This window comes from Scyliorhinus torazame, chromosome 16 (assembly GCF_047496885.1).
Source record: "Scyliorhinus torazame isolate Kashiwa2021f chromosome 16, sScyTor2.1, whole genome shotgun sequence".
NCBI classification, from domain to species: domain Eukaryota; kingdom Metazoa; phylum Chordata; class Chondrichthyes; order Carcharhiniformes; family Scyliorhinidae; genus Scyliorhinus; species Scyliorhinus torazame.
In genome coordinates, this window is record NC_092722.1 from 190197077 (window position 1) to 190265660 (window position 68584).

The 68584-nt window shown below is 48.4% G+C and overlaps 2 protein-coding genes across 3 annotated transcripts in view; one reads left to right on the forward strand and one right to left on the reverse strand.

The window, feature by feature from the left end:
• Nucleotides 1-16655: 16655 nt before the first annotated feature.
• LOC140393324 (uncharacterized) lies at nucleotides 16656-60690 on the forward strand. Of its 2 annotated transcripts, none has more exons than XM_072479654.1 (9): nucleotides 16656-16779; nucleotides 18525-18787; nucleotides 20948-21074; nucleotides 21166-21278; nucleotides 27166-27302; nucleotides 27428-27510; nucleotides 51723-51891; nucleotides 58505-58587; nucleotides 60071-60690. In XM_072479654.1, the coding sequence occupies exons 1-9, from the start codon at nucleotides 16659-16661 to the stop codon at nucleotides 60340-60342; spliced, it is 1368 nt and encodes a 455-aa protein (XP_072335755.1). In that variant the 5' UTR covers nucleotides 16656-16658; the 3' UTR covers nucleotides 60343-60690. The 2 variants fall into 2 exon arrangements, with proteins under 2 accessions (XP_072335755.1, XP_072335756.1); XM_072479655.1 differs by lacking the exon at nucleotides 16656-16779 and adding an exon at nucleotides 16789-17019.
• A 3125-nt stretch (nucleotides 60691-63815) lies between these two features.
• Nucleotides 63816-68584, reverse strand: part of ubtd1b (ubiquitin domain containing 1b) — a 126748-nt gene continuing 121979 nt past the window's right edge. Inside the window, exon 3 of the mRNA XM_072479656.1 lies at nucleotides 63816-68584. This exon is cut by the window's right edge and continues 4861 nt beyond it. The gene's annotated coding sequence lies outside the window, so the exon portion shown is untranslated.

Sequence of the window (68584 nt, forward strand, 5' to 3'; positions counted from 1 at the left end):
CACATACCCCCCTCCCCACATACCCCCCCCTCCCCACATACCCCCCCCTCCCCACATACCCCCCCCTCCCCACATACCCCCCCTCCCCACATACCCCCCTCCCCACATACCCCCCCTCCCCACATACCCCCCCTCCCCACATACCCCCCCTCCCCACATACCCCCCCTCCCCACATACCCCCCTCCCCACATACCCCCCTCCCCACATACCCCCCCTCCCCACATACCCCCCCTCCCCACATACCCCCCCTCCCCACATACCCCCCCTCCCCACATACCCCCCCTCCCCACATACCCCCCTCCCCACATACCCCCCCCCTCCCCCACCCCAACCCCCCCTCCCCACATACCCCCCCTCCCCACATACCCCCCTCCCCACATAACCCCCCTCCCCCACATACCCCCCCTCCCCACATACCCCCCCTCCCCACATACCCCCCCTCCCCACATACCCCCCCTCCCCACATACCCCCCCCTCCCCACATACCCCCCCCTCCCCACATACCCCCCCCTCCCCACATACCCCCCTCCCCACATACCCCCCTCCCCACATACCCCCCTCCCCACATACCCCCCCTCCCCACATACCCCCCCTCCCCACATACCCCCCTCCCACATACCCCCCTCCCCACATACCCCCCTCCCCACATACCCCCCTCCCCACATACCCCCCTCCCCACATACCCCCCTCCCCACATACCCCCCCTCCCCACATACCCCCCCTCCCCACATACCCCCCCTCCCCACATACCCCCCCTCCCCACATACCCCCCCTCCCCACATACCCCCCCTCCCCACATACCCTCCTCCCCACATACCCTCTTCCCCACATACCCCCCCCCTCCCCACATACCCCCCTCCCCACATACCCACCCCTCCCCACATACCCCCCTCCCCACATACTCCCCACATACCCCCCTCCCCACATACCCCCCTCCCCACATACACCCCCCCTCCCCACATACACCCCCTCTCCCACATACACCCCCCCTCCCCACATACACCCCCCCTCCCCACATACACCCCCCCTCCCCACATACACCCCCCCTCCCCACATACACCCCCCCTCCCCACATACACCCCCCCTCCCCACATACACCCTCCCTCCCCACATACACCCTCCCCACATACACCCCCCCTCCCCACATACCCCCCCTCCCCACATACCCCCCCCTCCCCACATACCCCCCTCCTCCACACATACCCCCCTCCTCCCCACATACCCCCTCCTCCCCACATACCCCCCTCCTCCCCACATACCCCCCTCCTCCCCACATACCCCCCTCCTCCCCACATACCCCCCTCCTCCCCACATACCCCCCTCCTCCCCACATACCCCCCTCCTCCCCACATACCCCCCTCCTCCCCACATACCCCCCCTCCTCCCCACATACCCCCCTCCTCCCCACATACCCCCCTCCTCCCCACATACCCCCCTCCTCCCCACATACCCCCCTCCTCCCCACATACCCCCCTCCTCCCCACATACCCCCCTCCTCCCCACATACCCCCCTCCTCCCCACATACCCCCCTCCTCCCCACATACCCCCCTCCTCCCCACATACCCCCCTCCTCCCCACATACCCCCCTCCTCCCCACATACCCCCCTCCTCCCCACATACCCCCCTCCTCCCCACATACCCCCCTCCTCCCCACATACCCCCCTCCTCCCCACATACCCCCCTCCTCCCCACATACCCCCCTCCTCCCCACATACCCCCCTCCTCCCCACATACCCCCCTCCTCCCCACATACCCCCCTCCTCCCCACATACCCCCCTCCTCCCCACATACCCCCCTCCTCCCCACATACCCCCCTCCTCCCCACATACCCCCCTCCTCCCCACATACCCCCCTCCTCCCCACATACCCCCCCTCCTCCCCACATACCCCCCTCCTCCCCACATACCCCCCTCCTCCCCACATACCCCCCTCCTCCCCACATACCCCCCTCCTCCCCACATACCCCCCTCCTCCCCACATACCCCCCTCCTCCCCACATACCCCCCTCCTCCCCACATACCCCCCTCCTCCCCACATACCCCCCTCCTCCCCACATACCCCCTCCTCCCCACATACCCCCCTCCTCCCCACATACCCCCCTCCCCACATACCCCCTCCTCCCCACATACCCCCTCCTCCCCACATACCCCCTCCTCCCCACATACCCCCTCCTCCCCACATACCCCCCTCCTCCCCACATACCCCCCTCCTCCCCACATACCCCCCTCCTCCCCACATACCCCCCTCCTCCCCACATACCCCCTCTCCTCCCCACATACCCCCCTCCTCCCCACATACCCCCCTCCTCCCCACATACCCCCCTCCTCCCCACATACCCCCCTCCTCCCCACATACCCCCCTCCTCCCCACATACCCCCCTCCTCCCCACATACCCCCCTCCTCCCCACATACCCCCCTCCTCCCCACATACCCCCCTCCTCCCCACATACCCCCCTCCTCCCCACATACCCCCCTCCTCCCCACATACCCCCCTCCTCCCCACATACCCCCCTCCTCCCCACATACCCCCCCTCCCCACATACCCCCTCCCCACATACCCCCCTCCCCACATACCCCCCCTCCCCACATACCCCCCTCCTCCCCACATACCCCCCTCCTCCCCACATACCCCCCTCCTCCCCACATACCCCCCTCCTCCCCACATACCCCCCTCCTCCCCACATACCCCCCTCCTCCCCACATACCCCCTCCCCACATACTCCCCACATTTCCCCCCCGCCCCACATTTCCCCCCCCCGCCCCACATTTCCCCCCCCGCCCCACATTTTCCCCCCCCGCCCCACATTTCCCCCCCCCGCCCCACATTTTCCCCCCCCGCCCCACATTTCCCCCCCCGCCCCACATTTCCCCCCCCGCCCCACATTTCCCCCCCCGCCCCACATTTCCCCCCCCGCCCCACATTTTCCCCCCCGCCCCACATTTTCCCCCCCGCCCCACATTTTCCCCCCCGCCCCACATTTTCCCCCCCGCCCCACATTTTCCCCCCCGCCCCACATTTTCCCCCCCGCCCCACATTTTCCCCCCCGCCCCACATTTTCCCCCCCGCCCCACATTTTCCCCCCCGCCCCACATTTTCCCCCCCGCCCCACATTTTCCCCCCCGCCCCACATTTTCCCCCCCGCCCCACATTTTCCCCCCCGCCCCACATTTTCCCCCCCGCCCCACATTTTCCCCCCCGCCCCACATTTTCCCCCCCGCCCACATTTTCCCCCCCGCCCCACATTTTCCCCCCCGCCCCACATTTTCCCCCCCGCCCCACATTTTCCCCCCCGCCCCACATTTTCCCCCCCGCCCCACATTTTCCCCCCCGCCCCACATTTTCCCCCCCCGCCCCACATTTTCCCCCCCGCCCCACATTTTCCCCCCCGCCCCACATTTTCCCCCCCGCCCCACATTTTCCCCCCCCGCCCCACATTTTCCCCCCGCCCCACATTTTCCCCCCGCCCCACATTTTCCCCCCCTCGCCCACATTTTCCCCCCCGCCCCACATTTTCCCCCCGCCCCACATTTTCCCCCCGCCCCACATTTCCCCCCCCCGCCCCACATATCCCCACATATCCCCCCGCCCCACATTTCTCCCCCCCCCCCACCCCACATTTCCCCCCCGCCCCACATTTCCCCCCCCCGCCCCACATTTCCCCCCCCGCCCCACATTTCCCCCCCCGCCCCACATATCCCCACATATCCCCCCGCCCCACATTTCTCCCCCCCCCACCCCACATTTCCCCCCCGCCCCACATTTCCCCCCCCCCGCCCCACATTTCCCCCCCCGCCCCACATTTCCCCCCCCCCGCCCCACATTTCCCCCCCCCCGCCCCACATTTCCCCCCCCCCCGCCCCACATTTCCCCCCCCGCCCCACATTTCCCCCCCCGCCCCACATTTCCCCCCCCCCCGCCCCACATTTCCCCCCCCCCGCCCCACATTTCCCCCCCCCGCCCCACATTTCCCCGCCCCGCCCCACATTTCCCCGCCCCGCCCCACATTTCCCCCCCCCCCGCCCCACATTTCCCCCCCCGCCCCACATTTCCCCCCCCCCCCGCCCCACATTTCCCCCCCCCCCCGCCCCACATTTCCCCCCCCGCCCCACATTTCCCCCCCCCCCGCCCCACATTTCCCCCCCCCCCAGCCCCACATTTCCCCCCCCCCGTCCCACATTTCCCCCCCCCCGTCCCACATTTCCCCCCCCCGTCCCACATTTCCCCCCCCCCGCCCCACATTTTCCCCCCCCGCCCCACATTTTCCCCCCCCGCCCCACATTTCCCCCCCCCGCCCCCGCATACCCCCCTCCCCTGCCCCACATACACCCTCCCCCTCACCACATACACCCTCTCCCTCACCACATACACCCTCTCCTTCACCAGACACACCCTCTCCCTCACCAGACACACCCTCTCCCTCACCACATACACCCTCTCCCTCACCACATACACCCTCTCCTTCACCAGACACACCCTCTCCCTCACCAGATACACCCTCTCCCTCACCAGATACACCCTCTCCCTCACCAGATACACCCTCTCCCTCACCAGATACACCCTCTCCCTCACCAGATACAACCTCTCCCTCACCAGATACAACCTCTCCCTCACCAGATACACCCTCTCCCTCACCAGATACAACCTCTCCCTCACCAGATACAACCTCTCCCTCACCAGATACACCCTCTCCCTCACCAGATACACCCTCTCCCTCACCACATACAACCTCTCCCTCACCAGAAACAACCTCTCCCTCACCAGACCCAACCTCTCCCTCTGCAACACCAGATACAACCTCCCCCTCTGCCACACCAGAAACAACCTCTCCCTCTGCCGCACCAGATATAACCTCTCCCTCGGCCAGCAGCACGGTTCAATTCCCATAACAGCCTCCCCGAACAGGTGCCGGAATGTGGCGACTAGGGGCTATTCACAGTAACCTCATTGAAGCCTACTTGTGACAATAAGCGATTTTCATTTCATTTCAATTCATTTTTTCCAGATACAACCTCTCCCTCTGCCACACCAGATACAACCTCTCCCTCTGCCACACTAGATACAACCTCTCCCTCTGCCACACCAGATACAACCTCTCCCTCTGCCACACCAGATACAACCTCTCCCTCTGCAACACCAGATACAACCTCTCCCTCTGCAATACCAGATACAACATCTCCCTCTGCAACACCAGATACAACCTCTCCCTCTGCCACACCAGATACAACCTCTCCCTCTGCCACACCAGATACAACGTCTCACTCTGCCGCACCAGATACAACCTCTCCCTCTGCAACACCAGATATAACCTCCCTCTGCAACACCAGATACAACCTCTCCCTCTGCCACACCAGATACAACCTCTCCCTCTGCCACACCAGATACAACGTCTCACTCTGCCGCACCAGATACAACCTCTCCCTCTGCAACATCAGATACGACCTTTCCCTCTGCAACATCAAATACAACCTCTCCCTCTGCAACACCAGATGCAACCTCTCCCTCTGCAACATCAGATACAACCTCTCCCTTTGCCACACCAGATACAACCTTTCCCTCTGCAACACCAGATACAACCTCTCCCTCTGCAACACCAGATACAACCTCTCCCTCTGCACACCAGATACAACCTCTCCCTCTGCCACACCAGATACAACGTCTCCCTCACCAGATACAACGTCTCCCTCTGCCACACCAGATACAACCTCTCCCTCACCAGATACAACGTCTCCCTCTGCAACATCAGATACAACCTCTCCCTCACCAGATACAACCTCTACCTCTCCCTCTGCCACACCAGATACAGCCTCTCCCTCTGCAACACCAGATACAACCTCTCCCTCTGCAACACCAGATACAACCTCTCCCTCTGCAACACCAGATACAACCTCTCCCTCTGCCACACCAGATACAACCTCTCCCTCTGCCACACCAGATACAACCTCTCCCTCTGCCACACCAGATACAACCTCTCCCTCTGCCACACCAGATACAACCTCTCCCTCTGCAACACCAGATACAACCTCTCCCTCTGCCACACCAGATACAACCTCTCCCTCTGCAACACCAGATACAACCTCTCCCTCTGCCACACCAGATACAACCTCTCCCTCACCAGATACAACCTCTCCCTCTGCCACACCAGATACAACCTCTCCCTCTGCAACATCAGATACAACCTCTCCCTCTGCAACACCAGATACAACCTCTCCCTCTGCCACACCAGATACAACCTCTCCCTCTGCAACACCAGATGCAACCTCTCCCTCTGCAATACCAGATACAACCTCTCCCTCTGCCACACCAGATACAACCTCTCCCTCTGCCACACCAGATACAACCTCTCCCTCTGCAACACCAGATGCAACCTCTCCCTCTGCAATACCAGATACAACTTCTCCCTCTGCAACACCAGATACAACCTCTCCCTCTGCCACACCAGATACAACCTCTCCCTCTGCAACACCAGATGCAACCTCTCCCTCTGCAATACCAGATACAACGTCTCCCTCTGCCACACCAGATACAACCTCTCCCTCTGCCACACCAGATACAACCTCTCCCTCTGCAACACCAGATGCAACCTCTCCCTCTGCAATACCAGATACAACTTCTCCCTCTGCAACACCAGATGCAACCTCTCCCTCTGCAATACCAGATACAACCTCTCCCTCTGCCACACCAGATACAACCTCTCCCTCTGCCACACCAGATACAACCTCTCCCTCTGCAACACCAGATGCAACCTCTCCCTCTGCAACACCAGATACAACTTCTCCCTCTGCAACACCAGATACGTCTCCCTCTGCAACATCAGATACAACCTTTCCCTCTGCAACATCAGATACAACCTTTCCCTCTGCAACATCAAATACAACCTCTCCCTCTGCAACACCAGATGCAACCTCTCCCTCTGCAACATCAGATACAACCTCTCCCTTTGCCACACCAGATACAACCTCTCCCTCTGCCACACCAGATACAACCTCTCCCTCTGCAACACCAGTTACAACCTCTCCCTCTGCAACACCAGATACAACCTCTCCCTCTGCACACCAGATACAACCTCTCCCTCTGCCACACCAGATACAACGTCTCCCTCACCAGATACAACGTCTCCCTCTGCCACACCAGATACAACGTCTCCCTCACCAGATAAAACCTCTCCCTCTGCAACACCAGATACAACCTCTTCCTCTGCAACACCAGATACAACCTCTCCCTCTCCCTCTGCAACACCAGATACAACCTCTCCCTCTGCCACACCAGATACAGCCTCTCCCTCTGCAACACCAGATACAACCTCTCCCTCTGCAATACCAGACACAACCTCTCCCTCTGCCACACCAGATACAACCTCTCCCTCTGCCACACCAGATACAACCTCTCCCTCTGCCACACCAGATACAACCTCTCCCTCTGCAACACCAGATTCAACGTCTCCCTCTGCAACACCAGATACAACCTCTCCCTCTGCAACACCAGATACAACCTCTCCCTCTGCAACACCAGATACAACCTCTCCCTCTGCAACACCAGATACAACCTCTCCCTCTGCCACACCAGATACAACCTCTCCCTCTGCAACACCAGATACAACGTCTCCCTCTGCAACACCAGATACAACCTCTCCCTCTGCAACACCAGATACAACCTCTCCCTCTGCAACACGAGATACAACCTCTCCCTCTGCCGCACCAGATACAACCTCTCCCTCTGCAACACCAGATACAACCTCTCCCTCTGCAACACCAGATACAACGTCTCCCTCTGCAACATCAGATACAACGTCTCCCTCTGCAACATCAGATACAACCTTTCCCTCTGCAACATCAAATACAACCTCTCCCTCTGCAACACCAGATGCAACCTCTCCCTCTGCAACATCAGACACAACCTCTCCCTTTGCCACACCAGATACAACCTCTCCCTCTGCAACACCAGATACAACCTCTCCCTCTGCACACCAGATACAACCTCTCCCTCTGCAACACCAGATACAACCTCTCCCTCTCCCTCTGCAACACCAGATACAACGTCTCCCTCTGCAACACCAGATATAACCTCCCTCTGCAACACCAGATACAACCTCTCCCTCTGCAACACCAGATACAACCTCTCCCTCTGCCACACCAGATACAACCTCTCCCTCTGCAACACCAGATACAACGTCTCCCTCTGCAACACCAGATACAACCTCTCCCTCTGCAACACCAGATACAACCTCTCCCTCTGCAACACCAGATACAACCTCTCCCTCTGCCACACCATATACAACCTCTCCCTCTGCAACACCAGATACAACCTCTCCCTCTGCAATACCAGATACAACATCTCCCTCTGCAACACCAGATACAACCTCTCCCTCTGCCACACCAGATACAACCTCTCCCTCTGCCACACCAGATACAACGTCTCCCTCTGCCGCACCAGATACAACCTCTCCCTCTGCAACATCAGATACAACCTTTCCCTCTGCAACATCAAATACAACCTCTCCCTCTGCAACACCAGATGCAACCTCTCCCTCTGCAACATCAGATACAACCTCTCCCTTTGCCACACCAGATACAACCTCTCCCTCTGCCACATCAGATACAACCTCTCCCTCTGCAACACCAGATACAACCTCTCCCTCTGCCACACCAGATACAACCTCTCCCTCTGCCACACCAGATACAACGTCTCCCTCACCAGATACAACCTCTCCCTCTGCCACACCAGATACAACGTCTCCCTCACCAGATACAACGTCTCCCTCTGCAACATCAGATACAACCTCTCCCTCACCAGATACAACCTCTACCTCTCCCTCTGCCACACCAGATACAGCCTCTCCCTCTGCAACACCAGATACAACCTCTCCCTCTGCAACACCAGATACAACCTCTCCCTCTGCCACACCAGATACAACCTCTCCCTCACCAGATACAACCTCTCCCTCTGCCACACCAGATACAACCTCTCCCTCTGCAACATCAGATACAACCTCTCCCTCTGCAATACCAGATACAACTTCTCCCTCTGCAACACCAGATACGTCTCCCTCTGCAACATCAGATACAACCTTTCCCTCTGCAACATCAGATACAACCTTTCCCTCTGCAACATCAAATACAACCTCTCCCTCTGCCACACCAGATACAACCTCTCCCTCTGCAACACCAGACACAACCTCTCCCTCTGCCACACCAGATACAACCTCTCCCTCTGCCACACCAGATACAACCTCTCCCTCTGCCACACCAGATACAACCTCTCCCTCTGCCACACCAGATACAACCTCTCCCTCTGCAACACCAGATACAACGTCTCCCTCTGCAAAACCAGATACAACCTCTCCCTCTGCAACACCAGATACAACCTCTCCCTCTGCCACACCAGATACAACCTCTCCCTCTGCCACACCAGATACAACCTCTCCCTCTGCAACACCAGATACAACGTCTCCCTCTGCAACACCAGATACAACCTCTCCCTCTGCAACACCAGATACAACCTCTCCCTCTGCAACACGAGATACAACCTCTCCCTCTGCCGCACCAGATACAACCTCTCCCTCTGCCGCACCAGATACAACCTCTCCCTCTGCAACACCAGATACAACGTCTCCCTCTGCAACATCAGATACAACCTTTCCCTCTGCAACATCAAATACAACCTCTCCCTCTGCAACACCAGATGCAACCTCTCCCTCTGCCGCACCAGATACAACCTCTCCCTCTGCACACCAGATACAACCTCTCCCTCTGCAACACCAGATATAACCTCCCTCTGCAACACCAGATACAACCTCTCCCTCTGCAACACCAGATACGTCTCCCTCTGCAACATCAGATACAACCTTTCCCTCTGCAACATCAGATACAACCTCTCCCTCACCAGATACAACCTCTACCTCTCCCTCTGCCACACCAGATACAGCCTCTCCCTCTGCAACACCAGATACAACCTCTCCCTCTGCAACACCAGATACAACCTCTCCCTCTGCCACACCAGATACAACCTCTCCCTCTGCAACACCAGATACACCCTCTCCCTCTGCCACACCAGATACAACCTCTCCCTCACCAGATACAACCTCTCCCTCTGCCACACCAGATACAACCTCTCCCTCTGCAACATCAGATACAACCTCTCCCTCTGCAACACCAGATGCAACCTCTCCCTCTGCAATACCAGATACAACTTCTCCCTCTGCAACACCAGATACGTCTCCCTCTGCAACATCAGATACAACCTTTCCCTCTGCAACATCAGATACAACCTTTCCCTCTGCAACATCAGATACAACCTTTCCCTCTGCAACATCAAATACAACCTCTCCCTCTGCAACACCAGATGCAACCTCTCCCTCTGCAACATCAGATACAACCTCTCCCTTTGCCACACCAGATACAACCTCTCCCTCTGCCACACCAGATACAACCTCTCCCTCTGCAACACCAGTTACAACCTCTCCCTCTGCAACACCAGATACAACCTCTCCCTCTGCACACCAGATACAACCTCTCCCTCTGCCACACCAGACACAACGTCTCCTTCACCAGATACAACGTCTCCCTCTGCCACACCAGATACAATGTCTCCCTCACCAGATAAAACCTCTCCCTCTGCAACACCAGATACAACCTCTTCCTCTGCAACACCAGATACAACCTCTCCCTCTCCCTCTGCAACACCAGATACAACCTCTCCCTCTGCCACACCAGATACAGCCTCTCCCTCTGCAACACCAGATACAACCTCTCCCTCTGCAACACCAGACACAACCTCTCCCTCTGCAACACCAGATACAACCTCTCCCTCTGCCACACCAGATACAACCTCTCCCTCTGCCACACCAGATACAACCTCTCCCTCTGCAACACCAGACACAACGTCTCCCTCTGCAACACCAGATACAACCTCTCCCTCTGCAACACCAGATACAACCTCTCCCTCTGCCGCACCAGATACAACCTCTCCCTCTGCAACACCAGATACAACCTCTCCCTCTGCAACACCAGATACAACCTCTCCCTCTGCCGCACCAGATACAACCTCTCCCTCTGCAACACCAGATACAACCTCTCCCTCTGCAACACAAGATACAACCTCTCCCTCTGCCGCACCAGATACAACCTCTCCCTCTGCAACACCAGATACAACGTCTCCCTCTGCAACATCAGATACAACCTTTCCCTCTGCAACATCAAATACAACCTCTCCCTCTGCAACACCAGATGCAACCTCTCCCTCTGCAACATCAGACACAACCTCTCCCTTTGCCACACCAGATACAACCTCTCCCTCTGCAACACCAGATGCAACCTCTCCCTCTGCACACCAGATACAACCTCTCCCTCTGCAACACCAGATATAACGTCTCCCTCTGCAACACCAGATATAACCTCCCTCTGCAACACCAGATACAACCTCTCCCTCTGCAACACCAGATACAACCTCTCCCTCTGCCACACCAGATACAACCTCTCCCTCTGCAACACCAGATAAAACGTCTCCCTCTGCAACACCAGATACAACCTCTCCCTCTGCAACACCAGATACAACCTCTCCCTCTGCAACACCAGATACAACCTCTCCCTCTGCAACACCAGATACAACCTCTCCCTTTGCCACACCAGATAAAACCCTCTTTGCAATTTGATTGCAACTTTCAGACCTCAGCCAGTGTGACCCACCTGCTGCTGCATTCATCCCCCCTGTTGTTGCTTTTCTGTCTGTCTCCCAAACACTTTATTCAGGGTGACAAATGATGCTGGACTATTAACTTTTTTGTAAACAAAATGTTGCTGCTTTTTTAATATTTTAGGGTCTGCTTTTTACATTACGTTCTATTAAAAAAAAAAAAAATTTAGAGTACCAATTAATTTTTTCCAATTAAGGGGCAATTTAGCGTGGCCAATCCACCTACCCTCCACATCTTTTGGGTTGTGGGGGCGAAACCCACGCAAACACGGGGAGAATGTGCAAACTCCACACGGACAGTGACCCAGGGCCAGGACGAACCCTGGACCTCGGCGCCCTGAGGCAGCAGGGCTAACCCACTGCGCCACCGTGCTGGCCAACATTACGTTCTTCTGACAGGTTCAGAATAGGGAAAGTGAGGGGCAGCACGGCGGCGCAGCGGTTAGCCCTGCAGCCTCACGACGCCGAGGTCCCGCGATCGGTCCCGGCCCTGGGTCACTGTCCGTGTGGAGTTTGCACATTCTCCCCGTGTCTGCGTGGGTTTCGCCCCCGCAGCCCAAAGATGTGCAGGCTGGGTGGATTGGCCGCGCTAAATTGCCCCTTAATTGGAAAAAATGAATTGGATACTTTAAATTTGAAAAAAAGAAGACGGAAAGTGTAGCTACCCTCACCCCCCACCCCACCCACCTCCGGAGAAGGCAGGGTGACCAACTCTGGGCAAAAAATAACAGGTGTCACTTCCCGGGAGGGAGGGAGAGGGGGTAATAAGAGGGAGATTCGGTACTGGGGGGAGCTTCAAAGGATTAATGTGCATGGTATTGCTGAGGCCCGAATGAGTTACTCCGTTAAAAGACTATGCACATTGCCCACAGATAAAATCCTACTATAGTCGCTTCCTGGACCCTCTCGACATTTCCAATATCTCCATATTGCTCTTCACCACGCACATACACTCTACCCAACTCCTCTCCTTGCATAGGCATATCAAAAGTCCCACTCCCTATGCTTGCCCCCCCCCCCCCCCCCCGCTCGCTCACCATCCCCAGCCAACCCCCAACCCTTCCCCACAGCCTACGTGGACTCTGGTTCCTCCTCACTCTCAGGCCTGTCTGGATCCCCGTCAGTCTTTGGGCCTGCCCACATCCATCCCTCCCCATTGGATCTGAATGTCCTGATCTGTTGGATCCAGTTGGATCACCTCCCGAGTTGAGCCTGAAGGCTGCCACTGCCGGCCCCGCGTCCCACTCCCGTGCTGCCAGAATATCCCCCCCCCCAGCAGAGTGGCAGCAGTGCTCAAGCTCCCTCGTGGCAGAGTGTAGACGCTGGACATTGCCAAGCCAACAGAGACATAAACAATGCTCAGGCAGTGGCAAGAAGAAACCGTGAACAATCTTCTCAGTCGCTGCCCAGGCAAATCTGGGATTCGTGTCAGCAAGCCCACGCAGGGATACGGGATGAGAAACCAAATTTCAGGACAATCATGGAAAATCCGGGTTGGCTGGTCATCCTGGTCTCAGGCTGGCACTAATCCGAGCAATTGTAATATTTTTACTCTTCCATGGGGTGTAGACAATACTAGCATTTGTTGCCCAGCCGAAAGGCATATAGAAAGTACAGGGCCAAGTAAAAAGGTAATTAGGAAAGCAAAGAGAGGATATGAAAAGATATTGGCAGGTCAAATCAAAGAAAATCCAACAATGGTTTACTGGTACATTAAGAGCAAGCGAATGATTAAGGAAAAGAGCAGGGCCTGTCCGAGATGTACATGGTAACTTGTGGGTTGATTCAGAAGATGTGGGCAGGGTTCTCAATAAGAATGTTTTGAGGAAGTAACGAGGCGGATTGATGAAGGTAGTGTAGTGGATATTGTCTACATGGATTTCAGTGCGGTATTTAACAATGACAGACACATAACAGACTGGTCATAAAAGTAAAAGCCCATTGGATATAGGGGAATGTGGTGAGTGGGGTCCAACACTGGGTCAGCAACAGGTAACAAAGGAAATTAGTTGATTGATGTTTTCAGTATTGTCCCACAGGGTTCAGTGTTGGGCCCCTTGCTGTTGATTGTATATATTAATGATTTGGACTTAAATATGGCTGGCTTCTTTGGGAAATTTGCAGATGACACAAAAATTGGCCATGTAGTTGACACTGAAGAGGATTGCTGTCAACTCCAGAATGATGGTTTGGCTGTGTGGGTGGAGAAATGTCAAATGTAATTCCAACCCAGAGAAGTGTGGGTAATGCATTTGGGGAGGGCATACAAAGCAGGGGAATACTCACTAAACGGGAAGATATTGAGAGGAGTTGTGGAATTGAGACCCTTGGATTGCATGTCTACAGGTCCCTGAAGGTGGCAGGACAGGTGGATAAGGTGGTAAAGAAAGCAATAGAATGCTTTCCTTTATTGGGCGAGATATTGAATGCAAAAGCAGGCATGTAATAACGGAACTGTATAAAATGATGGAACTGTATAAAACGCTGAAATTATGCGTACAGGTCTGGTCAACACATTGCAGGAAGAACATAAATGGTCTGGAGAGAGTGCAGGGGAAATTTACAAGAATGTAGCCAGGGCTTGAACGTTGCAGCTGTGAGGAAAGATTGAATAGGCTAGGGTTGTTTTCCTTAGAACAGAGGAGTCTGAGGGGTGACCTGATTCATATAACCATAGAATTTACAGAGCAGAAGGAAGACATTGGGCCCATCGAGTCTGCACTGGTCCTTGGAAAGAGCACCCTGCCCAAGCCCACACCTCCACTCTATCCCCGTAACCCAGTAACTCAACCTAACCTTTTTGGACACAAAGGGCAATTTAGCACGGTCAATCCACCTAACCTGCACATCTTTGGACTGTGGGAGGAAACCGGAGCACCCGGAGGAAACCCACGCAGACACGGGGAGAACGTGCAGACCCCGCACAGACAGTGATCCAAGCCGGGAATTGAACCTTGGACCCTGGAGCTGTGAAGTAACTGTGCTAACCATTGTCTATCGGGCTGAAGTGTACAAGATTAGAAGGGCCTAGAAAAAGTAGACAGAGCTGTCCTGTTTCCCCTAGCGGAGAGGTCAGTTAGCAGGGGGCACATATTTAAGGTGATTGGTAGAAGGATTAGAGGGGACATGAAGAAGGACTTCATCCAGAGTGTAGTAGGTGTTTGGAATTCACTGCCTGGTTTAGCGGTGGAGGTACCTGGATCTGCACCTGGAGTGCTGTAATCTGCAAGGCTACAGACTGGAAGGTGGGATTAGAATGGGAAACTAGATTTTTATTTTTTATTTTTCGGCTGGGTGGAAAGCTCTCTCTACCGTAGCTTCTTACGGTTCTATGATTCCATCCCTAGTTGCCCCTCAGATGGTGGTGAGCTGCTTCTTTGAACTGCTACAGTCCATCTGGTGCAGGTACACCCACTGTGCTGTCAGGAAGGGAGTTCAGGGATTTTGACTCAGCGACTCCCCCACTATTAACATCCTGGGGGTTACCATTGACTAGAAACTAAACTGGACCCAGCCATATAAATACTGTGGCTACCAGGGCAGGTCAGAGGCTGGGAATCCTGCAGTGAGTAACTCACCTCCTGACTCTCCAAAGCCTGTCCACCATCTACAAGGCACAAGTCAGGAGTGCAATGGAATACTCTCCACTTGCCTGGATAAGTGCAGCTCCAACAACACTCAAGAAGCTCAACACCATCCAGGACAAAGCAGCCCCGTTTGATTGGCACCCAATCCACCACCTTCAACATCCACCCCCTGGACCCACCACCGACGCACAGTGGCAGTCGTGTGCACCATCTACAAGATGCACTGCAGTAACTCACCAAGGTTCCGTAGACAGTGTAACCGCTACCATCTAGATTTGGGACCAGAGCAGCAGATACCTGGGAACCCCACCACTTGGAGGTTCCCCTCCAAGTCACTCACCACCCTGACTTGGAAATGTATCGGTTGTCCCTTCACTGTCGTTGGGTCAAAACCCTGGAACTCCCTCCCTAACGTCACAGTGGGTGTACCTACAGCTGGTGGACTGCAGCGGATGAAGGCGGTGGTTCACCACCACCTTATCGAGGGCAATTAGGGATGGGCAATAAATGCTGGCCTCGCAAGCGACGCCCACAGCCTGAGAATAAATTTTTTTCAACGTTATTGGAGACTGAGATTGATTCATTCTTGCAATCAAAGGAAATCGAAGGATATGGGATAGGGTGGGAAAACGGAGTGGAGATTAAAGGTCTGCTGTGATCTTATTGAATCACCGAACAAGCCCATGGAAACACGCGGCCTACATCTTATGTACAAGTAGTTTTATTGGCTTTTACAACAAGATAATGGGGTCTTTATGTGGGTCAGTACAGCAACTTCCATATGGGGCTGGATAGATATCCTATTGGCAAGGGATTGGAGTGTACCAGTCCGTGTGGAGTCTGCACGTCCTCCCCGTGTGTGCGTGGGTTTCCTCCGGGTGCTCCGGTTTCCTCCCACAGTCCAACGATGTGCAGGTCAGGTGGATTGGCCATGATAAATTGCCCTTATGTGTCCAAAAAGGTTAGGTGGGGTTCTGCACTGTAAATTCTCTGAGATTAGGCTGAGGCAGTCAACTATTCCACAGGACAGAGGAATATTGTCTGTGGAGGAACAGGTTTCAGAATGGAGAACTGGGAATGTTTGTGTGATATTCTGAAGCAATTCCCATGGGGGAGCCAGGCGGTGTTTCTACAGGACATTGCGTCAGGAAATTAAACGGATGGGAGAGTCTGTCCAGGGAGAGTGTCCACAAGCTGTGGGGGAGACTAAATCGATGGTGAGGGTGTACACGAGCTGTGGGAATTTGGGTTGGATCAGCCAGAGAGATATTTTTAGGCCCAAGTGTCTGTGAATTCTCGGAAGTATAGGCGAGGGTTAGATCTGATTTCTTGCCTACGCCATCATTGATTGAATCAATATTGCTGCCAACAGCTGGTCAGATGGAGGTTGAGGAGTGTCCGTCAGCGGCAATGGGCGAGCTGATCATCACCACGGAGATGGCAGAAGCTGACGGGCCGATTGAAGCCTGTGACCTGACGCAGGAACCAGCCGCGACACAAGGTGAGGAAGGTTGCAGAGTTGCCGGCTCGTTGGATGTGCAGCCGGGGACACCCCCCCAGCCGCAGGACCGCCAGGCTGCAGCGGACGGCCTGGTGACGGCGGGAAACCCGGCCACCGAGCTGGAGACTGCACCTGGTGACTGCCCCCCCGCGCCTGATGTCCCGAATGAGGCCTTGGCTTCTGGAAGTGAGCAGGTTAACGGGACAGAGCTGGCCGCTGCGAGCTCAGAACAGGCGAAAGGTAAAGGCGTTAGAGGATCGGCCCCGAACCCCAAGTTGAATGTGACTTTTTCAAAGATGGGCCGAATGGCGTCCTCCCATCCTGCATGATCCTTTGAAGAGAGTTTTGGCGCTGGGCTTGTTGAATCTGGGCCTGCATGTGAAAAAGAAGCACTTTTCCCTATTTTGTTATCGCATCGAAACCAACCATTACTGGCTCTTTGAAATAAATGTGCAGTCCAGTCCCAATCCCTCTGCTCTTTTCCCGTAGCTCTGTGAATTTTCCTTTTCTTTTTTAAAAATAAATTTAGAGTACCCAATTATTTCTTTTTCCAACTAAGGGGCAATTCGGCGCGGCCAATCCACCTAACCTGCACATCTTTGGGTTGTGGGGGTGAGACCCACGCAGACACGGGGAGAATGTGCAAACTCCACACGGACAGTGACCCGGGGCCGGGATTCGAACCCGGGTCCTCAGCTCCGCAGTCCCAGTGCTAACCACTGCGCCGCGTACTGCCCTGAATTTTCCTTTTCGAGTGTTTATCTGCCTCCAGCACCATTTCAGGCAGTGCATTCCAATCCATAACTCGCCGTGTAAAAAAACCTCCCCTGACCTGGTACTTTTGACACTTATCTTAAACACTCTGGTTCCCACCCTGTTGCCAGTGGAAACGGTTTCTCTGTGCCTTCTCCCATCAGAAACCCCCATAATTCTCAGCACCTCGCTTAAATCTCTCCTAAACTCTCTAAGTCCTAATGCGAGCAATCCTAACTTCTCGATTCACCCACATAAGTGAGGTCCCCTGTCTAATTCCAACAAATACCAGAGGGCAGAACTCTTATTCCTGCTCCTCCACGTTGTGGGTTCAAGGCCCTACTCCAGACACGGAAGCACAACACCCAGGCCGGCAGCACCAACAGAGGTTGGATGAAACCTCTTTTTGGATGAAACGTTAAAACGAGGCCCCCTCTGCCCCTCAATTGAATGTGAAAGATCCCATGGCACCATTTTGAGGTAGAGCAGTGGAGATTCCCCCTTGGTGACCTGGACAATATTTCAAACCTCGACTGACATCAGCAAAAACAAAAGGTCCGGTTGTTATCAGATCGCTGTTTATGGAGATTGATGCGCACAAATTGGCTATTGTACAAATTGTCTACACTTGGATAAGTACCCAATCGGCTGGCCTCGGGAGGACCAGAGATTGCGAAAAGTGCTATATGATTGCAAGACTTTTCTTTGTTTTTGCATTTCCTCTGCCTTCTTCAAGGCTGCGGGAATGTACTCCGGGAAATGTAGGTGGAATGATCAAATCTTTGCCTTCCCGATGGTTTCAAAACATAGTTTTGGAGCCTTGTTTCCCCTGCTGGGCTACAACTGGTACTGCGGAGATCCTTCACATTGGGAGAGGCAGCAACATTCAGTGTCTGCCCAAACCAGTGGGTCTTAGCTTTTGATTCGCATCTAACCTTGTGATTTCCACTTGGATGTACTGACGGGAAGTATCTTCCACCCACTCCTCACAGAGAACTCGGACCTCCTGGAAATGGCGCAGGTTCTGAGTGAGATTGCGATGCCTTCCCTGACGGAGAGCCACGAGGTAGAAACCGAGGAGCAGGCTGACCCCTTGGCTGAGAGGAGCGAGCGGCATGCCTTGGTCCTGTCCACGCTTCCCCAGGACAGCCTGGAGCTTCAGATGCCCCAGGAGGTGATACTGGAGCTAGCCAATGGCATCAAGATGTACGGAAAGGACCTCGCTACGATCACCGAACTCCTCCACCCAACCCAGGTACCGTGGGCACCCGAGGTGGCGGGAGAATTGAGACTTGTACAAGTAATATGCTGCCCGATCGGCAAGACCTTCCTGATATTGAGGCAATGGGACTGCAACTTGATTTGATATAGTGTGTTTAATAGTGAAAACATTCTAATTAATTATCACAGAGACATAATCAGACAAAACAATAGAATCTTGGGTGGGCACAGTGTCGAGGGAGTTTACTCTGTATCTAACCCCGTGCTGTACCTGTCCTGGGAGTGTTTGATGGGGACAGTGTAGAGGGAGCTTTACTCTGTATCTAACCCCATGCTGTACCTGTCCTGGGAGTGTTTGATGGGGACAGTGTAGAGGGAGCTTTACTCTGTATCTAACCCCATGCTGTACCTGTCCTGGGAGTGTTTGATGGGGACAGTGTAGAGGGAGCTTTACTCTGTATCTAACCCCGTGCTGTTCCTGTCCTGGAAGTGTTTGATGGGGACAGTGTAGAGGGAGCTTTACTCTGTATCTAACCCCGTGCTGTACCTGTCCTGGGAGTGTTTGATGGGGACAGTGTAGAGGGAGCTTTACTCTGTATCTAACCCCGTACTGTTCCTGTCCTGGGAGTGTTTGATGGGGACAGTGTAGAGGGAGCTTTACTCTGTATCTAACCCTGTGCTGTACCTGTCCTGGGAGTGTTTGATGGGGACAGTGTAGAGGGAGCTTTACTCTGTATCTAACCCTGTGCTGTAACTGTCCTGGGAGTGTTTGATGGGGACAGTGTAGGGGAGCTTTACTCTGTCTCTAACCCCGTGCTGTACCTGTCCTGGGAGTGTTTGATGGGGACAGTGTAGAGGGAGCTTTACTCTGTATCTAACCCCATGCTGTACCTGTCCTGGGAGTGTTTGATGGGGACAGTGTAGAGGGAGCTTTACTCTGTATCTAACCCCATGCTGTACCTGTCCTGGGAGTGTTTGATGGGGACAGTGTAGAGGGAGCTTTACTCTGTATCTAACCCCGTGCTGTACCTGTCCTGGGAGTGTTTGATGGGGACAGTGTAGAGGGAGCTTTACTCTGTATCTAACCCCGTACTGTTCCTGTCCTGGGAGTGTTTGATGGGGACAGTGTAGAGGGAGCTTTACTCTGTATCTAACCCCGTGCTGTACCTGTCCTGGGAGTGTTTGATGGGGACAGTACAGAAGGAGCTTTACTCTGTATCTAACCCTGTGCTGTACCTGTCCTGGGAGTGTTTGATGGGGACAGTGTAGAGGGAGCTTTACTCTGTATCTAACCCCGTGCTGTAACTGTCCTGGGAGTGTTTGATGGGGACAGTGTAGGGGGAGCTTTACTCTGTCTCTAACCCCGTGCTGTACCTGTCCTGGGAGTGTTTGATGGGGACAGTACAGAAGGAGCTTTACTCTGTATCTAACCCTGTGCTGTACCTGTCCTGGGAGTGTTTGATGGGGACAGTGTAGAGGGAGCTTTACTCTGTATCTACCCCCGTGCTGTAACTGTCCTGGGAGTGTTTGATGGGGAAAGTGTAGGGGGAGCTTTACTCTGTCTCTAACCCCGTGCTGTACCTGTCCTGGGAGTGTTTGATGGGGACAGTGTAGAGGGAGCTTTACTCTGTATCTAACCCCGTGCTGTATCTGTCCTGGGAGTGTTTGATGGGGACAGTGTAGGGGGAGCTTTACTCTGTATCTAACCCCGTGCTGTACCTATCCTGGGAGTGTTTGATGGGGACAGTGTCGAGGGAGCTTTACTCTATATCTAACCCCGTGCTGTGCCTGTCCTGGGAGTGTTTGATGGGGACAGTGTAGAGGGAGCTTTACTCTGTATCTAACCCCGTGCTGTACCTGTCCTGGGAGAGTTTGATGGGGACAGTGTAGAGGGAGCTTTACTCTGTATCTAACCCTGTGCTGTAACTGTCCTGGGAGTGTTTGATGGGGACAGTGTAGGGGGAGCTTTACTGTGTCTCTAACCCCGTGCTGTACCTGTCCTGGGAGTGTTTGATGGGGACAGTGTAGAGGGAGCGTTACTCTGTAACCCCGTGCTGTGCCTGTCCGGGGAGAGTTGCGTGTGCTGGCTCAAGCTCAGGAAGTAACATTCCAACGTTCTGAGCACCCAACAGAAATGTCAGTTTCCAATCACAAGTGTTAACTTCTGTTGGGCCTGTGACCTTTCACCTCCCAGGTGTTGCTCCAAACGGGTCCTCGGAAGTTCACCTTGGCTGCGTCTGACGCTGTGATCTCTGCTGGGTCTTTGGTCTTCACCGTAACCCAGGAAGCAGGCCAAGAAGAGCCATCGGCGAGTCAGGAAGGTAACTGTTCCGTGTCACCGTCACTGCCGTTACCTGGCCCAGTGTCCAGCCTCCTGAAAGGAATGGTTCTGAAATGTGTTTCTTTACGCAGCTCTAGAGGTGGAAACAGAAGAGAAATTGTACAAGTGCTACCTCTGCAGTTTGACCTTTAATCGCCGCGGCAACTATGTCCGACATAAGAAGATCCATATGGTTAATACGAAGGTAGGTAGTATGGATTTTATTGTACATCTCCTCCATCATCCAGAATACCTCCTTCCTGCTCCATAACATTACCGTGCCCCCCCCCCCCCCCCCCCCCCCCCCCCCCCCCCCCCCCCCCCAAGCCTCTGTTGCTATAATGGCCCAGCAAGTCACTCACTTACATTAAAGATGGGGGCTCATCACCACCGGCTGTGAATAGACAATGAACACTGGTCTTGCCAGCGATGAGTTTAGAAGAATGAGAGGGGATCTCATAGAAACATAGAAAATCCTGATGGGACTGGGCAGGCTGGATGTGGGAAGAATGTTCCCGATGTTGGGGACGTCCAGAACTAGGGATCACAGCCTAAGAATAACGGGTAAGCCATTCAGGACTGGATGAGGAAGAACTTCTTCTCTCAGAGTGTTGTGAACTTGTGGAATTCTCCCCCACAGAAAGCTGTAGAGGCCGGTTCATAGAATCATAGAATTTACAGTGCTGAAGGAGGCCATTCGGCCCATCGAGTCTGCACCGGCTCCTGGAAAGAGCACCCTACCCAAGCCCACACCTCCTCCCTATCCCCATAACCCAGTAACCCCACCCAACACTAAGGGCAATTTTGGACACTAAGGGCAATTTATCACGGCCAATCCACCTAACCTGCACATCTTTGGACTGTGGGAGGAAACCGGAGCACCCGGAGGAAACCCACGCACACACGGGGAGGACGTGCAGACTCCGTACAGGCAGTGATCCAGCGGGGAATTGAACCTGGGACCCTGGAGCTGTGAAGCAATTGTGCTAACCACTGTGCTATCGTGCTGCCCAGTTCATTGCATATATTCAAGAGGGAGCCGGACGTGGATCAAGGGGTATGGAGAGAAAGCGGGGGAGCGGGATACTGAATTTGCATGATCAGCCATACATCATATTGCACGGTGGTGCAGGCTTGAAGGCTCCAATCCTGCTCCTATGTTCTATTTTCCTATGTTTCCCTGCCGGTGAGTGAATCAAGGACAAATAACCGGGCCCCACAGACCTGCAAAGGCCCAGCTGCACTCCTAGATTGTGTGAAGTTAGCCGATTGCAGGCAGGACAGCGATGAAGGTGTACGGTTGGCTTCACAGTGGGTTAGCAAGGGAGAAATCAGCCAAGATCCTGGAAAAGATGCCATGGCCCGATTTGAAAGAAGGGAATTTGAGTTCTGTATAAGGTGCTGCATTACATCCTGAGGCCCAGAAAGGTGTGAGATCGTTCAGATAAAGAACACTTAGTAAAAAAAAAAGTTTTAAGTGAAGATTGTTTTTCTGAATGAGGACAGATATTTTAATGGGGATGATCATTCTGCAATTTCTGCTTCTCAGGGTGAGGACTGGGTCCTTCATTTTTTATTTCACAGCATGTGTGCATCACTGGCTGTTCCAGCGTTTATTGCCCATCACTAATTGCCCTTAAGGTGGTGGTGAGCCACCTTCTTGAACAGCTGCAGTCCATGTGGTGTAGGTACACCCACAGTGCTGTTAGGGAGGGAGTTCCAGGATTTTGACCCAGTGACAGTGAAGGAACGGCTGATATATTTCCAAGTCAGGGTGGTGAATGGTTTGAAGGGGAGATTCCCAGGTATCGGCTGCCTTTGTCTTTCTGGGGTAGTAGAGGTCGAGGTTTAAAACGAGCAAAATTTTAAAGTACCCAATTAATTTTTTCCAATTAAGGGGCAATTTAGCGTGGCCAATCCACCTACCCTGCACATCTTTGGGTTATGGGGGCGAAACCCACGCAAACGCAGGGAGAATGTGCAAACACTTGGACGGTGACCCAGAGCCGTGATCGAACCTGTGACCTCGGCGCTGTCAGGCAGTGGTGCTAACCACTGTGCCGCCGTGCTGCCTGAGGTCACAGATTTGGGAGGTGCTGTCAAAGGTGCCTTGGTGAATTCTTGCCGTGAAACCTGTAGCTGGTGCACACTGCAGCCACTGTACATCGCTGGTGGATGGAGTGGATGATGTCGGTGGTTGGAGTGCCAATCAAGCAGGTCGCTTTGTCCAAGGTGCTGGTTGTACACCTACATTTTTAATGAAGTTTTACAACTCTTGAAGCAAAGTTAAAACCAACACAAGGTAGAAAAAAAAACAGTGCAACTGGGGGTCCAGAGAGGGGAACCCAAAGAGACAGGGAAAAAGCAGTTTTAGTTCAGTTGGAGAACAGGCAGAACAGGAAAAGGGACAGATAGCAAGTCCCGAACTAAAGGACAACATTCCAAACCTAGGGATTGGGACAGGAAGATCCCAAGATGACAGCTGAGTCCAGGAACAAGATCAGGATTACGGAGCAGGTCCTGTTTAGTGAAGTTGAGAGTGACGAGCAGAGGAAGACTTCCAAGTTTAAAATGAGAAAGCTGCAGGAAGCAAACTTTGAGCAAAAAAGGCCTGTGAGAAGATTGAGGTCCAAGGAGACAGCCAGAGGCCTGTAACTCCTCATTATGGAACTGTGGAGCAGTGGGTGTTCTGTTGGCGCAGCTGAATACCCGAGAGCTTGAATGCACATGTTGGTCCAGGGGAGAGGAACATCAGAAGGAGAGTCTGAAACCCTGGGAGTGGATCCTTGTTGAAGATGTCCAAATGAAAGTGTAGTCTGGGAGGACATTCCAAGACGGGTTCTTCGAGAGTAGACATAGTAAACCAAGTTAAAAGACAGAGTTCCAGTAAGACCAGTTTGCTCACATCGGTGGAATCGATGAGAAATCACAGCATCTATTTGGGTGGCATCAGTCACTTGGTTTGAGAACGTGGTGTGTCTGACCACAGGTCGCCTGTTGGTTTACTGAACCGTGCACTTACTGTGAACATGAGAGTATAAGGTAGATTTTGGAACTTGTGTTATCCTTGCGAATCTATATGTATCAGTAAAGGTATTGTTGTGGGTGAAGGAGTAATGTAATAGAGTTTACGTTGTTTAATAAATGTTTTATTCTTTTGTTAAAAGTTAATCAGAGGACTCTTTGACTCTGTTCAGTAACCACCCTCCACGCTTCTAAACAAAAAATAAAAGTTAGGATCTATCAGGCCTGCTTCCAGGTAGTAACTCCCACTGGGATTGTAACATAAAGTGCTCGACAGCCAATGAAGTACTTTTGAAATGTGGTCATTGTGAAAATGTTTGTAAACACTGTCAGGCAATGGCGAAGACACCGGGGGAAACTCTTTTTCAGATAGTGACATGAAATCCTTTATGCCAACCTTCCGATAGACAAGCCCGCCTCTGACTGTGCAGCACGCACTGGAAATATGAGCCTGGAGTTTTGTGTTTGAGTCTCTGGACTTTATCACTTGACCGACTGACCCAGGAGTGAGAGTGGCCCCCAACCCAGCCACAGCTGAAATGGTCCTGGGAAAGGGAGATTTGAGCAGAGGTCCTGCTCCCAGTCAGAGTGACTGCAGGGTGTGGGTCGGTTTTGGAGCAAGTGTGAGTCCACACATTGAGGATTCAACACGGAAAGCTTCACCTTAATCCGGCCGCTGTGTATATTCTGATGGTTTTTAATCGGTCAAGGCAGCGATTGAAGATTGTGGAAATTGTCATGATATTCAAACACACACATCATGATAGACACACCAACAGACAAATCAGAACACACACCACCACAACCAATCACAGAAAGATATAAAAGCACAAACACGACACCTGGTGGTCAGTATTAGCTGGAGAGGAGGACCAGGACAGACCTGCTACACGACACACTCAGGGAGACAGCACGTGCAGAGTATCCAGAACGAACTGTATTATAAGAGTTAAAATAAAATAGAGTTGTACCACATACAACTGTGTTGGCTCATCTGTGCACCAGAGAACCCAACACCACATGGTACAGGAGTGGATCGATACCTGCCGGCATACCTCAGTGTACAGAGACAACCAGCAGTGCCCAGGCAAAATGATAGAGCTCCTGGTTCCGCAGCCGCTCCAGTGCCACGGCGATCTCCGCGAAAACTGGCGGCGATTCCGGCAAGTGTTCGAATTGTTCCTGGTGGCAGCTGAACTCCAAGACCTGGATGATAGCGAAAAAATTGAATTTCTCCTCACCATCGCCGGTGCAAGCGCAAGAGGAATATTCACAAGGTTCAGGTTCTTCAGGAGGCAGCAAAGGTACGATTACCAGGCAGTCCTGGACAAATTCTCCAAGTACTGTGAAGAAAACGCAATCCAATCGGCAAGTAAAGGTAAGAAAAGCGGCAGTACTCCCCTCGTGGCTGGGATCCCGGAGCCCGAATTCCTAGAGGCCGAAATCCCGGGCCTGAGAGAGGGCTGGGTCGAGGTCGGCGGCCATCTTGCTAAAGGTATCACGCTAGCACAGTTGCGCGAGCAGTGCGCAGAACCGGAAGTTTCGTTTGCGCATGCGCGAGATGCTGCGCATGCGCAGTCAAGAAAACGGCCATCGGTACAGGAACAGCGATCTGAGCATGCGCAGTCGCTTCCTACGTGCTACATACCGAGCGTCAGGATGGCAGTGGCGACCAGCACCGGCGGTCCAAGACGGACACACCAATTCGCGCCATCGCCAGACGTTGATGCGAGCAACAATTCTCTCTCCAAGGCGACATGCTTCGACGTTTCTCTGCGGAGTCGCCCTTCCGGCACAGCAGGTGGCCGGAACCAGCGTGCACGGTCTCGGCCAACTTCCACATCTGGCACAGTCATCGCCTTGCATGATATTAGTGATGGTGCTACTTCGATGGCAACGACCCATCGGCTACAAGATGCCGTCCACCACAAACATAAAAAGAAAAAAGACTCCACCTTGTTCCTGGCATGCAGGGCGGATGGATTGGTGCGTAGGCGCAACAATCAGCGAGCTTTGCGCCGCCTTCCACGCTCGCAACTGAACCGTACGCACACGCCGGATCCTCCACTGGCTCCCAAGGATGACTTCGTGGAGATGCCACGGATCATGCCCCTTCCATCGCCACCAGAACCAAACCACAGCCAAGGCAACACTAACAAAGATGTTGAATGTTATATTTGCACGAATGAAAAACCAAGCACTGCACGAAGTACAACAAATGGAAAAGTAGAGACTTCGGCAACAGCATCACCTCCAACAGTCCAAGGTGAACCAGTGTGAACCCAAATCTCCACAGCTGAACCGGCTTGAGGACCAGCCTATTCTTGAGGCGGTCACCCATTAGACTGGACTTATAACGCTGTTCATACGTTCAAAAGTCAAACACTCCTGTTTTATAACCTGTTGTTGTTTATCGTTCCAGATATCGTCTGACCGGACCACTGTTCAAGTTGTTTTTTTTCTCGCATTCATGTTTTGTTATGGTACAACCTTGTTAGTGTGACGCACCCGACATCGCCCCATGTAAATAGTTACGTCATATACACACGCTGTACACAACACACGCACACACTCTTAGGTGCACTCATGACACGATTATATTTATAACCACGTAGGCACATATCTTTGTAAAAAGGGGGGATGTCATGATATTCAAACACACACATCATGATAGACACACCAACAGACAAATCAGAACACACACCACCACAACCAATCACAGAAAGATATAAAAGCACAAACACGACACCTGGTGGTCAGTATTAGCTGGAGAGGAGGACCAGGACAGACCTGCTACACGACACACTCAGGGAGACAGCACGTGCAGAGTATCCAGAACGAACTGTATTATAAGAGTTAAAATAAAATAGAGTTGTACCACATACAACTGTGTTGGCTCATCTGTGCACCAGAGAACCCAACACCACAGAAATACTGCCTGCCTTTTTGTGTTTCCTTAGTGCAAGGGATTGAAGTTAACCGAAAGTCCTCTGCTTGTAGGTTGTTAGATATCCTGATGCGGCCGCTGCTAATACTCTGTCCTCTCCTCCCCCATTTCCCTGTTACAGGAAGATACCAGGTACAAGTGCCCGCACTGTGAACGCCACTTCATCCAGCACTGTGACCTGAGGAGGCACGTTCACATTCACACAGGCACACAGCCCCACAAGTGCGACGTGTGTGGCAAGGGTTTCCTCAGAGCCAGGTATGTCAACAATTTGAATTTACTGTTCGACTGGGAGAGGCCTCACCCAGCCACCAGCTATCTTTCTCTGCCAACTCTGGTATAATTCTCTGGTTTGAGGTTCGCGTTTTGTTCTATACTTTCAGTGATCTGGTGGTTCACAAGAGATTTCACACCAAAGATCGTCCATTCCAATGCAGCCACTGCCAGAAGTCCTTCTTCCAGTCGGGTGAGTGCATCACAGGGTCCTCCCGATTCGACACCAGTCTGTAACTCACTCCCGGGTATCTGTTATTCTGTGTGTAAACCAGCCTGAACTCCTCGATTAGATTCCAGTCTGTAACTCGCTCCCGTGTATCTGTTATTCTATATATAAACCACCCCGAACCCCTCGATTAGATTCCAGTCTGTAACTCACTCCCGGGTATCTGTTATTCTATATATAAACCGCCCAGACCCCTCGATTAGATTCCAGTCTGTAACTCACTCCTGGGTATCTGTTATTCTATATATAAACCCCCCCAAACCCCTCGATTAGATTCCAGTCTGTAACTCAGTCCCGTGTATCTGTTATTCTATATATAAACCACCCCGAACCCCTCGATTAGATTCCAGTCTGTAACTCACTCCCGTGTCTCTGTTATTCTATATATAAACCACCCCGAACCCCTCGATTAGATTCCAGTCTGTAACTCACTCCCGGGTATCTGTTATTCTTTATATAAACCACCCAAACCCCTCTATTAGATTCCAGTCCGTAACTCACTCCCGGGTATCTGTTATTCTATATATAAACCCCCCCAAACCCCTCGATTAGATTCCAGTCCGTAACTCACTCCCGGGTATCTGTTATTCTATATATAAACCACCCCGAACCCCTCGATTAGATTCCAGTCTGTAACTCACTCCCGGGTATCTGTTATTCTATATATAAACCACCCAGACCCCTCGATTAGATTCCAGTCTGTAACTCACTCCTGGGTATCTGTTATTCTATATATAAACCCCCCCGAACCCCTCTATTAGATTCCAGTCTGTAACTCACTCCCGGGTATCTGTTATTCTATATATAAACCCCCCCAAACCCCTCGATTAGATTCCAGTCTGTAACTCAGTCCCGTGTATCTGTTATTCTATATATAAACCACCCCGAACCCCTCGATTAGATTCCAGTCTGTAACTCACTCCCGGGTATCTGTTATTCTATATATAAACCACCCAGACCCCTCGATTAGATTCCAGTCTGTAACTCACTCCTGGGTATCTGTTATTCTATATATAAACCCCCCCAAACCCCTCGATTAGATTCCAGTCTGTAACTCAGTCCCGTGTATCTGTCATTCTATATATAAACCACCCCGAACCCCTCGATTAGATTCCAGTCTGTAACTCACTCCCGGGTATCTGTTATTCTATATATAAACCACCCAAACCCCTCGATTAGATTCCAGTCCGTAACTCACTCCCGGGTATCTGTTATTCTATATATAAACCCCCCCAAACCCCTCGATTAGATTCCAGTCCGTAACTCACTCCCGGGTATCTGTTATTCTATATATAAACCACCCCGAACCCCTCGATTAGATTCCAGTCTGTAACTCACTCCCGGGTATCTGTTATTCTATATATAAACCACCCAGACCCCTCGATTAGATTCCAGTCTGTAACTCACTCCTGGGTATCTGTTATTCTATATATAAACCCCCCCAAACCCCTCGATTAGATTCCAGTCTGTAACTCAGTCCCGTGTATCTGTTATTCTATATATAAACCACCCCGAACCCCTCGATTAGATTCCAGTCTGTAACTCACTCCCGTGTATCTGTTATTCTATATATAAACCACCCCGAACCCCTCGATTAGATTCCAGTCTGTAACTCACTCCCGGGTATCTGTTATTCTATATATAAACCACCCAAACCCCTCGATTAGATTCCAGTCCGTAACTCACTCCCGGGTATCTGTTATTCTATATATAAACGCCCCAAACCCCTCGATTAGATTCCAGTCCGTAACTCACTCCCGGGTATCTGTTATTCTATATATAAACCACCCCGAACCCCTCGATTAGATTCCAGTCTGTAACTCACTCCCGGGTATCTGTTATTCTATATATAAACCACCCAGACCCCTCGATTAGATTCCAGTCTGTAACTCACTCCTGGGTATCTGTTATTCTATATATAAACCCCCCCCAAACCCCTCGATTAGATTCCAGTCTGTAACTCAGTCCCGTGTATCTGTTATTCTATATATAAACCACCCCGAACCCCTCGATTAGATTCCAGTCTGTAACTCACTCCCGGGTATCTGTTATTCTATATATAAACCACCCAGACCCCTCGATTAGATTCCAGTCTGTAACTCACTCCTGGGTATCTGTTATTCTATATATAAACCCCCCCAAACCCCTCGATTAGATTCCAGTCTGTAACTCAGTCCCGTGTATCTGTTATTCTATATATAAACCACCCCGAACCCCTCGATTAGATTCCAGTCTGTAACTCACTCCCGGGTATCTGTTATTCTATATATAAACCACCCAGACCCCTCGATTAGATTCCAGTCTGTAACTCACTCCTGGGTATCTGTTATTCTATATATAAACCCCCCCAAACCCCTCGATTAGATTCCAGTCTGTAACTCAGTCCCGTGTATCTGTTATTCTATATATAAACCACCCCGAACCCCTCGATTAGATTCCAGTCTGTAACTCACTCCCGTGTATCTGTTATTCTATATATAAACCACCCCGAACCCCTCGATTAAATTTCAGTCTGTAACTCACTCCCGGGTATCTGTTATTCTATATATAAACCACCCAAACCCCTCGATTAGATTCCAGTCCGTAACTCACTCCCGGGTATCTGTTATTCTATATATAAACCCCCCCAAACCCCTCGATTAGATTCCAGTCCGTAACTCACTCCCGGGTATCTGTTATTCTATATATAAACTACCCCGAACCCCTCGATTAGATTCCAGTCTGTAACTCACTCCCGGGTATCTGTTATTCTATATATAAACCACCCAGACCCCTCGATTAGATTCCAGTCTGTAACTCACTCCTGGGTATCTGTTATTCTATATATAAACCCCCCCAAACCCCTCGATTAGATTCCAGTCTGTAACTCAGTCCCGTGTATCTGTTATTCTATATATAAACCACCCCGAACCCCTCGATTAGATTCCAGTCTGTAACTCACTCCCGGGTATCTGTTATTCTATATATAAACCACCCAGACCCCTCGATTAGATTCCAGTCTGTAACTCACTCCTGGGTATCTGTTATTCTATATATAAGCCCCCCCAAACCCCTCGATTAGATTCCAGTCTGTAACTCAGTCCCGTGTATCTGTTATTCTATATATAAACCACCCCGAACCCCTCGATTAGATTCCAGTCTGTAACTCACTCCCGGGTATCTGTTATTCTATATATAAACCACCCAGACCCCTCGATTAGATTCCAGTCTGTAACTCACTCCTGGGTATCTGTTATTCTATATATAAACCCCCCCAAACCCCTCGATTAGATTCCAGTCTGTAACTCAGTCCCGTGTATCTGTTATTCTATATATAAACCACCCCGAACCCCTCGATTAGATTCCAGTCTGTAACTCACTCCCGTGTATCTGTTATTCTATATATAAACCACCCCGAACCCCTCGATTAGATTCCAGTCTGTAACTCACTCCCGGGTATCTGTTATTCTATATATAAACCACCCAAACCCCTCGATTAGATTCCAGTACGTAACTCACTCCCGGGTATCTGTTATTCTATATATAAACCCCCCCAAACCCCTCGATTAGATTCCAGTCCGTAACTCACTCCCGGGTATCTGTTATTCTATATATAAACCACCCCGAACCCCTCGATTAGATTCCAGTCTGTAACTCACTCCCGGGTATCTGTTATTCTATATATAAACCACCCAGACCCCTCGATTAGATTCCAGTCTGTAACTCACTCCTGGGTATCTGTTATTCTATATATAAACCCCCCCAAACCCCTCGATTAGATTCCAGTCTGTAACTCAGTCCCGTGTATCTGTTATTCTATATATAAACCACCCCGAACCCCTCGATTAGATTCCAGTCTGTAACTCACTCCCGTGTATCTGTTATTCTATATATAAACCACCCCGAACCCCTCGATTAGATTCCAGTCTGTAACTCACTCCCGGGTATCTGTTATTCTATATATAAACCACCCAAACCCCTCGATTAGATTCCAGTACGTAACTCACTCCCGGGTATCTGTTATTCTATATATAAACCCCCCCAAAACCCTCGATTAGATTCCAGTCCGTAACTCACTCCCGGGTATCTGTTATTCTATATATAAACCACCCCGAACCCCTCGATTAGATTCCAGTCTGTAACTCACTCCCGGGTATCTGTTATTCTATATATAAACCACCCAGACCCCTCGATTAGATTCCAGTCTGTAACTCACTCCTGGGTATCTGTTATTCTATATATAAACCCCCCCAAACCCCTCGATTAGATTCCAGTCTGTAACTCGGTCCCGTGTATCTGTTATTCAATATATAAACCACCCCGAACCCCTCGATTAGATTCCAGTCTGTAACTCACTCCCGGGTATCTGTTATTCTATATATAAACCACCCAGACCCCTCGATTAGATTCCAGTCTGTAACTCACTCCTGGGTATCTGTTATTCTATATATAAACCCCACCAAACCCCTCGATTAGATTCCAGTCTGTAACTCAGTCCCGTGTATCTGTTATTCTATATATAAACCACCCCGAACCCCTCGATTAGATTCCAGTCTGTAACTCACTCCCGGGTATCTGTTATTCTATATATAAACCACCCAAACCCCTCGATTAGATTCCAGTCCGTAACTCACTCCCGGGTATCTGTTATTCTATATATAAACCCCCCCAAACCCCTCGATTAGATTCCAGTCCGTAACTCACTCCCGGGTATCTGTTATTCTATATATAAACCACCCCGAACCCCTCGATTAGATTCCAGTCTGTAACTCACTCCCGGGTATCTGTTATTCTATATATAAACCACCCAGACCCCTCGATTAGATTCCAGTCCGTAACTCACTCCTGGGTATCTGTTATTCTATATATAAACCCCCCAAACCCCTCGATTAGATTCCAGTCTGTAACTCAGTCCCGTGTATCTGTTATTCTATATATAAACCACCCCGAACCCCTCGATTAGATTCCAGTCTGTAACTCACTCCCGGGTATCTGTTATTCTATATATAAACCACCCAGACCCCTCGATTAGATTCCAGTCTGTAACTCACTCCTGGGTATCTGTTATTCTATATATAAACCCCCCCAAACCCCTCGATTAGATTCCAGTCTGTAACTCAGTCCCGTGTATCTGTTATTCTATATATAAACCACCCCGAACCCCTCGATTAGATTCCAGTCTGTAACTCACTCCCGGGTATCTGTTATTCTATATATAAACCACCCAGACCCCTCGATTAGATTCCAGTCTGTAACTCACTCCTGGGTATCTGTTATTCTATATATAAACCCCCCCAAACCCCTCGATTAGATTCCAGTCTGTAACTCAGTCCCGTGTATCTGTTATTCTATATATAAACCACCCCGAACCCCTCGATTAGATTCCAGTCTGTAACTCACTCCCGGGTATCTGTTATTCTATATATAAACCACCCAGACCCCTCGATTAGATTCCAGTCTGTAACTCACTCCTGGGTATCTGTTATTCTATATATAAACCCCCCCAAACCCCTCGATTAGATTCCAGTCTGTAACTCAGTCCCGTGTATCTGTTATTCTATATATAAACCACCCCGAACCCCTCGATTAGATTCCAGTCTGTAACTCACTCCCGTGTATCTGTTATTCTATATATAAACCACCCCGAACCCCTCGATTAAATTTCAGTCTGTAACTCACTCCCGGGTATCTGTTATTCTATATATAAACCACCCAAACCCCTCGATTAGATTCCAGTCCGTAACTCACTCCCGGGTATCTGTTATTCTATATATAAACCCCCCCAAACCCCTCGATTAGATTCCAGTCCGTAACTCACTCCCGGGTATCTGTTATTCTATATATAAACTACCCCGAACCCCTCGATTAGATTCCAGTCTGTAACTCACTCCCGGGTATCTGTTATTCTATATATAAACCACCCAGACCCCTCGATTAGATTCCAGTCTGTAACTCACTCCTGGGTATCTGTTATTCTATATATAAACCCCCCCAAACCCCTCGATTAGATTCCAGTCTGTAACTCAGTCCCGTGTATCTGTTATTCTATATATAAACCACCCCGAACCCCTCGATTAGATTCCAGTCTGTAACTCACTCCCGGGTATCTGTTATTCTATATATAAACCACCCAGACCCCTCGATTAGATTCCAGTCTGTAACTCACTCCTGGGTATCTGTTATTCTATATATAAGCCCCCCCAAACCCCTCGATTAGATTCCAGTCTGTAACTCAGTCCCGTGTATCTGTTATTCTATATATAAACCACCCCGAACCCCTCGATTAGATTCCAGTCTGTAACTCACTCCCGGGTATCTGTTATTCTATATATAAACCACCCAGACCCCTCGATTAGATTCCAGTCTGTAACTCACTCCTGGGTATCTGTTATTCTATATATAAACCCCCCCAAACCCCTCGATTAGATTCCAGTCTGTAACTCAGTCCCGTGTATCTGTTATTCTATATATAAACCACCCCGAACCCCTCGATTAGATTCCAGTCTGTAACTCACTCCCGTGTATCTGTTATTCTATATATAAACCACCCCGAACCCCTCGATTAGATTCCAGTCTGTAACTCACTCCCGGGTATCTGTTATTCTATATATAAACCACCCAAACCCCTCGATTAGATTCCAGTACGTAACTCACTCCCGGGTATCTGTTATTCTATATATAAACCCCCCCAAACCCCTCGATTAGATTCCAGTCCGTAACTCACTCCCGGGTATCTGTTATTCTATATATAAACCACCCCGAACCCCTCGATTAGATTCCAGTCTGTAACTCACTCCCGGGTATCTGTTATTCTATATATAAACCACCCAGACCCCTCGATTAGATTCCAGTCTGTAACTCACTCCTGGGTATCTGTTATTCTATATATAAACCCCCCCAAACCCCTCGATTAGATTCCAGTCTGTAACTCAGTCCCGTGTATCTGTTATTCTATATATAAACCACCCCGAACCCCTCGATTAGATTCCAGTCTGTAACTCACTCCCGTGTATCTGTTATTCTATATATAAACCACCCCGAACCCCTCGATTAGATTCCAGTCTGTAACTCACTCCCGGGTATCTGTTATTCTATATATAAACCACCCAAACCCCTCGATTAGATTCCAGTACGTAACTCACTCCCGGGTATCTGTTATTCTATATATAAACCCCCCCAAAACCCTCGATTAGATTCCAGTCCGTAACTCACTCCCGGGTATCTGTTATTCTATATATAAACCACCCCGAACCCCTCGATTAGATTCCAGTCTGTAACTCACTCCCGGGTATCTGTTATTCTATATATAAACCACCCAGACCCCTCGATTAGATTCCAGTCTGTAACTCACTCCTGGGTATCTGTTATTCTATATATAAACCCCCCCAAACCCCTCGATTAGATTCCAGTCTGTAACTCGGTCCCGTGTATCTGTTATTCAATATATAAACCACCCCGAACCCCTCGATTAGATTCCAGTCTGTAACTCACTCCCGGGTATCTGTTATTCTATATATAAACCACCCAGACCCCTCGATTAGATTCCAGTCTGTAACTCACTCCTGGGTATCTGTTATTCTATATATAAACCCCACCAAACCCCTCGATTAGATTCCAGTCTGTAACTCAGTCCCGTGTATCTGTTATTCTATATATAAACCACCCCGAACCCCTCGATTAGATTCCAGTCTGTAACTCACTCCCGGGTATCTGTTATTCTATATATAAACCACCCAAACCCCTCGATTAGATTCCAGTCCGTAACTCACTCCCGGGTATCTGTTATTCTATATATAAACCCCCCCAAACCCCTCGATTAGATTCCAGTCCGTAACTCACTCCCGGGTATCTGTTATTCTATATATAAACCACCCCGAACCCCTCGATTAGATTCCAGTCTGTAACTCACTCCCGGGTATCTGTTATTCTATATATAAACCACCCAGACCCCTCGATTAGATTCCAGTCCGTAACTCACTCCTGGGTATCTGTTATTCTATATATAAACCCCCCCAAACCCCTCGATTAGATTCCAGTCTGTAACTCAGTCCCGTGTATCTGTTATTCTATATATAAACCACCCCGAACCCCTCGATTAGATTCCAGTCTGTAACTCACTCCCGGGTATCTGTTATTCTATATATAAACCACCCAGACCCCTCGATTAGATTCCAGTCTGTAACTCACTCCTGGGTATCTGTTATTCTATATATAAACCCCCCCAAACCCCTCGATTAGATTCCAGTCTGTAACTCAGTCCCGTGTATCTGTTATTCTATATATAAACCACCCCGAACCCCTCGATTAGATTCCAGTCTGTAACTCACTCCCGGGTATCTGTTATTCTATATATAAACCACCCAGACCCCTCGATTAGATTCCAGTCTGTAACTCACTCCTGGGTATCTGTTATTCTATATATAAACCCCCCCAAACCCCTCGATTAGATTCCAGTCTGTAACTCAGTCCCGTGTATCTGTTATTCTATATATAAACCACCCCGAACCCCTCGATTAGATTCCAGTCTGTAACTCACTCCCGTGTATCTGTTATTCTATATATAAACCACCCCGAACCCCTCGATTAGATTCCAGTCTGTAACTCACTCCCGGGTATCTGTTATTCTATATATAAACCACCCAAACCCCTCGATTAGATTCCAGTACGTAACTCACTCCCGGGTATCTGTTATTCTATATATAAACCCCCCCAAACCCCTCGATTAGATTCCAGTCCGTAACTCACTCCCGGGTATCTGTTATTCTATATATAAACCACCCCGAACCCCTCTATTAGATTCCAGTCTGTAACTCACTCCCGGGTATCTGTTATTCTATATATAAACCACCCAGACCCCTCGATTAGATTCCAGTCTGTAACTCACTCCTGGGTATCTGTTATTCTATATATAAACCCCCCCAAACCCCTCGATTAGATTCCAGTCTGTAACTCAGTCCCGTGTATCTGTTATTCTATATATAAACCATCCAGACCCCTCGATTAGATTCCAGTCTGTAACTCACTCCTGGGTATCTGTTATTCTATATATAAACCCCCCCAAACCCCTCGATTAGATTCCAGTCTGTAACTCAGTCCCGTGTATCTGTTATTCTATATATAAACCACCCCGAACCGCTCGATTAGATTCCAGTCTGTAACTCACTCCCGTGTATCTGTTATTCTATATATAAACCACCCCGAACCCCTCGATTAGATTCCAGTCTGTAACTCACTCCCGGGTATCTGTTATTCTATATATAAACCACCCAAACCCCTCGATTAGATTCCAGTGCGTAACTCACTCCCGGGTATCTGTTATTCTATATATAAACCCCCCCAAACCCCTCAATTAGATTCCAGTCCGTAACTCACTCCCGGGTATCTGTTATTCTATATATAAACCACCCCGAACCCCTCGATTAGATTCCAGTCTGTAACTCACTCCCGGGTATCTGTTATTCTATATATAAACCACCCAGACCCCTCGATTAGATTCCAGTCTGTAACTCACTCCTGGGTATCTGTTATTCTATATATAAACCCCCCCAAACCCCTCGATTAGATTCCAGTCTGTAACTCAGTCCCGTGTATCTGTTATTCTATATATAAACCACCCCGAACCCCTCGATTAGATTCCAGTCTGTAACTCACTCCCGGGTATCTGTTATTCTATATATAAACCACCCAGACCCCTCGATTAGATTCCAGTCTGTAACTCACTCCTGGGTATCTGTTATTCTATATATAAGCCCCCCCAAACCCCTCGATTAGATTCCAGTCTGTAACTCAGTCCCGTGTATCTGTTATTCTATATATAAACCACCCCGAACCCCTCGATTAGATTCCAGTCTGTAACTCACTCCCGGGTATCTGTTATTCTATATATAAACCACCCAGACCCCTCGATTAGATTCCAGTCTGTAACTCACTCCTGGGTATCTGTTATTCTATATATAAACCCCCCCAAACCCCTCGATTAGATTCCAGTCTGTAACTCAGTCCCGTGTATCTGTTATTCTATATATAAACCACCCCGAACCCCTCGATTAGATTCCAGTCTGTAACTCACTCCCGTGTATCTGTTATTCTATATATAAACCACCCCGAACCCCTCGATTAGATTCCAGTCTGTAACTCACTCCCGGGTATCTGTTATTCTATATATAAACCACCCAAACCCCTCGATTAGATTCCAGTACGTAACTCACTCCCGGGTATCTGTTATTCTATATATAAACCCCCCCAAACCCCTCGATTAGATTCCAGTCCGTAACTCACTCCCGGGTATCTGTTATTCTATATATAAACCCCCCCAAACCCCTCGATTAGATTCCAGTCTGTAACTCACTCCTGGGTATCTGTTATTCTATATATAAACCCCCCCAAACCCCTCGATTAGATTCCAGTCTGTAACTCAGTCCCGTGTATCTGTTATTCTATATATAAACCACCCCGAACCCCTCGATTAGATTCCAGTCTGTAACTCACTCCCGTGTATCTGTTATTCTATATATAAACCACCCCGAACCCCTCGATTAGATTCCAGTCTGTAACTCACTCCCGGGTATCTGTTATTCTATATATAAACCACCCAAACCCCTCGATTAGATTCCAGTACGTAACTCACTCCCGGGTATCTGTTATTCTATATATAAACCCCCCCAAACCCCTCGATTAGATTCCAGTCCGTAACTCACTCCCGGGTATCTGTTATTCTATATATAAACCACCCCGAACCCCTCGATTAGATTCCAGTCTGTAACTCACTCCCGGGTATCTGTTATTCTATATATAAACCACCCAGACCCCTCGATTAGATTCCAGTCTGTAACTCACTCCTGGGTATCTGTTATTCTATATATAAACCCCCCCAAACCCCTCGATTAGATTCCAGTCTGTAACTCAGTCCCGTGTATCTGTTATTCTATATATAAACCACCCCGAACCCCTCGATTAGATTCCAGTCTGTAACTCACTCCCGGGTATCTGTTATTCTATATATAAACCACCCAGACCCCTCGATTAGATTCCAGTCCGTAACTCACTCCTGGGTATCTGTTATTCTATATATAAACCCCCCCAAACCCCTCGATTAGATTCCAGTCTGTAACTCAGTCCCGTGTATCTGTTATTCTATATATAAACCACCCCGAACCCCTCGATTAGATTCCAGTCTGTAACTCACTCCCGGGTATCTGTTATTCTATATATAAACCACCCAGACCCCTCGATTAGATTCCAGTCTGTAACTCACTCCTGGGTATCTGTTATTCTATATATAAACCCCCCCAAACCCCTCGATTAGATTCCAGTCTGTAACTCAGTCCCGTGTATCTGTTATTCTATATATAAACCACCCCGAACCCCTCGATTAGATTCCAGTCTGTAACTCACTCCCGTGTATCTGTTATTCTATATATAAACCACCCCGAACCCCTCGATTAGATTCCAGTCTGTAACTCACTCCCGGGTATCTGTTATTCTATATATAAACCACCCAAACCCCTCGATTAGATTCCAGTACGTAACTCACTCCCGGGTATCTGTTATTCTATATATAAACCCCCCCAAACCCCTCGATTAGATTCCAGTCCGTAACTCACTCCCGGGTATCTGTTATTCTATATATAAACCACCCCGAACCCCTCTATTAGATTCCAGTCTGTAACTCACTCCCGGGTATCTGTTATTCTATATATAAACCACCCAGACCCCTCGATTAGATTCCAGTCTGTAACTCACTCCTGGGTATCTGTTATTCTATATATAAACCCCCCCAAACCCCTCGATTAGATTCCAGTCTGTAACTCAGTCCCGTGTATCTGTTATTCTATATATAAACCACCCAGACCCCTCGATTAGATTCCAGTCTGTAACTCACTCCTGGGTATCTGTTATTCTATATATAAACCCCCCCAAACCCCTCGATTAGATTCCAGTCTGTAACTCAGTCCCGTGTATCTGTTATTCTATATATAAACCACCCCGAACCGCTCGATTAGATTCCAGTCTGTAACTCACTCCCGTGTATCTGTTATTCTATATATAAACCACCCCGAACCCCTCGATTAGATTCCAGTCTGTAACTCACTCCCGGGTATCTGTTATTCTATATATAAACCACCCAAACCCCTCGATTAGATTCCAGTGCGTAACTCACTCCCGGGTATCTGTTATTCTATATATAAACCCCCCCAAACCCCTCAATTAGATTCCAGTCCGTAACTCACTCCCGGGTATCTGTTATTCTATATATAAACCACCCCGAACCCCTCGATTAGATTCCAGTCTGTAACTCACTCCCGGGTATCTGTTATTCTATATATAAACCACCCAGACCCCTCGATTAGATTCCAGTCTGTAACTCACTCCTGGGTATCTGTTATTCTATATATAAACCCCCCCAAACCCCTCGATTAGATTCCAGTCTGTAACTCAGTCCCGTGTATCTGTTATTCTATATATAAACCACCCCGAACCCCTCGATTAGATTCCAGTCTGTAACTCACTCCCGGGTATCTGTTATTCTATATATAAACCACCCAGACCCCTCGATTAGATTCCAGTCTGTAACTCACTCCTGGGTATCTGTTATTCTATATATAAACCCCCCCAAACCCCTCGATTAGATTCCAGTCTGTAACTCAGTCCCGTGTATCTGTTATTCTATATATAAACCACCCCGAACCCCTCGATTAGATTCCAGTCTGTAACTCACTCCCGGGTATCTGTTATTCTATATATAAACCACCCAAACCCCTCGATTAGATTCCAGTCCGTAACTCACTCCCGGGTATCTGTTATTCTATATATAAACCCCCCCAAACCCCTCGATTAGATTCCAGTCCGTAACTCACTCCCGGGTATCTGTTATTCTATATATAAACCACTCCGAACCCCTCGATTAGATTCCAGTCTGTAACTCACTCCCGGGTATCTGTTATTCTATATATAAACCACCCAGACCCCTCGATTAGATTCCAGTCTGTAACTCACTCCTGGGTATCTGTTATTCTATATATAAACCCCCCCAAACCCCTCGATTAGATTCCAGTCTGTAACTCAGTCCCGTGTATCTGTTATTCTATATATAAACCACCCCGAACCCCTCGATTAGATTCCAGTCTGTAACTCACTCCCGGGTATCTGTTATTCTATATATAAACCACCCAGACCCCTCGATTAGATTCCAGTCTGTAACTCACTCCTGGGTATCTGTTATTCTATATATAAACCCCCCCAAACCCCTCGTTTAGATTCCAGTCTGTAACTCAGTCCCGTGTATCTGTCATTCTATATATAAACCACCCCGAACCCCTCGATTAGATTCCAGTCTGTAACTCACTCCCGGGTATCTGTTATTCTATATATAAACCACCCAGACCCCTCGATTAGATTCCAGTCTGTAACTCACTCCTGGGTATCTGTTATTCTATATATAAACCCCCCCAAACCCCTCGATTAGATTCCAGTCTGTAACTCAGTCCCGTGTATCTGTTATTCTATATATAAACCACCCCGAACCCCTCTATTAGATTCCAGTCTGTAACTCACTCCCGTGTATCTGTTATTCTATATATAAACCACCCCGAACCCCTCGATTAGATTCCAGTCTGTAACTCACTCCCGGGTATCTGTTATTCTATATATAAACCACCCAGACTCCTCGATTAGATTCCAGTCTGTAACTCACTCCTGGGTATCTGTTATTCTATATATAAACCCCCCCAAACCCCTCGATTAGATTCCAGTCTGTAACTCAGTCCCGTGTATCTGTTATTCTATATATAAACCACCCAGACCCCTCGATTAGATTCCAGTCTGTAACTCACTCCTGGGTATCTGTTATTCTATATATAAACCCCCCCAAACCCCTCGATTAGATTCCAGTCCGTAACTCACTCCCGGGTATCTGTTATTCTATATATAAACCCCCCCAAACCCCTCGATTAGATTCCAGTCCGTAACTCACTCCCGGGTATCTGTTATTCTATATATAAACCACTCCGAACCCCTCGATTAGATTCCAGTCTGTAACTCACTCCCGGGTATCTGTTATTCTATATATAAACCACCCAGACCCCTCGATTAGATTCCAGTCTGTAACTCACTCCTGGGTATCTGTTATTCTATATATAAACCCCCCCAAACCCCTCGATTAGATTCCAGTCTGTAACTCAGTCCCGTGTATCTGTTATTCTATATATAAACCACCCCGAACCCCTCGATTAGATTCCAGTCTGTAACTCACTCCCGGGTATCTGTTATTCTATATATAAACCACCCAGACCCCTCGATTAGATTCCAGTCTGTAACTCACTCCTGGGTATCTGTTATTCTATATATAAACCCCCCCAAACCCCTCGTTTAGATTCCAGTCTGTAACTCAGTCCCGTGTATCTGTCATTCTATATATAAACCACCCCGAACCCCTCGATTAGATTCCAGTCTGTAACTCACTCCCGGGTATCTGTTATTCTATATATAAACCACCCAGACCCCTCGATTAGATTCCAGTCTGTAACTCACTCCTGGGTATCTGTTATTCTATATATAAACCCCCCCAAACCCCTCGATTAGATTCCAGTCTGTAACTCAGTCCCGTGTATCTGTTATTCTATATATAAACCACCCCGAACCCCTCTATTAGATTCCAGTCTGTAACTCACTCCCGTGTATCTGTTATTCTATATATAAACCACCCCGAACCCCTCGATTAGATTCCAGTCTGTAACTCACTCCCGGGTATCTGTTATTCTATATATAAACCACCCAGACCCCTCGATTAGATTCCAGTCTGTAACTCACTCCTGGGTATCTGTTATTCTATATATAAACCCCCCCAAACCCCTCGATTAGATTCCAGTCTGTAACTCAGTCCCGTGTATCTGTTATTCTATATATAAACCACCCCGAACCCCTCGATTAGATTCCAGTCTGTAACTCACTCCCGGGTATCTGTTATTCTATATATAAACCACCCAGACCCCTCGATTAGATTCCAGTCTGTAACTCACTCCTGGGTATCTGTTATTCTATATATAAACCCCCCCAAACCCCTCGATTAGATTCCAGTCCGTAACTCAGTCCCGTGTATCTGTTATTCTATATATAAACCACCCCGAACCCCTCGATTAGATTCCAGTCTGTAACTCACTCCCGGGTATCTGTTATTCTATATATAAACCACCCAAACCCCTCGATTAGATTCCAGTCTGTAACTCACTCCTGGGTATCTGTTATTCTATATATAAACCCCCCCAAACCCCTCGATTAGATTCCAGTCTGTAACTCAGTCCCGTGTATCTGTTATTCTATATATAAACCACCCCAAACCCCTCGATTAGATTCCAGTCTGTAACTCACTCCCGTGTATCTGTTATTCTATATATATACCACCCCGAACCCCTCGATTAGATTCCAGTCTGTAACTCACTCCCGGGTATCTGTTATTCTATATATAAACTACCGAAACCCCTTGATTAGATTCCAGTCTGTAACTCACTCCCGGGTATCTGTTATTCTATATATAAACCACCCGAACCCCTCGATTAGATTCCAGTCTGTAAATCACTCCCGGGTATCTGTTATTCTATATATAAACCACCCCGAACCTCTCGATTAGATTCCAGACTGGAACTCACGCCCGGGTATCTGTTATTCTATATATAAACTACCCAAACCCCTCGATTAGATTCCAGTCTGTAACTCACTCCCGGGTATCTGTTATTCTATATGTAAACCACTCCGAACCCCTCGATTAGATTCCAGTCTGTAACTCACTCCCGGGTATCTGTTATCCTATATATAAACCACCCGAACCCCTCGATTAGATTCCAGTCTGTAACTCACTCCCGGATATCTGTTATTCTATATATAAACCACCCAAACCCCTCGATTAGATTCCAGTCTGTAACTCACTCCCGGGTATCTGTTATCCTATATATAAACCACCGTGAACCCCTCGATTAGATTCCAGTCTGTAACTCACTCCCGGGTATCTGTTATTCTATATATAAACCATCCCGAACCCCTCGATTAGATTCCAGTCTGTAACTCATTCCCGGGTATCTGTTATCCTGTATGTAAACCACCCTGAACCCCTCGATTAGATTCCAGTCTGTAACTCACTCCCGGGTATCTGTTATTCTGTATGTAAACCCCCCGAACCCCTCGATTAGATTCCAGTCTGTAACTCACTCCCGGGTATCTGTTAGTCTATATATAAACCACTCCGAACCCCTCGATTAGATTCCAGTCTGTAACTCACTCCCGGGTATCTGTTATTCTATATATAAACCACCCCAAACCCCTCGATTAGATTGCAGTCTGTAACTCACTCCCGGGTATCTGTTATCCTATATATAAACCACCGTGAACCCCTCGATTAGATTCCAGTCTGTAACTCACTCCCGGGTATCTGTTATTCTATGTATAAACCACCCTGAACCCCTCGATTAGATTCCGGTCTGTAACTCACTCCCGGGTATCTGTTATTCTATATATAAACCACCCAAACCCCTCGATTAGATTCCAGTCTGTAACTCACTCCCGGGTATCTGTTATTCTATATATAAACCACCCTGAACCCCTCGATTAGATTCCAGTCTGTAACTCACTCCCGGGTATCTGTTATTCTATATATAAACCACCCCGAACCCCTCGATTAGATTCCAGTCTGTAACTCTCTCCCGGGTATTTGTTGTTCTATATATAAACCATCCCGAACCCCTCGATTAGATTCCAGTCTGTAACTCATCCCGTGTATCTGTTATTCTATATATAAAAACCACCCGAACCCCTCGATAAGATTCCAGTCTGTAACTCACTCCCGGGTATCTGTTATTCTATCTATAACCCACCCTGAACCCCTCGATTAGATTCCAGTCTGTAACTCACTCCCGGGTATCTGTTATTCTATATATAAACCACCCCGAACCCCTCGATTAGATTCCAGTCTGTAACTCACTCCCGGGTATCTGTTATTCTATCTATAACCCACCCTGAACCCCTCGATTAGATTCCAGTCTGTAACTCTCTCCCGGGTATCTGTTGTTCTATATATAAACCACCCTGAACCCCTCGATTAGATTCCAGTCTGTAACTCACTCCCGGGTATCTTTTTTTTAATATATAAACCACTGAAACCCCTCGATTTGATTCCAGTCTGCAATTTATTCCCGGGTATCTCCCTAATTAATCTCCGTTTCTTTGCCTCTTTTCCTTCGGATGTAGAAGGAGAAGTGTTCCAGCCCAGCTTCACATCGTCCCACCTCAGATTTCTGGCTTGTCACCCAGTGGGATCCTCTCATCCAGTGGGTGTGTGTGGGGATTGGGGTCCGTCCCTCATTATATCAGTTGTTGCAGCACATAAACCTCTGCCTGCTGCATGGGATTAACCCCTTCTCAAACACCTGTTCACTGGTATTATGGACGGGTTACTGCCATGGAAGGTGTGTTCCAAGTGAGTGCCTGGTTTTCCAAACTCCCCTATATTTGGGGAAGGTTCCATTGGATTGGACGCTTGTAAACGTAACTCTTTTATTCATGAAGGGAGGGAAGTGGAAAGCAGAAAACTACCGGCCAGTTAGCTTAGCGTCTGTCGTAGGGAAAATGTTGAAGATATTAATAAAGAAGTTATAGCAGGGCACTTGGTAAGATTCAAAGCAATCAGGCAGAGTCAACATGGTTTTGTGAAAGGGAAATCCATGTTTAACCAATTTATTGGAGTTCTTTGAAGAAGTAGCAAGTACTAGGAATAAAGAGGAACCGGTGGATGTAGTGAAGGTGTTTGATAAGCTGCCACATCAAAGGTTATTGCAGAAAATCAGAGCTCATGGTGAAGATTGACTTGCTAACAGGAAACAGAGTAGGCATAAATGGACCATTTTCTGGTTGGCAAGGTGTAACGAATGCTGTGCCACTGGGATCAGTGCTGGATCTCAACTTTTTACACTTTGTATAAATGGCTTGGGTGAAGAGACTGAAGGTATGATTGCTAAATTTGTTAATGACACAAAGATAGGTAGGAATGTAAGTTGTGAACAGGACATAAGGAGGCTACAAAGGGACATAGATAGGTGAATTGAATGGGCAACAATCTGGCAGAGTATAATGTGGGAAATTGTGAAATTGTGCAGAAAGAATAAAAGGCTTATTATCTATATGGTGAGAGATTAAAGAGCCCTGAAATGCAAAAGAATCTGGGTGTCCTCGTGCATGAATCGCAATAGGTTAAAAATAAGGGGTCGCCCATTTTAGTCAGATAAGGAGAAATATTGTCCCTGATGGTCATGCGTCTTTAGAACTCTCTTCCAGGGGCAGCACGGTAACACAGTGGTTAGCACAGTTGCTTCACAGCCCCAGGGTCCCAGGTTCGAGTCCCCGCTGGGTCACTGTCTGTGCAGAGTCTGCACGTTCTCCCCGTGTCTGCGAGGGTTTCCTCCGGGTGCTCCGGTTTCCTCCCACAGTCCAAAGATGTGCAGGTTGGGTGGATTGGCCATGATAAATTGCCCTTAGTGTCCAAAAAGGTTGGGTGGGGTTATTGGGTCACGGGGATAGGGTGGAGGTGTGGGCTTGAGTAGGGTGCTCTTTCCAAGGGCCGGTGCAGACCCGATGGGCCAAATAGCCTCCTCCTGCTCTGTAAAGTCTATGATTGATTCTTCCTCAACAGGCAGTGGAAGCAGAAAATATTTTTAAGGAAGAGCTGGATAGATTTTTTGCTAATCGAGGCAGTGAAAGGTTATCGGGGACAGACGGAAATGTGGAATTGAAGTTACAACCAGTTCAGCCATGATCTTATTGAATGGCGGAGCAAGCTCGGGGGCCATATGTACATGATTTTTGTGTCCACGTCATTACCTGTCCATCTGTTTATCAGACTGTGAATTCTTTCAATACTTGGCAGCACGGTAGCATTATGGTTAGCACAATTGCTTCACAGCTCCAGGGTCCCAGGTTCGATTCCCGGCTTGGGTCACTGTCTGTGCGGAGTCTGCACATTCTCCCCGTGTGTGCGTGGGTTTCCCCGGGTGCTCCGGTTTCCTCCCACAGTCCAAAGATGTGCAGGTTGGGTGGATTGGCCGTGATAAATTGCATACAGTGTCCAAAATTGCCCTTAGTGTTGGGTGGGGTTGCTGGGTTATGGGGATAGGGTGGAGGTGTGGACCTTGGGGTACGGTGCTCTTTCCAAGAGCCGGTGCAGGCTCGATGGGCCGAATGGCCTCCTTCTGCACTGTAAATTCTATGATGATGATGATTCACAGTGTTCTCCACGGGCAAAGCAATAAGATACGGAAATATCAGGAGCTCAGCATGATTTATCAGTTTAGTAACAAAAGCTGCCCTGTCGCCTCCCACAATACAGATGGTACATTAGTGTAATCCAGAGCAGAACATAGTTATTTAAACGTAAAGAATGCCTGTCATTTTAAAGAGCCGTGTGCCTTTTTTCAGCGTCGACTTTGAACAATGTGTCACATGTAGGTGTTGTAAACATCAGCGTGATATGAAATAAAATGTTTCGACAAGAGCTCCTGACCACTGCCTGGAAGTTTCAGGCATGAGATCTCCACGTGGGTCAGGATTTGTGTGATTGCGATTCCCCCTGGGATTGAATAGCCCACTAATGATTGGAGGCATTGAATGATTCATCGAGTATATGCCATGTGACAGCTTTGAAATCCCAGCACTGTGGAGTAGAATAATTGGAGCAAGCTGTTCCAGGACAGCTACAGCACTGGCATCTACCCAGCAATGTGGAAACATTGCCTAGGAATGTCCTGTACACAGAAAGCAGGACAAATCCAACCCAGCCAATTACTGCCCCATCAGTTTAGTACTATTGATTATCTGTAAAGTGATAGAGGGATTCATCAATGGTGTTATTAAACGGCACTTAGTCAGCAATAACCTGCTCACGGACGCTCAGTTTGGGTTCCGCCAGGGTCACTTAGCTCCTGACCTCATTACAGCCTTGCTTCAAACATGGACAAAACGGGCAGCACGGTAGCACAAGTGGATAGCACTGTGGCTTCACAGCGCCAGGGTCCCAGGTTCGATTCCCCACTGGGTCACTGTCTGTGCGGAGTCTGCACGTTCTCCCCGTGTCTGCGTGGGTTTCCCCGGGTGCTCCGGTTTCCTCCCACAGTCCAAAGACGTGCAGGTTAGGTGGATTGGCCATGATAAATTGCCCTTCGTGACCAAAAAGGTTAGGATGGGGTTATTGGGTTACGAGGATAGGGTGGAAGTGAGGGCTTAAGTGGGTCGGTGCAGACTCGATGGGCCGAATGGCCTCCTTCTGCACTGTAAGTTCTATGTTCTTTGCTCTAAAGGTTCTCACCTCCTGACTCCCCAAAGCCTGTCCACCATCTACACGGCACAAGCCAGCAGTGTGATGGAATACTCTCCACTTGCCTGGGTGAGTGCAGCTCCAACAACACTCAAGAAGCTCGACACCATCCAGGACAAAGACAGCGTACTTGATTGGCGCCCCTTCCACAAACATTCACTCCCTCCATCACCGATGCACCGTGTGTGCCATCTACAAGATGCACTGCAAGAACTAAGGCTCCTTAGACAGCACCTTCCAACCTCACGACCGCTGCCACCTAGAAGGGCAGCAGATGCGTGGGAACACCACCACCACCTGGAATGTCTCCTCCAGGCCTCACCCCATCCTGACTTGAAAATATATCGCCGTTATTTTACTGTCGCTGGATCAAAACCCTGGAACGTCCTCCCTGACAGCAGTATGGGTGTACCTACACCACATGGACTGCAGCGGTTCAAGAAGACAGCTCATTGCCACCTTCAAGGACAATTCGAGATGGACAATAAACGCTGCATTGTCAGCGACGTTGACGTCTCGTGAATGAATGACAACAAACCTGTAAGACTGATCCCCATTCCCTTCAATCCAGCCTGGTACCAGGGTGCGTCTCGCTGCCGGGGAAACTGATTACATTTATATTGCCTCCAGGCAATTGGCTTTCAAAGGTGGGGGTTGGGGGGGATTGGAGTGAGGTGTCTCTGCAATACCCCGGCCAGCATCACTCCTCCACTGATAAAAGTGACTTTTGAAAAAAAAATTTAGAGTGCCCATTTATTTTTATATATATTTTTCCCAATTAAGGGGCAATTTAGCGTGGCCAATCTACCTACCCTGCACATCTTTTTGGGTTGTGGGGGTGAGACCAACGCAGACACGGGGAGAATGTGCAAACTCCACCCGGACAGGGAACCGGGGCCGGGATCGAACCTGGGTCCTTGGCGCCATAAGAACATAAGAACTAGGAGCAGGAGTCGGTCATCTGGCCCCTCGAGCCTGCTCCGCCATTCAATGAGATCATGACTGATCTTTTGTGGACTCAGCTCCACTTTCCAGCCCGTACACCATAACCCTTAATCCCTTTATTCTTCAAAAAACTATCTATCTTTATCTTAAAAACATTTAATGAAGGAGCCTCGACTGCATCACTGTGCAAGGAATTCCATAGATTCACAACCCTTTGGGTGAAGAAGTTCCTCCTAAACTCAGTCCTAAATCTACTTCCCCTTATTTTGAGGCTATGCCCCCTCGTTCTGCTTTCACCCGCCAGTGGAAACAACCTGCCCGCATCTATCCTATCTATTCCCATCATAATTTTATGTATTTCTATAAGATACTTTCTATAAGTTACTGTGAAAAGCCCCTAGTCGCCACATTCCAGCTTTTCACATTACCTTCATTTGAAGCCTACTTGTGACAATAAGTGATTTCATTTCATGATCCCCCGCATCCTTCTAAATTCCAACAAGTACAGTCCCAGTATACTCAAACTCTCCTCGTAATCCAACCCCTTCAACTAACCTAGTGAATCTCCTCTGCACACCCTACATCGCCAGTACGTCCTTTCTCAGTGCTATCCACTGCGCCGCCGTACCACCTGGTAAAGGTGCCCTGCCCATTCCCCTCGTCTCTTTCTGCAATGCAAGTTGCCACAGAAAAAGTGCCACTACATAGGGACAATAACTGAAGATTAAAATTATTTTTGGTTTCTTGTCAGCTAGGAGCTTTCATTTTTATTAGCACCCTTCATGGGAACAGAAAGACCAAAATGTTTCACAGCCAATGAAGTACTTTCGAAGTGTCACTGTGTGAGGAGGACAGCAACCAATCTGCACACAGCAAGCTCCCAAACACAGCATTGTAATAATGACCATGCCACGTGTTTTAATGAGATTGGCTGGCGTTCCAGGCTTTTGATCCAACGACAGTAAAATAACGGCGATATATTTCCAAGTCAGGATGGGGTGAGGCCTGGAAGAGACATTCCAGGTGGTGGTGGTGTTCCCACGCATCTGCTGCCCTTCTAGGTCGTGAGGTTGGAAGGTGCTGTCTAAGGAACCTTAGTTCTTGCAGTGCATCTTGTAGATGGCACACACGGCTGCCACTGTGCATCGGTGATGGAGGGAGTGAATGTTTGTGGAAGGGGCGCCAATCAAGTACACTGCTTTGACCTGGATGGTGTCGAGCGTCTTGAGTGTTGTTGGAGCTGCACTCATCCAGGCAAGTGGAAAGTTTTAACCTGGGCACGATAAGATGCTTTATACGTCCAAGTTTGCTTATTCTTTCCTGAAAGATGGTTCACTGCCAATTTTGGCGGGGAAGGGAGTTACCAAATTTGAGACTAGACTGGGAACGAAAAAACTCAATGAGATGTCCTGCCCTGTGATTCCTCAATCCTGTTGCCAGGGCAGTGCGTCACAGACTGGCAGGGCTGGCTCTGAAAAATTAGAATCTTACAGCACCATTTAGCCCACCGTACCCACCAGCTCTTTGAAAGAACCGTCCAATCCAGTCTCACTCGCCAGCTTGTTCCTTCTCTGAAACCCGGTGAGTTAATCCTCTCCAAGTACTCGTCCAATTGGCTTCTGAAAGGCCAGGTAGAATCCAATTCTCCCAACCTTTCAGGCTGCACATTCCAGATCTTTACAGCTACCCGTGTGGAATAAACAGGGTTGTAATCCTCCTTGTGTGGGTGACCTGGCTGTGTCCTGTGGGGGTGGTGAACACGTGTGACTGGTTGAGGGGCCAGCTGGACAGTAAATAAGCCTGTGGCAAGCGATGGAATGTTGAGAATTTGCGTTATGAGATGTACTCTTATTTCCTACGCTGGCAGTAACCTGTACCGTTCCGCGTATTCCTTCCTTTGCACCAGGATACTTGCTGATCTGACAAGGATTATGAATCCAATTAATTCTTCATGCAACACTGACAATGTTTCAGGGTTCCGCTAATGAGCTCACATTCTTGCTTCCTCACTCCTCCACCTTTTCTGTCTTCCCCAGTGGTGTTGACTTATTCTCTGCCAGCACTGACCACACGCTGCCAGGATGGTACCAACTGCATTCTGCTGTGGTGCCATTGGTGCCAATGTTATTATTTTTGGGTACAATGCAAGGTGATACTTGGCTCATTGAGGGCTGTCCGGCCAGGCTTTTCTGGAGTACAGAGACACAAGCTCAGGCCACAGGCTGCTGGCTGTGGTGGGTTGGCTTGTGGCTGTACAGTTGGCGTTAGTTCCCTTGGGTAAGGGCGAAGAAACTGAATTGATCATGGCTCTACCTCTGTCTCACCAATTCCTGACCATTGAAGGAAAGTGTGTGTGAGAGCATCATAGAATTTACAGTGCAGAAGGAGGCCATTCAGCCCATCGAGTCTGCACCGGCTCTTGGAAAGAGCACCCTACCGAAGCCCACACCTCCACTTTATCCCCGTAACCCAGTAACCCCACCCAACCTTTCTTTTGGACACTAAGGGCAATTTAGCATGGCCAATCCACCTAACCGGCACATCTTTGGACGGGGAGAGCGTGCAGACTCCACACAGCGACAGCATATGCGTGTGCGTGTGTGTGTGTGTGTACGCCATGAGCGTGTGCAGCTGTGCGTGAGGATATCACAGGCAGGCCCATTCTGTTCTCAACCATATAGACTCTCAACGCACTCCGTCTAGCCGCCTAGCTCACAAATACAGAATAGCCACTTGGGTAAGGTATATCAGACAATTGCCATTACCTTCAGCATGGCGCCCCAACAGGTTGCGGGTTGGGCGATGCAGGGTTGGTGGTAGGAAGAAAGAAGACAGTGACCGTGAGTTAAACGCGTGAGCAGACGGTGTAGAATTTCTTTACAAGGCGTGTTATATTCTGCAGGAGATCTGCGCCGTCACGTGAGAAATGTCCACATCACCAATGCCCGAATGTTGAGCTGTGGTCACTGCAGGAAGAAATACAGCAAGGAGGCAACCCTCCTGCATCACATCCAGACCATACATCAGGACGTGCTGCTACAGACCCTGGAGGAACAGGGGCAACAGAGCAGGTATATCATAGAGATACAAGAGAAGTAACGCCCACCTATTCCAGCGAACGTCATCTCCGGTTCGCCCAGGGCTGAGTCTGTGGTCACTTTGCAAAACGTAGAACAGTGGATTTGACCCACAGCGGGTTAGTGCGTTGGGAATGGAATGCTTTTCGCCATGCGCATCAAGCGTTCTGCCATCAGATGTAACAGAGGAAGACATAGAGTGAAGTTCCTCTATAACAGCCCCATCAATGTGTCTCAAGTTAACCAGCACTGCGTTTTCCAACACTGGCCATTCCGCAAACTCTTGAGAAACTTTTTAATTTAGTGTTAGTCGGTGTTGACCAGGACTCCCTCCTCCAGGAGGCAGTTCAAACTCATTACAGACACAATCCTTACAACCAGCAGCAAGACAGATTTGTCTCCTACTACACCTGACCTGGGTTGAAACCCAGCTCCCAGATGCAAACTAGGTTTGTGTCTTGCCCCCTGGCATTTGCAGCTCATTATTTTTCTGTTGCCCCATGGGCACCTGTTGATGCAGCCAATTTATGTACAGCAAGCTCCCAGAAACAAAACCTCTGATCATGACCAGATAATCTGTTTTCAGTGATAAAATTACGGCCATGGGATCTTTTACGGACGTCTTAGGGAGCCGCGCAGAGCCTCAGTTTAACATCCCATCTGAAAGATGGGCATCTCCAACAGTGGAACACTCCCTTGGTTCTGCATTGGGAGCGTCAGCGTTGGATTTTGTGTTCACGTCTCTGGAATGGGGTTTGAACCCATTATTACTATCCCAGATCAGACCTCAATGGTGGCGAGGATACCGGACGGAAACCCCAATATTTTATTTTAATTTTGTAAGACAGTGAAGAAAGAATACTTTGCTTCAGGAGTGATTACACAAAAGAAATAGGGCTCTGATAATTTAAAACAAAACGTTATTACTAACACAGTATTAAAGTCTTTAACATCACACCTGGAAATAGCTTACAATTACTCCTTAAGCAATGCTACTGAACACTGAACAGAATACCCTTACTTGCTAACTTTATTCCCACTTAAACCACAAGAAAATAGACCATCTCAGTTTTCAATCCACCCTGAAGACCAATGGCGCAGAAGAATACTTGCTTTACAGAGTTATGCTTTGAGAAAGAGACCTTTCGACACTGCTTTACAGGACAGATCTGACTCCTGTCCATACCCCTGCGAAAACTCTGGCTGGATGTTGTCAAAAGCTGTTTCAATTGGCTTGTTACAGCTCCCCCTTGCCCTCAGACAAGTCTGTACTGCTTTAAATACTGTTAATCTCTTTTAACTATCCTACCGGAAGAACAAACTACCTTACTTGGTCTCAGCTTGAGCCGTAATACGAACTGAAACTGAAAAATTCTTTCCCAAAAAGCCCTGATGCCTTAGCTCCACCCAGCAATGACATCATCTCACCAAGCTGCAAACTAATTAACTCCCCAGAGAATCCCCTTAATCAAAACAGAAATGCATCAGCCCAAGCTTTTACGACCTCAGGCTCCTTAAAGCTTTGTCGTCTTTCAAACCAAGTTTCTTTTAAGAACGTGACTGCAGCGGTCAAACGCAGTCTAACCCAGGATTTAAACCAAACACCTGTAATACAATATATCTGAAATGTCTACATTCATCTTCACATCACCCCCTTAAAAATAATGAACCAGCAATATAAAAAGATGGCTAGATTTTTCCAAAGCCGTTTAACTCTAACACTTCTAGGGCACCACGTTGGCGCAGTGGTTAGCACTGCTGCCCCACGGCGCCGAGGTCCTAGATTCGATCCCGGTTCTGGGTCACTGTCCGTATTTACGTGGGGTTCGCCCCCACAACCCAAAGATGTGCAGGGTAGGTGGATTGGCCACGCAATTTAACCCCTTAATTGGAAAAAATTAATTTGGCACTTCTTCCATCGAGCAGGAGATACAAAAGTCTGAGAACACGCACGAACAGACTCAAAAACAGCTTCTTCCCCACTGTCACCAGATTCCTAAACGGCCCTCTTATGGACTGACCTTATGAAAATGAAATGAAAATCGCTTGTCACAAGTAGGCTTCAATGAAGTTACTGTGAAAAGCCCCTAGTCGCCACATTCCGGCGCCTGTTCAGGGAGGCTGGTACGGGAATTGAACCGTGCTGCTGGCCTGCTTGAAAAGCCAGCGATTTAGCCCAGTGTGCTAAACCAGCCCCTTCACCCGATGCCAGTGCTTATGTAGTTACATTGTGTACCTTGTGTTACCCTATTATGTATTTTCTTTTATTCCCTTTTCTTTTCATGTACTTAATGATCTGTCGAGCTGCTCGCAGAAAAATACTTTTCACTGTACCTCGGTACACGTGACAATAAACAAATCCAAATCCAAGAAATTTTCACAAAAAAAAAAACACTTCTCATAGTTGAACACAATTTATACTCTATAAGATACATATATTACATTTTAAACATACAAACATAAACATGAGTAGAGTCCTTTGCAGTCTTTCTTTTCCACCTTTGAATGTTTCAATCTTTTCACACTTCACAGTTGTGATCAAGCATCGGCAATCCCGTTTTCTCGTCCTGCTACGTGTATAAGTTTTAAATTAAACAGTTGTAACAATAAACTCCATCTGAACAGTCTTGCATTTCGATCCTTAAACTTTTCCAAAAACTTTAATGGATTATGGTCTGTATATACAATTGTCTCCGATGAATTGTTAGCAACGTACATGTCAAAATGTTGTATTGCCAATACCAAACTCCGTATAATTCCCGATGGTTGAATATTTCTTTTGATGCATTTCTACTTTCTGAGAAAAATAACTTTTCGATCCTTTTGTCATCTTCCTGCAACAGTGCGGCACCAACACCCACATCAATTGCCAGCTAAAAGTTCTTGGCATAATTAGGTGTCATCAACACTGGCGCAGTGGGTAACACCATTTTCAGACTATCAAATGCCTCCTGACATTCTGATGTCCCTTGAAATCTTTTTCAGAAGTTAAGTCAGTGGAGCAACCACGCTGTCGAAATTTGGCAATAATTTCCGGTAGAAATCACTCATACCCAGAAATCTCAGAGCTGTTCTATGTTCTATTCTCTCCTCGCTGAAGGTATTGGAAACTCCCCAATAGTTTTTGTCTCCACATTCCGTGGGTCCATCTGACCATGTCCAATTGTATGGCCGGAGAATGTGACTTGAGCTTTCGCAAATTCACTTTTAGCCAAATTTACCACCAATCTAGCCTCCTGTATTCGATCGAATAATTCCTTTAAATGTTTCAAATGCTCCTTCCATGTTTCACTGAACACCACCAAATCGTCAATGTACACGGCACAATTGTTTAGTCCAGAAATGACCTTGTTGGTTAATCTTTGGAATGTTGTTGATGCATTCTTCATTCCAAATCGCATAACCTTAAACTGATACAGATGTAGGGTCACAAAAGCTGAAACGTCCTTTACACTGTCTGATAAAGGTACTTGCCAATATCCTTCAAGTCAAGTTTGGCAATGAAATTTGCTTGTCCCACCTTTACAACACAAGTCTTGCAAACGAGGAATAGGATACGAATCTGACTTCGTAACTGCGTTGACTTTCCTATAGTCCACACACAATCATTGTGTTCCATCTGGTTGTGGTACCATCACAATAGGTGAGCTCTAATCGCTGCAACTCAGTTTGATTATTATCATTCTTAAGCACGCTGTCAACCTCCTCTTGTACCTGTCCTACCTTGAGTGGATTGAGCCTGTATGAATGTTGTTTAATTTTCTTGTCACCACAGCCAGGAAACACCCTCGGATATGCTTCTTGCAACACCTCAGTTGTTTGACTTTCCACTGGCTTTTCAACTCCCACCTGTGATCCAGCTATATCATTACCCAGGATAAATTGTACCTCTGGAAAGGGTAATTATTCTATTACTCTGACCACCACTTCACCACTTTTCATCGGACTCTCTAATATTACTTTTTTTTAAAAATGTTTTTATTAAGAATTTTCCACCATACAAACAAACCCCCCCCGTAACAAAGAAAAGAAAGAAAACTCGCGTGGCAAGACATGAACATAGCAAGTCAATAAGATACAGAACTTTGTACATTGGTTCTTCCCGTACATGTCAGTTTCCGGATCAGTCATGTGTTTTCTTGCTCAAATGCCCCCCAGAGAAACCCCCCCCCCTTCCCCCTCCCTCCCCCCCCCTTCCCCCTCCCTCCCCCCCGTTCCCCCTCCCTCCCCCCCGTTCCCCCTCCCTCCCCCCCTTCCCCCTCCCTCCCCCCCCGTTCCCCCTCCCTCCCCCCCCGTTCCCCCTCCCTCCCCCCCCGTTCCCCCTCCCTCCCCCCCCGTTCCCCCTCCCTCCCCCCCCGTTCCCCCTCCCTCCCCCCCCGTTCCCCCTCCCTCCCCCCCGTTCCCCCTCCCTCCCCCCCTCCCCCCCCTTCCCCCTCCCTCCCCCCCTTCCCCCTCCCTCCCCCCCTTCCCCCTCCCTCCCCCCTCCCTTCCCCCTCCCTCCCCCCTCCCTTCCCCCCTCCCCCCTCTTCCTCCCCCCTTCCCCCTCCCTCCCCCCTTTCCTCCAACCTCCCCCCTCCCCCCTTCCCCCTCCCTCACCCCCTTCCCCCTCCCTCACCCCCTTCCCCCTCCCTCACCCCCTTCCCCCTCCCTCACCCCCCTTCCCCCTCCCTCACCCCCCTTTCCCCTCCCTCACCCCCCTTTCCCCTCCCTCACCCCCCTTTCCCCTCCCTCACCCCCCTTTCCCCTCCCTCACCCCCCTTCCCCCTCCCTCACCCCAGTCCAACCCCGGCATCTCCACATCATGTCTCACCATTAAAGATTGACTTGTTCTTGTAGCCCTTAAGATCTTAATCTCCTTACCTAGTCGACCTGCTACACACAAATAAATCTTACCCTCACAAATAAAATTCCTTAAAAGATCTGCTTATCCACTAACAAAGAACAAAAAAAAGTACAGCACAGGAACAGGCCCGTGCCGACCATGCTGCCTGCCTAAACTAAAATCTTCTACACTTCCGGGGTCCGTATCCCTCTATTCCCACACTATTCATGTATTTGTCAAGATGCCCCTTAAACGTCACTATCGTCCCTGCTTCCACCACCTCCTCCGGTAGCGAGTTCCAGGCACCCACTACTCTCTGTGTAAAAAAAAAAAAAAAAAAAAAAAAACTTACCTCGTACATCTCCTCTAATCCTTGCCCCCCGCACCTTAAACCTATGCCCCCATGTAACCTCTTAACGGGCTGTACACTCTGTTACACCTCTTCCTCTGAGGCAATGGTTTTTCTTCCCACTTTAATAAATCCCACTGACTTATCTTGTTTCACAGAGTCTGTCTTCCCAGTACTTTTCTTAATCCACCAACACTGCAACTTCACGTGCCCAACTCTATTACGATGAAAACGCTTACGTTTTCAAATTTCTCTTCCACTATCATAGGCGTCCTTTTTAATCTGAGGCAAACTCTCTTTAACATCACCAACTAAACCTCCTTTTCCTTGGCCACCTGTGAACTTCTCATTTCCCCAGTTTCTATCCTTCACAGATTGAAATTGATGTCGCAAAGCAGACTTTGTGTTGCGAATCAATTCAAATTCATCTGTCTTTTCTGCTGCCTGTCTAGCAGTTTTAACTCTTTCACATGAGTTCTCACTACTGCGGAAAGTGAATCTTTAAATTCCTCCAAAATAATCATTTCCCTAACAGCGCCATGTGTTTGGTCTATTTTTAATGCTCTTATCAACCTGTCAAAATTATTTTGTTTAATTCTTTCGAGTTCTATATATATCTGACCTGGATCTTTCCTTAGATTTCTAAACTTTTGTCTGCAGGCTTCTGGCACTAGTTCATATGCACTTAATATGTTTTTCTCACCTCCTCTGATAGTGATGCAAACACTTCCCCAACTCTACCTACCATCTTTGTTTGAATTAGCACTACCCACGTGGTCTTTGGCCAATTCAATTGTGTAGCCACTTTCTCAAATGAGATTAAAAAAAGGCTTCCACATCTTTCTCATCAAATCTTGGCAATGCTTGACATATTTAAACATATCCCTCCTAAGCCTTTGACTAGGAAGTGTTTCTCCTTCCTCTAGACCTTCCTCAGCTTCAGCCTTTGGCTCCCAACATTTTCCACTGGTGTTCTCTTTGCAGTTTCAGTTTCTGAATTTCAAATGCACTCTTTTACCGCCCAGCAATGACATCATCTCACCAAGCTGAAAACTAATTAACTCCCCAGGGAATCCCCTTAATCAAAACAGAATTGCATTACCCCAAGCTTTTACGGCGGTTAATTACACCTCAACTTCCTAAAATCTTCATTGTCTTTCAAACCATAATTATTTTTAAAACATGACTGCAGCGGTCAAACGCACTCTAACCTAGGCTTTGAACCCTTACTTCATCAAATGCTTATCATACAATATACCGATATTTCTACATTCATCACACCACGATTTTCTGACTCCAAGACCCACTGAATCATGGCTCACATCCTAAAAAGTAGAAAAGGAAAAAGTTTTTATTTGGACCGATGTTTATGTAAAGTTAGCCCATGTGTGAAGAGTTTCCAGCTAATATGGTTTGTGTTTCTCTTTTGATTACAGTGAGACTGGAAGCATGGCTGAGGATGAAGGCTCCCTACACACTTATGGGTCAGAGGACATGGAAGCGGGTTCAGCAAATTCAGGTACAGAAAATGATAATGGGGTGTTTCTGACATGCTGGCCTGGGTGGATGGTTACAATACTGGGGAGGGGGCAGGAATGGTTACCTAAATGGGCAAAGATATTCCTGGCTTGAACCTTGGTGACTGATCTGAAGAAGAAGTGCTAAGGGACACAGTGGTTAGCACTGGGACTGCGCACTGAGGTCCCAGGTTCGATCCCGGCTCTGGGTCACTGTCCGGGTGGAGTTTGCACATTCTCCCCGGGTCTGCGTGGGTTTCACCCCCACAACCCAAAGATGTGCAGGTTAGGTGGATTGGCCACGCTAAATTGCCCCTAAAATTGGGGAAAAAATAATAATTGGGTACTCGATATTTATAAAAAAAGGAAGTGCTAAATTTGTCCTGATCAATGGATTGCGATAGGCTCAGCTATTGGACAATATGGAATAGAAACTAACGTCAATCACCTTCTTTCTCTCTCCCCTTCTGATTATGCTGAATGTCTGTAAGAACGCTAGCATATTGTCCACCGTTGACCCAGGCGAGTCCAGAATACTGTCCTAGTCTGCATCGCTCAGTCTTAATGCACTATTGCTTCTGCTCCTTGGTCAAGTGGCCAGTCATGAGTAGGGATGATATCCAGCAAGAGGTTGCTGAGTGAGAGTGAATCTTACCCCCCCCCCACTCCGTGCCATGCCTTGGTTGTTCAGGCAATTATAGTGCCCCTAATCCCTGGCTCACCACAGCACGAATTGGGCACTGTGACTCTTTCCACACTAGATGGGATAGAATAACTTGCATTAACATCCTCAGCCGAAGATTTTGTTCACGGGAGGTGGGTGTCACTGGCTAGGTCAGCCAGTATTTGTTTCCCAGCCCTAATTTCCTCGAGGGGCACTGGTGAGTCAACGTCTTGAACTGTTGCAGTCCAGGTGGTGCAGGTACATCCACAGTGCTGTTAGGGAGGGAGTTCCAGCATTCTGACCCAGTGACGGAGAAGGAATGGTGATATATTTCCACGTCAGCGGGTGTGTTGGAGCTGCACTCATCTACGTAGATATTCCATCACATTCCTGACTTCCTCTATGTGGGGGGGGGAGGGGGAGTTTGGGGAGTTAGGAGTAGGAGATGAGCTACTCACCGCAGAAATCTCAGCCTCTGACCTGCTCACTTGAAGTATGGTAACTGTTGCTATGAAGGGATGGTAACCGTGTATGAAATGAATGAATGAAAATCGCTTGTCACAAGTAGGCTTCAAATGAAGTTACTGTGTAAAGCCCCTAGTCGCCACATTCCGGCGCCTGGGGAGGCTGGTACGGGAATTGTGCTGCTGGCCTGCCTTGGTCTGCTTTAAAAGCCAGCCATTTAGCCCAGTGTGCTGAACCAGCCCCAAGATCAGGAACAGATCACAGGGGTGGGAAATCAGGTTTTCCAAATGTGACAGTAATATGGTTGTGCGGGCTGGTGTGAGATCTAATGTTATTTAACATCTCTTGTTCCACAGCATTGCCAGTTGAGGCAGAAAGGGGTGAAGAAATTGCATTGGCAGAGGTAATCGCCACAGAGTGTGGCACCGAGAGCCATCCATCCCTCCCAGGTCAGCTCCTAGAACCCGTGGCCACAGACAGCACAAGGGAACAAAGCCGGGCTTTCCTTGGCTGCAGTGGGACAGTGCCCAGCTTTGTGCTCATAGACATGGAAATCACAGGAACCACCGAGGAAACAGCATGCCCCCCAGGCAGGGGGAGCGACGTGAATTATTCAGCAGTGAAATGACCCATCCAGCAGGACATCTTGCAGTTGGCTGATTTCGGTGCGGATGGTGTGCCTGCCCCTGTACCCATGAGCAAATACCACACAATGTGTCTCAACATCAATCCTCCAATAACCTGATGTTCACGCCTGCAGCCACTGTGAAGGACATAAGACAGGTTTATTTTGACAAAGCAAAGCCTGTCCCTACAGTACAGTAATTCTGCCATTAGGAGCGAAAGAGGTGGCCAGACTGTTTCTTTGCACGATTCAGCTGTGTCTAATCAATTCATCAGGAAGCAACTTCTATTCGGTCATGAGAGTTGTCCCTGACATGTGCTTTATATTTAACTTAAACTTCACAATCTTTGATTCTATTGCCCTCACTTTGAATTAGTAGTTTTCATTGACTTTATTGTACTGTCATGCTTGAGCCGGACCTCTCCTTTTCAGGTTAAGATATAGAAACAGAATTAGGCCATTCAGCCCATCGAATCTGCTTTGCCAGTCGATCATAATAATAAATCGCCTATTGTCACAAATCGGCTTCAATGAAGTTACTGTGAAAAGCCCCCAGTTGCCACATTCCGCGTGACTGATGTGTTTCTCATCCCCATTCTCCTTCTCCCAAAAGATTTGAATTAATTTGGGCTTCCACTCCCCATATGACATTATGCAAAATGAACTAGTAATCTTGTGACCTCGGGCTGTCCCTTTGCAATCAATTGATGCGTTTGCTATTGTTACGAAGCAGCCGATTTGGTCCCAATAAATTCTCACCAACATCAATTAGATAATGATATTGAGATAATAAAAGCAACTGGTGGCTGGTGCACACATCCAAAGTGCCTGAGAAAGACAGCTGGTCTGGCAGCATCTGTGAAGTAAGAGTTCTTGTTTTGAGTCCAATATGACACGGTGGCACGGTAGTTAGCACTGTTGTTGCACAGCGCCAGGGTCCCAGGTTCGATTCCCGGCTTGGGTCACTGTGCGGAGTCTGCACGTTCTCCCCGTGTCTGCGTGGGTTTCCTCTCACAGTCCTGAAAGACGTGCTGTTAGGTGAATTGGACATTCTGAATTCTCCCTCTGTGTCCCCGAACAAGTGCCAGAATGTGGCGATTTTCCCAGTAACATAACTGCAGTGTTAATGTAAGCCTACTTGTGACAATAAAATTATATACTGTGGAAGGTCTGAAGAGGAGTCAGGACTCAACATTAACCACGTTATTCTTGCCACACGTTTTACTGGACCTGCTGAGGTTTTCCGGGACTTTGTTTTTATAAATTATCAGAAAGTTGTGTTGGAGGGACAAATAATGGCTGGAATATTATTACCACAGTATCGTTTACATCCACTGAGGGGGAAGATGTTGGCCTTGGTCTGATGTCTCATCAGAAACTGAACACCTCGGACAGTATTGCATTTGACTACAAGCCTGGATTATGTGCTTGGGTCTCTTAGCCTTCTGATTCGGAGAGTGGAAACGGACCGAACCACAGGCGACACTTACATTTGAAATACAGGCTGGGCTGGAGATATTACGCTCTGGTGAGTTTACTTGCCGGTGAACAAATAGAACTTCTTAGTTACTGCCACTGCCGAAGGATAACCACACTTTTGTGGTCTGTGAAATGTTTATTAAATAGTGGGAGTGGAAAATATTCCGCAATTTGAAGCTGCCAGCGCTGATATGCAGAAAGTACTAAACCTTCCTCCCTGCCTCAGCAACCCCTCAGAACACTGGGCTGTGAAGTGACACACTATACAAAGACACACTGCAGCATTTTGTTTGACCCCTTTCAGTGGTTTATTTTACAGGGCACTGGTATGATAAACCCTGTGGCAGCTGACAAAATGAGTAAAACTGGGTTTGTTGGTGCGCCACTCCTCCAGAGAGACACAAGCGGAGGAGTAGATGAGGCTTCGCTGCAGCATATCCAAGTAGTTTCATTCTTTATATAAAATGGCATCTCCTCAGCATAGCATCAGCTATCAAGGTGACATGGGGTAGCGTTAGACTAGGAGCAAGTTAACCCTTTGCAGTAACTTCAGTCCGTTACCTGAGGCACACAGCTGATGGAAGGAATCTAACAATAGCAGGATCTTTCACACATACCCGAGTAGGCAGGTGGGATCTTGTTCTAACACCGTAGCCAAAAGATGACCTTGTACAACATTGTCAGCACTGGGTTTCTTCAAAGATTAAGTGAATGGGTCCCAAATTAAAGCAGTGTAGACACAGACTGCTGCTGAGCTAGATTGTTCAAGAGGTGTTGATTGCCCTTCAGCCTTGGTGCATGTACAGGGGAAACGCTGAAGCCCGGTGCAGCATTCCTAGCAAGACCACTAAAGCTTCAAACCCTGATGATAGATCATCAGCCTGAAAGATTTACTTTATTTCTCTCTCAATGAGAGGCTGCACATTTGTAGCACTTTGTTTCTAAGGCAAATCTCCTTGGGTCAGTCTCTGAACACCCCCTCCTCACCGCACATTTTTTCCCAATTTGGATCTGGTTCATAAAATATCATCCAGGTCTCCTCTCGCTGACAAACATAGCAGGCCAATAGGTCACACACTCGGCCTCTGTCCTAGCAACCACACCCGTACTATCCCCGTCAACATGCCTGTGTATCATTATGCAGCTATGGAAGAGGAGGCTTGATATGTTTGAGAATTTCCTCAATCTCTTCTGAGAGCTTTCATTTTAAACAAGTGTCACGGTATAGAATTTCATAGAATTTACAGTGCAGGAGGCCATTCGACCCGTCGAGTCTGCACCGGCTCTTGGAAAGAGCACCCTACCCAAGGTCAACACCTCCACCCTATCCCCATAACCCAGTAACCCCACCCAACACAAAGGACAATTTTGGACACTAAGGGCAATTCAACATAGCCAATCCACCTAACCTGCACATTTTTGGACTGTGGGAGGAAACCCACGCACACGCGGGGAGGATGTGCAGACTCCGCACAGACAGTGACCCAAGCCGGGAATCGAACCTGGGACCCTGGCGCTGTGAAGCAATTGTGCTATCCACAATGCTACCATGCTGCCACTGCCTCTCCCTTCTTTAAGGTTATGGGTTATGTCATCCAGTGCTGATTTATTTTGTAATCAGTAACTGGTTCACTTTTTCGCTCCCTGGGATGTCATTCCCTGAAATGCATCACCACCGTCAACAAGTGCATACATTTCTTCCTGCAGTTGCTGTAACTATTGATAATGGTTCCTTTACCCTTCTTCAAAGGACTTACGAAATGCAGGCAGAGTATGCTGTCTTGGTAATGCCTTCAGCTGGTATATGCACACTTGCCAGCAGGAGGCACTGTAGAGCACGAGTCACTGCAGAGCACAAGGTTAAAATATTCCTCTGGATACCAAACTTAAAACATTTCTTTTTAAAATACAGGACCCATCATCTGAAACTCATCTGATCTCTTACTGTATTACTCAGGGCTACTATGTGTATAAGCATTTAAAAAGTCAAAATCAAAACCATTGTAGCCATTTTATAAATGTATACATTATTATAAAGAACTTGTACAGATCTATAGTTACTTTGATCAGAAAGAAATAAAGAACTTATATTCTCAAAACAATCCAATTCAGAGAAGCTCAATATACACACAAATCATCTAATATTTACACACATCACAATCAGACTCATAACAGACTTAAATGCAGGAGTCTATATTGCACAACAGCACAAGGCAGCCACTGGTAGATATTGTGCCAGTTTTGAAAATAGAGGCAGCACGCAAAGCTGAGAAACGAATCAAATACAATTTTAATATACTTTTTGCCTTTTTTTTTAAGGTGGAGTAGGGGGTGGGGGAGGGTGGAGGGAGCAAAGATGTTTCAAAGGAATTTCTTTCACTGCTCCAGAATTCGCAAATAAATCTTTGGACTGCCCCAGTCCTTCATCCACCCCTTCTTCCAGGTGAATTTGAGCAGCAGGAGCTGTTTTAGAATTAAGTCACAGATTTTTTTTTTTAAATCCTTTTCAGCCTTTGTTTAATTTCATTTCGTTTTTGAGCAAACGTTTTTCAGAGATGAAAATGGATGAGAGTGACTTCCACTCCTGACCCTGCCTTGGTCTCCCCCCCCCCCGGGCGATTTGCTGGGGAGAGTCATTAACATCTGACAGGCAAGCACCCAGTGCCATGTCATGCCACAGTAGGGAGGGTAGAACACTGGCCCAAGTATCTGGTAGCCAACACCATGTGATGAGTTTTAGCCAAATTGATCACCCTTAACAAGGCGGTGAAACAGATAACTGAGCAATCATCTGGCTTGGGGGGGGGGGGGGGAAATCAGAGCCTTGGCATACCAGTTCCCATTCCCACCTGAATGCCTGATACCCCAGGTGGATGGTAGGGAGGCCAGGGCTGAGGGAATGCCCCCACCTGGTTATCTGAGGCTGCGTCCCGTAGGTAGCTCAAAAACAAAGAGCATAATCCAATGATGATTAAAGTGTGGGTTCCAACCTGCTTCATTCCAGGGACTGGGTACTTTAACGCTGGGAAACCTGGTATGAACCAACTGAAGTTACACGTTTCTACCACTGGGTGATGATGCACTCTCGTTGCTGCTCTATAGATCGATTGGGGCTTCCAGTAATAGGAAGACAGAACTGCAGAATCATAGCACAACTCAGTCCATCATTTTGCAGTATTAAAGGCTGCCAACTGGGCACACCCTCATGAAACACCCACTGGGTATGAGATGCCAGACATCAGATTTCTCACCCCTTCTCCCAAACGTATTTGGATCCAGTTCCGTTGTCCTCCGAAATGCATTCCCCAAGTGGCTATGTTTCAGGAGGGCTGCCACGAGTCACTGCCGTAAGTATACACTGTACTCAACATGCACCAGCCTTCCGGCTGATTTTCCTTGGCCAAAGGAACAACAGGAGTGATCGTTGTAGCCCCCAATCCAACAACGGTGCTCTTTCCCCACTTCTTTCACAGTCCTGTCCAACAACCCCCCCCACCCCACCCCTCACCACTCCCAAACACCAGGAATCAAATTGCCTTTTAATGGCTGAGTCCTGCACTGCACAGTTGGAGGAGGCGATGGTTCCAATCCCAGTTCAAAACCTCTTGCTCCAACAAATGGTTATATTCCCCAAGGAAGAACAAAGTATTGCAGATGCTGGAAATATGAGAGGGAAACAAATGGAAATATTCAGCAGACCTGGCAGCATCCATGGAGAAAGGAGATTACATTCCGACTGACCATCTTTCATTAGAATTGGGAGTTTTAAAGAAGTATAACAGTTTTTGAGCATGGCACCTTTCGAAGGCACTTTTTTTTGTTTTGTTACTTATCCTCTTGCCTTCGCTCTCTGCTGCCAGACCTGCTGAGTGTTTCCAGCATGTTTTGCATAACCTGAGGAAGGAAGTCTGGAATTTTGCATTTTTTTGAAAGGAAAGGATGAGAGTGTAGGATTTGCTTGCTTGCAGCAGCAAACAATAAACAAATTAAACGCCTTAGGGTCTTGTCGAAGGATTTACATTTTCTCACCTCAGACTGGGGTGCATGTAAACTGGGATGGTAACGGTTCCCTCTCATTAAGGTGCTTGCCAGAAAACAGCTAAAAATAGTATTTTTTTCAAAATGGACGTGAATGATAGAGAATGAGAGACTTCACACTAGGATTAAATGACTGCCCTGGTCTGTTAAGATGGTGAGCGTAGCTCCTAATCGCAACACCAAAACAAATGCATCGAGATGTATTTTCCCACTCGACCATCCAAACCCATTTTTCAACACAAACCAGAGCAGACAAGTGAAAATGTTTATGGGTCTTCCTCTCCTGTCTAATCCCAATCTGTTTGGTTTGGTTTACGCTCATTGTTTTAAAGAAAACGGTTCCATTGACAGAACAGCGTCGTCGTTCATACCAGTGTTGTTTCTTTGTCCTTACAGGACACCCGATTATCCTGGAGACAGGCAGCCAGTTCGCATGATGTGATGCAGACATACGAATTAGGAAGAGTAGGCCACTAGACCTCTTCAGCCTGCTCCACTATTCAATAAGGTCATGGCTGATCTGATTAGAATCTCTCGCCTACCTTGATAACCTTCCATCCCTTTGTTTACCAAGATTCTGCCTACCTCCGCCTTAAAAATATTCAAGGCTCTCTGTTTCCATCATCTTTTCAGGAAGGGAGTTCCAAAGGCTCACTCCCTTCAGAAAACATTCCTCCTCCTCGGTCTAAAAATGGGCGACCCCTTATTTTTAATCAGTGACCCCTAGTTCTAGATTCTCCCACAGAGGAAACATCCTCTCCACATCCACCCTGTCAATACCCCTCACAATCAAGTCAGCTCTTACTCCTCTAAACTCCAGCGGATACAAGCCTTAACCTGTCCAACCTTGCCTCATAAGACAACCCTCCCATTCCTGGAAATAGTCTAGTAAACTTTCTCTGAACTGCTCCTAATGCAATTTCAGCTTTCCTTAAATAACGAGTACACAGCACTCCAAATGTGGTCTCACCAGTCTCTGTTCCGCTGAAGTATATCCTCCCTGCATTTATATTAAATTCTCCTTGCCATGATAACATTCTATTGGCTTTCCTAATCACGTACCTGCGTTTTGTGATTCATGCACTAGGACACCCAGATCCATCTGCATCTTAGAGCTCCGCAAGCTCACCATTTAGATAGCATGCTTCTTTTTTATTCTTCCTACCAAAAGCAGGCAATTTCACATCGGCCCACACTATACTCCATTTGTCAGTTCTTTGCTCATTCACTTAACCCATCCATGACCCATTTTTGTCTCCTTATGTCCTCTTCACAGCTCACCTTCCTACCCATCTTTGGTTCATCAGCACATTTAGCAACCGTACCTTTGGTCCCTTCATCCAGGTCATTTATAAACATTGTAAAATATCGAGGCACTGATCCCTGTGGCACATTATTTGTTATATCCCACCAACCAGCAAAAGACCCTCTTACGGCGACCCTCTCTTTCCTGTTAACTGCTAATCTTTTATCCATGCCAATATGTTACGCCTACACCATGAATTTTTATTTTCTGCAATAGGCTTTGATGCGATACCTTGTCAAATGCCTTCTGGAAATCTAAGTACAGTACATCCACCGGTTCCCCTTTATCCACAGCGCATCAATCCTTTAAAGAACTCCAATAAATTGGTTAAACACTATTTCCCTTTCACAAAATCATGTTGACTCTGCCGGATTGAATTTTTCGAAGTGACCTGCCGTAACAATTTTTCAACATTTTCCCTGACAGATGTCGAGTTCCTCAGCCAGTGCCAAAAGTGAAGCATACTCCTCCCCCCCCCATTCAGCCCAATTCAATCTCTTTACTCTGCACTGCTTAGATCTTGCTCAGGGACACTCACTCTTTCCCTTCGTTTTAAAAAGGGACACTCACTCTTTCCCTGAGTTTAGAATGGCACTGACCAATTCATGTTATAAAAACAGTATTGCAAAAACAAACTCAGCACAGTGAATCATCCATTATGACAACTGTGTTCAACAGTTCCTCGATCAATAATTCCTCTACAAATAGATTTAACATTTTCTTTAATTTCCAATTCCTTCCTCCCCTGAAAACAGAGTGGTACGTGTGGAAAGCGAAGCAATCTTTAGGTATGCAACCAAGAAGCCCATCTTTGAGAGAGCCCGGATGGAGCTATTAATATCCCTGTGACTGAGTCCAGCTCCACTGAGTCAGGTTCTATCGTCAGTCCATGTCTGTACAAGCAGAAGCCTTTCAGTAACCTAAATAGGCGAAAGTGACACCGAGGCCAAGTGGAGAAGCCCTCACTACCGCTGCATGATCAGTAGACAACAGTTGACTAGAAATGGAGTTACCAACCTCGTTTGTACAGTTCAGTCCTAGTTTCCTTGCTCAAAGGCCACCAGGAATCAATGCATCTCTAGTCAAAACGTACACGCCTGACCAAAGCATTTGTGCCAAAATTGGAAAGGGGGGGGGGTTAGGAAATGGTAAAACTACATGGCAGGTTAGTCAGAATGTGAGAAGCAAAAATATAGATAGTATATCTCATTTTAGGGCTGCTCATCGGAATTGGAAAAAAAAGCTCTAGGGATTGGGTAAAATAAAGGAGAGGGAAGGAAGCCAAGAAGTGAAAGCATGAGCAGCATTTTTGGATCACGAGCATTACAAAATCTTGCTTCCAACCCATCAGTCTCGAACTTCCTCCATTTCTTTTGGTCTCGTACACAAGGCACATTGAATCTGAAGTCGGAGAGTGACATA

Bases quoted from the DNA above. Each gene is read 5' to 3' on its own strand.
- LOC140393324 (XM_072479654.1), top strand. From the start codon at position 16,659: ATGGAGGTTGAGGAGTGTCCGTCAGCGGCAATGGGCGAGCTGATCATC. The intron at 16,780-18,524 runs GTGAGGAAGGTT...CACTCCTCACAG, and splicing joins GGAACCAGCCGCGACACAAG to AGAACTCGGACCTCCTGGAA. The intron at 51,892-58,504 runs GTATATCATAGA...TTTTGATTACAG, and splicing joins GAACAGGGGCAACAGAGCAG to TGAGACTGGAAGCATGGCTG.